This window comes from Physella acuta, unplaced genomic scaffold, assembly GCF_028476545.2.
Source record: "Physella acuta isolate Inbredline_101_S28 unplaced genomic scaffold, ASM2847654v3 ptg001171l, whole genome shotgun sequence".
Classification (NCBI taxonomy): Eukaryota; Metazoa; Mollusca; class Gastropoda; family Physidae; genus Physella; species Physella acuta.
Window position 1 is genome coordinate 95,610 of NW_026732688.1, and position 72,089 is coordinate 167,698.

At 36.4% G+C, this 72,089-nt stretch overlaps 4 protein-coding genes and 1 long non-coding RNA gene across 5 annotated transcripts in view; 1 reads left to right on the plus strand and 4 right to left on the minus strand.

The window, feature by feature from the left end:
* The window catches only part of LOC131956715 (uncharacterized), an 11,632-nt gene extending 9,417 nt beyond the window's left edge, over positions 1-2,215 (plus strand). The window contains exons 13-16 of the mRNA XM_059321276.1: positions 370-501; positions 634-742; positions 951-1,093; positions 1,925-2,215. Coding sequence (XP_059177259.1) covers positions 370-501; positions 634-742; positions 951-1,093; positions 1,925-2,167 — 627 coding nt within the window. The 3' untranslated portion in view covers positions 2,168-2,215. The remainder of the gene's footprint in view (positions 1-369; positions 502-633; positions 743-950; positions 1,094-1,924) is intronic.
* An 11,870-nt stretch (positions 2,216-14,085) lies between these two features.
* LOC131956714 (uncharacterized) lies at positions 14,086-30,972 on the minus strand. The gene is made up of 3 exons (XR_009388986.1): positions 30,701-30,972; positions 28,812-29,168; positions 14,086-14,426 (listed from the first exon to the last, which is right to left on the minus strand). It is a non-coding gene; the product is annotated as an uncharacterized LOC131956714 (long non-coding RNA).
* Positions 30,973-35,449: 4,477 nt separating this feature from the next.
* Positions 35,450-35,958, minus strand: LOC131956703 (fibrinogen-like protein A). Its single transcript, XM_059321260.1, has 2 exons — positions 35,905-35,958; positions 35,450-35,818 (listed from the first exon to the last, which is right to left on the minus strand). The coding sequence occupies exons 1-2, from the start codon at positions 35,956-35,958 to the stop codon at positions 35,450-35,452; spliced, it is 423 nt and encodes a 140-aa protein (XP_059177243.1).
* Positions 35,521-38,625, minus strand: LOC131956712 (uncharacterized). The gene is made up of 5 exons (XM_059321274.1): positions 38,528-38,625; positions 36,503-37,402; positions 36,141-36,254; positions 35,905-36,024; positions 35,521-35,818 (listed from the first exon to the last, which is right to left on the minus strand). Exons 1-3 carry the CDS (start codon positions 38,580-38,582, stop codon positions 36,250-36,252), a joined length of 960 nt encoding a protein of 319 aa, XP_059177257.1. The 5' UTR covers positions 38,583-38,625; the 3' UTR covers positions 35,521-35,818; positions 35,905-36,024; positions 36,141-36,249.
* Positions 38,626-47,021: 8,396 nt separating this feature from the next.
* On the minus strand, positions 47,022-50,348 carry LOC131956698 (angiopoietin-related protein 7). The gene is made up of 5 exons (XM_059321255.1): positions 50,239-50,348; positions 48,298-49,070; positions 48,051-48,164; positions 47,819-47,938; positions 47,022-47,744 (listed from the first exon to the last, which is right to left on the minus strand). The coding sequence occupies exons 1-5, from the start codon at positions 50,291-50,293 to the stop codon at positions 47,373-47,375; spliced, it is 1,434 nt and encodes a 477-aa protein (XP_059177238.1). The 5' UTR covers positions 50,294-50,348; the 3' UTR covers positions 47,022-47,372.
* Between the last annotated feature and the right edge of the window lie 21,741 nt (positions 50,349-72,089).

Genomic DNA, 72,089 nt, shown 5'->3' on the forward strand with positions numbered 1-72,089 from the left:
AGATGATAAACCGGACAATGGGTTGTACTAAAAATAGGGGTGATAGGATGTTTTAATTTAATTTTAATTTCAGGTTAATTCATATGGCCAAAAGTTAGTGTTACGGTTATGGTCAAAGTTGGATTCGAGTTTAGGTTAGGGTTAGGTTAACCTTGGTATTAGCAAATTCTACCATAATTTGATACAGCTAAGCCAGCACCGATTATTATGAGATTCCGTGGCACGGTCATACTCTTTCATCAGACATACATCTGAGAGATCATTTTCTCACCTGATGATGTGCCTAGTTTAATTTTAAAGTTTTCTTTGAATTTGAAAAGTTTGCGTTTATTTAAAAAAAGATGACCATTTTCTTTGTTTTTCTTCAAGAGTAACAAAATCGTTTATGCCAACGGACGGTCCGGCAGCACGACCAACACAACGAGAGCCTACAACGGGACGTCACCCAACAGTTTCTATTACCTCACTCCACAAGCGTTCTACTCCAGCTCTACAGGGGAGGTAAGCTAAATGACACTTTCCTTCTGTAGATTCTTTTTTTTTTGTTGACGGTGAATACTTTTTAATTTGCGGAATTTCCAAAATTGTTATTTGTACTTATTAATCTGCGAATTGTCCACATTTTATCCACAGAGTGACCCAGCCGACACTGCCGGGGGTGGGGTTGGTGTCCTGGACAAACAGGGCACCATCAGAAACGTCTCAGCTTCCGGCATCCCCATCCTCTCTCTTCCAATCAGAGGTAGCCATCTTTAGCCATCCTAACTCTAGATTTTATTTTTAAAGTCAGCTTGTGAAAAAAAAATATAACTAATTAATTACCATAACTTTTGGATTATTTACGTGATGCATATATTTATATTCGATTGAACTCCTCAAATCTTTAAACGTGTGAACTTACCAGACATTATTTATTTTGATTTAACTCGTCAAATCTTTAAACTTGCCAGGCATTGGGAGCATCCGTTTCCGGTACCCGATTCCGCCAGTTCATGCCGAGGGCAGCGTTGCTTGGAAAGAAATAGAAGTCATCAAAAACAGGATGGCGCAGATGAAAACAACGACTGGGGGTAGCTCGGCGTACCAGATGGAGGTAAGATTTGTCTAAAGGTAAGACATGTCTCGAGGTAAGACTTCTCGTTGTAAGACTTGTCTCAAGGTAAGACTTGTCTCTAAGACTTGTCTCGATGTAAGACTTGTCTCGAGGTAAGACATGTCTCGAGGTAAGACTTGTCTCGATGTAAGACCTGTCTCGAGGTAGGACTTGTCTAGATGCTTGTGGATGACAGAGGTAGTGCCCAGATTCTTTCAGGCATTTCAGCCCCATAAGGAAAAAAATGTCTAAAAGAAACACTGCTTGCTGGATATTGTACTAATATTAAGTACTTAGAGCTGCAAACAAATATAATTTCTGCTTTTTAGTGCCTCGGGTAATCCAACTTTTCCGATTCATTATCTCATATATTGCTCCCGCTTTAAAAAAAAACACCAAAAGGCAAATTCTTTTTTCTGGGTAACTTCTGGCCGTTATGCCTTGGTCTGAAACTGATACTGGTTAAATCTACTTTACCTACCCAGTCTACAGATTGATTTGAGTAGGAACAAAACTTTTAACAATCTGTTTTAGCTCAAAAAATGACGTCTATTGCTTTTTTATTAAGTCCCAAATTACTGCTTAACTTAATTCTCTATTCGCATGAATAAACCGTTCAAACTGCATGCAAGATATAGCGGCATCTCAGTATAACAAGTGTGATGTGAGAGTATTACAGTAATTAGGACACAAACACAATCTTAGCTTGATTTTATCAGTTGGATTTACCAATGTCACATTGTAATGCTAAATGTAGCATTATGTTGTTGAAAAAAATTTTTAACCCACTCTAACAACCCCCTTCCCCCCCCCCCCCCCCCCAAACCCCAGCTGTACCCGACCCTAGTGAGCGGCAACCACTACCACGAGTTCACCCTCCTCAAGTCAGACTACGACGCCATGGTCAGCGGCAATGTCGTCTCGGCCACCACCTCCCAGGCCAACGGTCACGTGCACAACCTTGACCTCTGGTTGAACCCGGCCACCAAGGTCGTGGAGTACAAGGCCTGCGACTACCAGGACGTCTGCTGGGACCAGCACCCCAAGAACATCAAGATCGTCTCCGGCCCTTAGAGACGTCAACAACAATCTGTATCCGGCGGAAACAACGACCACTTGTGTAGTCTATAAATAACCTGCTTCTAAAAATAACCTGCTTCTAAAAATAAACTACAAATAAAAAAAAAATATTTTATTCTTTTGCAATTTAGAATGTATAGACTGTTGTATGATATTGTATGATAGCCAATTGTGTAATTAGACAAAGTGCCGAGTACCTACATTAAAGAAATTAATCTGTCCCTGCATTGGATTTGTTCTGACGATAACAATTGTGTAGCAGCAGTAATCAAACAGCATCTTCATGGGTAGCTTCCCTTGCATAATTTTATTTTATCCGAGTTTAAAAATTAACTTCGATTTAACTCAGCGATCAATGATAATACACTAGTATTTTTCCTACTTCATCTACCAGTTCTTGCGTTTTATCTGTCAGACTTTTTTTTATCTACCAGACTTTTTATTTTATCTGACAGACTTTTTATTTTATCTGACAGACTTTTGGTTTTATCTACCAGACTTTTTATTTTATCTGACAGACTTTTTATTTTATCTGACAGACTTTTGGTTTTATCTACCAGACTTTTTTTTTATCTACCAGACTTTTTATTTTATCTGACAGACTTTTTATTTTATCTGACAGACTTTTGGTTTTATCTACCAGACTTTTTATTTTATCTGACAGACTTTTTATTTTATCTGACAGACTTTTGGTTTTATCTACCAGACTTTTTTTTTTATCTACCAGACTTTTTATTTTATCTGACAGACTTTTTATTTTATCTGACAGACTTTTGGTTTTATCTACCAGACTTTTTATTTTATCTGACAGACTTTTTATTTTATCTGACAGACTTTTGGTTTTATCTACCAGACTTTTTTTTTTTATCTACCAGACTTTTTATTTTATCTGACAGACTTTTTATTTTATCTGACAGACTTTTGGTTTTATCTACCAGACTTTTTATTTTATCTGACAGACTTTTTATTTTATCTTCAGCTTGTTGCCTGGTCTGCTAGTTTTTTTTTTTTTTTTTTTTGGTTTTTTTCTGATTTAGCTTATCTGATTATAAACCCTTAAAAGTTGCATACACTGTATAGACGATGCCAAATAAAACTTAGATAAATAATAACTTTGGCGACCAGTCGAAAGTTTGTCTATCCAGAGACGAAGATAAAAAAATGTTCAGCAGATAACAGGGGACACGCATGTATGGACAAGAAAGATCACGTGGTCAGAGCAGACATGACCTCGTCAGCCAAACTACACCTTCAGGTGGTAATCAAAAACGAGCATCCGGTCACACAGCCAGTGACCACAAGTGAACGAGTGACCACCAAGAATTTCGCGGTGCCAGACAGCCCAGCTGCCAGAACCAGACGATCGGATATTTATCAACATACTCGTCTGACCAGAAGATGGGATCACAACATAGCGGGCAACCCAAACACTCCAAGTATAAATGTCACGTCAGCAAGCCAGAATCTCCAGCAAGATCCTGTCAGTCCCTCGACTTTTCATGAACCAACATACATCGCTATAATCTTTAAAGTTGTTAAGTTTTATGTTTTAATGGAGCATGCATCGCTGAAGTAAATTTAACAGCCACATAACCCATTATTAAGTAAATTATTGCATTGCATTTTGAATATCGAAGTTTCTCTTGTGTAGACAAAACCTTGGTGACAATTTATATTTAAGGTGGCTATTCATTCGCTAAAGCATTCGAGTTTTCAGTGATGTATCAGCTGTTTAATTCGGCTTCTCTGTTATTGAAGTCTCATTCAGTTTAGAATTTATTTCAGTCCATAATGTTTATTTTATTGTAATTTTTACTTGTTAGTTTGTTATTGTAATGTGTTACTAAAAGTATATCAAAATATTTAACACAATGTTTTTCTAAGTGGTAGGCATTCTTGGTGAACTCAGTACGTCCACAAAAACGTTATTAATCAATACAATTATGTAACTGTGGCTTTAACCTTCCCTTTTCGGACGTACTGTTTTTCCTTATAATTTGTATCAATCTATCCATGCTTATTTCCTGTTTAGAAACTATACTTGTGGATACTGTACATCAGGGGTCTCCAAACTTTTCAGTCCGAGGGGTGCATTAACTATTAAATTTCAGTTCGGGGGCCAGTTTCTTCTTTGATTTTTCTGGGCAAAGTTCCTCAGCCATCACCAACAAACGTTTTTTTCCATGGACAAAACGATCTCCGCGGGCCGGAAGAGAGGACCTCGCGGGCCACATCCGGCCCGCGGGCCGTATTTTGGAGACCCCTGCTGTACATGTATGTATAAACGTTTTAAGTATACGTAATATACGTCCAAGACGTCCGCCTCCAAGGAAGGGTCGCAGGAAGGCAGCTGGAAACACGTCAAGACCAGAAAAAATTCTCAAAAAGGTTTTTTTTTTTTTTTTTGTTCTTCTAAATATCATTAAATATCATATAGTGAGATATTTGACGTGGGTTGTGAGATATATGACGTGGGCTGTGAGATATATGACGTGGGCTGTGAGGTATAAGACGTGGGCTGTGAGATACATGACGTGGGTTGTGAGATATATGACGTGGGTTGTGAGATATATGACGTGGGCTGTGAGATATATGACGTGGGCTGTGAGGTATATGACGTGGGCTGTGAGATATATGACGCGGGCTGTGGGATATATGACGTGGATTGTGAGATATATATAAGGGCTGTGGGATATATGACGTGGGTTGTGAGATATATGACGTGGGCTGTGAGGTATATGACGTGGGCTGTGAGATATATGACGTGGGCTGTGAGATATATGACGTGAGCTTTGAGATATATGACGTGGGCTGTGAGATATATGACGTGGGTTGTGAGATGTGTGACGGGGGGTTTATGTCGCGGGGGGGGGGGTTTGTCCAGGGGGTTTATGTCGGGGGGGGGTTATGTCCAGGGGGTTTTTGTCCAGGGGTTTTTTGACCGGACACCGACGTGGGCTGTGAGATATATGACGTGAGCTGTGAGATATATGACGTGGGTTATGAGATATATGACGTGGGTTATGAGATATATGACGTGGGTTGTGAGATATATGACGTGGGCTGTGAGATATATGACTTGGGCTGTGAGATAGTTGACGTGGGCTGTGAGATATATGACGTGAGCTTTGAGATATATGACGTGGGTTGTGAGATATATGACGTGGGTTGTAAGATATATGACGTGGGTTGTGAGATACATGACGTGGGTTGTGAGATATAAGACGTGGGTTGTGAGATGTGTGACGGGGGGTTTATGTCGCGGGGGGTTTTTGTCCAGGGGGTTTATGTCGGGGGGTTTATGTCCAGGGGGTTTTTGTCCAGGGGTTTTTTGACCGGACACCGACGTGGGCTGTGAGATATATGACGTGGGTTGTGAGATAAATGACGTGGGTTGTGAGATGTGTGACGTGACGATTGTGAAGTGTTTTATGAAAAATTGATTTCATTCAAACTTGCGTTTACTTCAATCTTTAAATTGTAGTCTAAAAATAGCAACAACTGCAAGAAAAGACGGCGACACAAGAAAGCATTTAAAACTGATGCAGGAAATGACGTCATTCACTCAAACACAACCGAAAGTACGAAACTTGATTCAGAATCCGAAGCAGGAGACTTCGATTCGGCAATTGGGGACAGGACAAAACGTAGTTCGGCACCAAGCGACGGGAACACGTCAACGCTGAGATCTTCAGGAAACTCGACAAGTTCTGGAAGGTCTTATCACTTTACAACTAGTGGGGACGAGGCAGGTAATGGACCTGTGTTGATTGCCATCTCTGGTAGACGTATATACGTTTCTCTAATAATTTTAACCCACCTGTAAACTAGTCATCCACAATACCCACCCACCCGTAAACTACAGTCATCCACAATATCCACCCAGCTGTAAACTTCAGTCACCCATGATATTCACTTATCCGTAAACTGCAGTCATCTACAATACCCACCCACCCGTAAACTGCAGTCACCCACAATACCCACCCACCTGTAAACTAGTCACCCACAATACCCACCCACCCGTAAACTGCAGTCACCCACAATACCCACCCACCTGTAAACTAGTCACCCACAATACCCACCCACCTGTAAACTAGTCACCCACAATACCCACCCACCTGTAAACTAGTCACCCACAATACCCACCCACCTGTAAACTAGTCACCCACAATACCCACCCACCTGTAAACTAGTCACCCACAATACCCACCCACCTGTAAACTAGTCACCCACAATACCCACCTACCTGTAAACTAGTCACTCACAATACCCACCCACCTGTAAACTAGTCACCCACAATACCCACCCACCTGTAAACTAGTCACTCACAATACCCACCCACCTGTAAACTAGTCACCCACAATACCCACCCACCCGTAAACTAGTCACCCACAATACCCACCCACCTGTAAACTAGTCACCCACAATACCCACCCACCTGTAAACTAGTCACCCACAATACCCACCCACCTGTAAACTAGTCACTCACAATACCCACCCACCTGTAAACTAGTCACCCACAATACCCACCCACCTGTAAACTAGTCACTCACAATACCCACCCACCTGTAAACTAGTCACCCACAATACCCACCCACCCGTAAACTAGTCACCCACAATACCCACCCACCTGTAAACTAGTCACTCACAATACCCACCCACCTGTAAACTAGTCACTCACAATACCCACCCACCTGTAAACTAGTCACCCACAATACCCACCCACCTGTAAACTAGTCACTCACAATACCCACCCACCTGTAAACTAGTCACTCACAATACCCACCCACCTGTAAACTAGTCACTCACAATACCCACCCACCTGTAAACTAGTCACCCACAATACCCACCCACCCGTAAACTAGTCATCCACAATACCCACCCACCCGTAAACTGCAGTCATCCACAATACCCACCCACCTGTAAACTAGTCACCCACAATACCCACCCACCCGTAAACTTCAGTCACCCATGATATTCACTTATCCGTAAACTGCAGTCATCCACGATATTACCCACCTGTAAACCCAAGTCCCCCTTTACACCCAGCACGTATCCCTATTTCCAGAAATCAATATTGACTTGGAGTCTTTGTTCCCACCCCTGCCCAGCCTACATCTTGATACCCCACAAGGCAGAAAACAGCGGGTAAGAAATGCTCTGATGTTGGGCGCTGACTTCACCAAGAAGAGAACTCGCCCAAAGATTGTAAGTCGTGTTTATCTCCCCTCCCCTTGTCTTCAGAGTTGTCCCACCATTTAGGTCACGTGACTGGCCTGGTTGACACAAACTTAATGTTGAAAATTTTCATCACATGACCTTCTTGTGGTGTTGGTGAGAATTTTCATCACTAGACCTTCTTGTGGTGTTAGTGATAATTCACATCACAAGCCCTTCTTGTGGTGTTGGTTTTAAAAAATAGTATTTTAATTTTGAAATATAAAGCCAACGTGTTTAAAACTAACAGCATTAAAATATATTGTATGAATTTCAATTTATGAAGGTTTTTTATAGTCTTATACAGAGTTTCTTCCAGGCATCTTTTCGGGGGGGGGGGCGAAGCCCCCCCCCCCCCCCGAAATTTTTTTACCGCCCCCCCCCCCCCCGGAACGAAATGAAATTTATATAATTTATATAGAAAATATATACTTTTAACAGTGTCCGCTCCCCCGAAGAAAGTCTACTCCCCCCCCCCCCGAAAATTTCAAGTGCCCCCCCCCCCCGGAGAAAAAGTCTGGAAGAAACACTGGTCTTATACTGATTACTGGCGAAGAGTTCAACTGTAAAAAACAAAAACTAAATGCGCGTCTTATCTTTTCCCAAGACCTCTATGAAGATGTGAATAAAGTCTTTCATCTCTAATATTACCACTTCTGTCACAAATGTGGAAAAATACTGTCTCATTACCAAGATTTTTTTACATGACCAGCAATATGGAGATTTGAAAAAAAAAACATCTCTGACATAATTATCTCTTTGAATATGAAATAAATCTTATCACTCAAATTGTCATAGGTGTAAAGTTTAAAAACAAACATTCATTGACATTGTCATATTTGTCTAGACCACAAATACACCATCTTTCACATTATCTCCTCTGCGAAGAAAACACTCTCTCACATCGTTATCTCAGTGAAGATGTGAAATCAAAACACCTCACCTCTCGCCCCCCCCCCCCCACCCCACTGTGTCAGATTGACCCAGAATACCTACAGGAACAGGAGCGTCTCCGTCTGGCCGAGCAGCGGCAGAGAAAACAGCGCATCATGTTCAACAAGCAGAAGTCAAAGTTTGTTCTAAGTCAGTTCGTCGTCAACTTGAACCCTGACCAAAGCGATTTCTCTGATACAGGTACATTTGTTTTTAATTTTACAAAACAATATTAAAATAATTTTTATTATGAAATTTGAATTCAAAATTTTATATCACATTTTATAGCCATGTTTTTAATTATTCAAACAACTGCACAAAATTGTAACTCATTAGATTATTTACTATCTCATAATTATAATCGATATTCAAAGAAAAAAATTAAATTTCTCATTATTGTATGAGAAAATAAATTAAATAATTAAAGTTTTAAATTATTTGTATCACTTTGTAAAAAGACTAATTATTCTTCGTTAAAATCCTAAAACAACTAATGTATATATTTGATTGAAGTTTACTTTTTTGGTATCAATAGAGTACTGTAATGCTCTAAGATGAAGTGTTAACATTGTAAATGTGGAATTTTCTTTTGTTGTAATTGTGACGCTGTGTGTGATTTTAGACGATTTTCTAGACAAGTACTGAATCTTCCAGAACGATAGTCGAGAGATGTATAGGCATGTCTTTGATACGGTATGTGGAGTTGGTAGTATGAGGGAGTTGGTAGTGTGGGGAGTTGGTAGTAGGGGGGAGTTGGTAGTAGGGGGGAGTTGGTAGTGTGGGGAGTTGGTAGTATGAGGGAGTTGGTAGTGTGGGGAGTTGGTAGTAGGGGGGAGTTGGTAGTATGAGGGAGTTGTAGTGTGGGGAGTTGGTAGTAGGGGCGGGGGAGCTGGTAGTGTGGGGAGTAGTATGGGAAATTTGCTGATGTGAGGAGTTGAAAGTGTGTGGATTTGGTAGTTTAAGGGAGTTGGTAGTGTTAGGGGTTGGTATTGTGTGGACTCCGTAGTGTGGGGGAGTTGGTAGTGTGGATAATTGGTTGTTTGGGATTGTTGGTAATGTGATGTAGTGTGGTGAGTCAGTAGTCTGAGGGCTATGTTGGAATGTCACAAGTGTCTGTATACTGAGCGTCAAGCCCTACCCGTAGTTCTACCTGCTTGTTTCAACTTCACAGCTGGACCAGGGACGGTGGGGCTGGCTGTCCCGGGGGGAGGCAGCTACAGCCCTCAGGATCATCAACACAAAGCTCAACTCCAAGGAGGAAGAGTTTCTTTACAGGGTACGGTCTGTTGTGTTTCCTGGATGGGGGGGGGGAGTCATCATTTAGGGAAGATAAGATCAGATGTGTGAAGGAATGTGATAAAATATATTTTGAACTTAAGCTGAGTGTAGTATTAAAAGATGTTATGTAGTTGTGAAAATTGTTCAGATACGATGTCAATTTTATTACTGCACCATGAACTTCGGACAAAAATCAAACCAGGCTAAGATATCTGTGTAAGGAACTGGGAAACAGTTATCGTGTTGCTGTCACACCCCACTGGTTTCAGGTCCTGGAGCTGACAGGGTACAACACCTGTGACGGTGTCGACTTCAAGGTCTTCTCCGTGCTGGCCACCCTGTCTCAGCGGATCACATCGCTAGAGTGAGTACACATTCACACGAGTGTTTGGCCCAGCGTGTTAGACCTTACCCAATTATAGGCACTAATGTAAAAATATCTAACATTATGAAGAAAAATTGACGACCTCAGGCAAGATCTCAAGCAAGATATATATATATATATATATATATATATATATATATATATATATATATATATATATATATATATATATATATATGTAATACTTCCCTCCCCGTTTTACTTGAAAAACGACAATAAAAGTTCGACTTTGTTGTCTTACAGTTCATGGATGAAGCTGATGATCCAAGAGTTAGACTTCAAACACTTAGAGATAAAGACATTTCTCTGTACGGTGAGAATCTCATTAAAATGAATACAATAATGTCGCGGGGCTGTTGTTGTTTTGTTAACCTTGGTTTTATAATACTCTAAAGCCCTAATCTTCATTGCAGAAACTGTGGGAGATTTGCGTTGACCCCACGACCAAAACAATCCCGCTGGAGCAGCTGATTGTGGAGCTGCGGTCAGGCGGGGTCAGCGAGACCCACGAGGCGAGTGTGAAAGAGAGGCTGGGTCACCTGCCGGCCCTGGACCTGCTCGACTTCCTGACCTACTCGCCACTGTTCATCATGATACACCAGGCCATCGTTGACAACCCGCTATCCGTTGCCAGGGATACGTAGACTATATAGAACCATTATGCCCACCTCAGTGGTTCTAAAAAGTTTGGACTGTGCCCAAATGATCACCTTAAAGATGAAAAGAAAATTATGATTTCTGTAGAGTAAAAAAAATACAATTGCTGAAAAATGCGTATTGTGTACAGGAGATATGATGGCTGGACCCCTGAACTAAATTAATAAACTCTTCTTTCCTTCTCCTCCCTGTATAAAACACCTAAATTAATGAACAGTATTTATGTGTCCTATAGAACACTGTGTGTTAAATTCTTCCATACGTCGTCACAAAAATGCAGACCCCCCCCCCCTAAAATGACGTCACACCTCAGCCTACACCCCCCCCCCCCCTCAAAATTGCAGTTGAATTTTTTTTAAACATATTTTTCTAAAATGGTGTCTGAACTCTGTCAAAATAGAGTATTTTAATCAATTCCTATTACAATTTATTAAAAAAGTTTTCTAAAACTCGAAAATAACGTCTAAAATTCGTTTTCTAACATTGCTTTTTTATAATGCAAAATTGTGGCGTCGCAATCTGAACCCCCCCCCCCTCCCCCTCATCACACACCGTCACAAAATTACGGACACCCCTCCCCCCTACGAGTGTGACGTCATTTATGGACGACCCCTAAGGTGAGTATAATAATATAAGCCCAATTCATTATGATTAGTTTTTCAAAATACCATTTTATTGACTATGACGTTATTAGGTTGTTACAATTATACAATAGGATGAGTTACTGCTAATATTAGTCATTCTAGTTATGTATAAATGTATATTATTAACTTTTTAAAATTAAATAATGTTCTTTTATTTTACAGTCCAACAATTCCTACAGTGAATGCTGAAAAAGCTGGTTGTGTGTGAACCAAAATCAGTTATTGAGCTCACCCTTTTCAAGCAGAATTGTGAATGTGAATGTCGTCATAAGCTAAAGTTGAATATGAATATTATTAGTACATTATTTGTCAAATGTGTATTAAACTATAGTTCAAATATGCTAAATAGTACTATATCAAGCTTGTGTTAGTCTGGGAAAAAGACAATAGCAACTACACATGTCAATAGTTGATCAGAAAGTTTTAACTTTTAGTACAAGTAAACTGCGGAATTGTGCACACTATAAAATTATGAGTGGTAAAACTTCAGAAGAATGTGCAAACTGTAGTTGGCAATGGTTACTTTTTCAACTGCTTATGTTGTAATTTTGATACTAAAAGTTTCTTCTTGATACGGCTGATAGATTTTTTTAAATGGAACTTTCAATGTTTAAAAGTTAATTTTCTCAAAACATGTTTTTTTTCAAGATTTTTGCTTATTGTAACTCTAATGTTTTAGGTGTTTCCAGAGATAATATCTTGAAACTTGGTGTACATTTTCATTATTCATGTTATGGTGTAACTATCTATGTGAGAATGATGTGCATTGTGTATATTTTTATTTTTAAGAAATTTCACAACTAGTATGCCTTGTTTTGTATGATACATTTTTTATAAAAATTTTAGAAAATGTTTCTTTTACATTTTAATGAAAACAAAACTTCCTTAGTACACTCTACAATGATTCTAGTTAAATAAACAGAAATAATACCATCATTATTTGTTCACATTATAGATTTGTAAAAAAAAGGTGTGTTTTTCCAAGATGGCCGCCGTTGCCATGGCAACCATGCATAATTAGGTCCTGAGAATGTGGAATTTTTATTTACAGTTGCAAACTATTAATAATAGTATATTTGTACTTGCTTATCTCTACTGTAGGCTAGTTTGTTTTACAGAGTGTAGTGGCCCCTTAGACTATTCAAATGTTTTTTTTTCCTTTAACAAATCAAGATGTAATGTTTTATGTTCTATAAATGGATGAACGAACACATCAACTCAACTCTGCTAGAAACCAGCATTTAAAAACTTCACATGCCAACACAGACAAAAAGTGAAACGTTTGTTTCATTCTGAAAAAAACAAGAACAAACACAATCTAGGTCAACAACAGTTTATCACACCAAACAAAATATACACACAACACAACCAAAAACAAACGCAACACACTCTGTTTTCTAAATATTGCAAAAATAAAAAACAAAAAAAAAACAATTTGACATAATGACATTTTATTTAGTCAAGCGAACGTCAATAGGGGAAATAATCACTCTTAATTATAGACATGGATTGGTCAACATATTTAACTAGGCATACTGCCCTGCTTCGCTTAGGCTTTTCGAAAACATTGAGAATTTGAGTGCTTAATTAATTCGCACGTGGGTCGGTCTACGACCTCAGGAGTTACGAAGAGGTTCCTACGTGGACATTTTTGTACGATTTATAGCTCATATAAGTCGCCGGTCAGTCGAGGTCAGTTTTGACCCCCTCATCGTAGACTTTTCGGCCAACCGGCCCCCGTGTTCTGTCGCCCCAAGGCAAGATCCTGCCAAATTTGAAGCGCCTGCGGCGCCGGGAAGTGCCCTACCGGGCTTCCGACAACTTTGCTTTATATATTATAGAGATTAGCAAATTGCATAGATAAACAAAGATTTCAATAAAGTAATTGAGGCCTGAAATACTTTAGTATAGAAATATATTATTTGAATAGATTCTAGATCTAGGTAGGGTCTACATCTGTGTAAGTCTAGTTTTTCCGTAGATCTAGATCATCTAGATCTAGAAATTTTTCTACCGCGTGTTTAACTAAATACGTAACAAAAGTTGAGATTGCTGTGTAAATTATCTTAGAGTATTTTTACTTACAATTGTTATAAACCATAAGGCTTTTAACATCTATAAATAATATATGCTATAAAAAAATACAACCCACAACAATAAACATACAAAATTTTACTATTCTAAACAAATAATTCAAAATATTTCTAAAAAGATTTTTGTGACTTTTTTTCTGTGACTATTTCTGTTACTTTTTTTCCGATAAAATTTTTCCATTTTGAATTTTTTTCTGTGACTTTTTTCCTAGCAAAAACTGTGACTTTTTTTCTGTGGTTTTTTTTTCCTGTGCTTTTTTCCGTTCACCGTGCGATGTTTTGGTTTAGGATGTCGGGTGGCGTTCGAAAGTGTGTTGACGTGTGGGTCGGGGTTGTGTGAAGGTTTGCTTAGGTATTCAGTTCATGGTGTCGTACTGTGTGAGGTGGTGTGGGTTTTGGTATGGGTGTGGTTTGGTGTATGGTAAATCGTGTGTCTGGTGTGAGATAAGTGACTGGGTGTAGATCGTGGGGTTAAATTTGGTTATGGTAATGAAGCTTATTTAAAAATACTACTAAAATTGGAAAGGGCAAATAACCATTAAAGTATTAGCGATCTCTCTATCTGCTAGCCGAGGGCGGCGACTTTGGGATAACGGCTGACTGGTTTTAAATCTAATAGCTGACCTGAGAGTAAGAAGGGGGAAAATATTGTCTATGATGAGTTGAAAGATTTTGCAACCATGTGCTACAGACTTCTTTAAAAAAAAACTGTAAGGTTTATTAAATTGTGTAAATAGCAAGGTTGTTTATGTATAATTATTCTTATTCTCATTGCGCTTAAAAGATTATGATTATACAGTAGTTTTATTTTTATTTCAAACAAAAATCTTGTGAAGCAAGTCAAAAAAAAATACGATACGTTTAATCAGTGCCTTCCTAGTGACCAAAGGTTCTCAAACTGATTTTAAAAAAATGATGTTTGCATCAATGACATGGGTCAACATAGAAACAGCTGCTTTTTTTGTAATGGTCGAGTAGGGAGGTAGAAACATTTGCTTTCTTGTACTGGTCCTGTAGACGCTTTGTCCAAATAAAGGTGGTACAACCTGGGGGTAAAACGAAACAAAATACTTCCAAAATTGGGTCTGTGATAGTGAACAGTCAGTTGTTGGAAGCACTGCGCCAGACTAGACACCCCGTCCACCAGCTGCGTATATCATGTTTCGTGTATCATGTTTCGTATATCATGTTTCGTGTATCATGTTTCGTGTATCATGTTTCGTGTATCATGTTTCGTGTATCATGTTTCGTGTATCATGTTTCGTGTATCATGTTTCGTGTATCATGTTTCGTGTATCATGTTTCGTGTATCATGTTTCGTGTATCATGTTTCGTGTATCATGTTTCGTGTATCATGTTTCGTGTATCATGTTTCGTGTATCATGTTTCGTGTATCATGTTTCGTGTATCATGTTTCGTGTATCATGTTTCGTGTATCATGTTTCGTGTATCATGTTTCGTGTATCATGTTTCGTGTATCATGTTTCGTGTATCATGTTTCGTGTATCATGTTTCGTGTATCATGTTTCGTGTATCATGTTTCGTGTATCATGTTTCGTGTATCATGTTTCGTGTATCATGTTTCGTGTATCATGTTTCGTGTATCATGTTTCGTGTATCATGTTTCGTGTATCATGTTTCGTGTATCATGTTTCGTGTATCATGTTTCGTGTATCATGTTTCGTGTATCATGTTTCGTGTATCATGTTTCGTGTATCATGTTTCGTGTATCATGTTTCGTGTATCATGTTTCGTGTATCATGTTTCGTGTATCATGTTTCGTGTATCATGTTTCGTGTATCATGTTTCGTGTATCATGTTTCGTGTATCATGTTTCGTGTATCATGTTTCGTGTATCATGTTTCGTGTATCATGTTTCGTGTATCATGTTTCGTGTATCATGTTTCGTGTATCATGTTTCGTGTATCATGTTTCGTGTATCATGTTTCGTGTATCATGTTTCGTGTATCATGTTTCGTGTATCATGTTTCGTGTATCATGTTTCGTGTATCATGTTTCGTGTATCATGTTTCGTGTATCATGTTTCGTGTATCATGTTTCGTGTATCATGTTTCGTGTATCATGTTTCGTGTATCATGTTTCGTGTATCATGTTTCGTGTATCATGTTTCGTGTATCATGTTTCGTGTATCATGTTTCGTGTATCATGTTTCGTGTATCATGTTTCGTGTATCATGTTTCGTGTATCATGTTTCGTGTATCATGTTTCGTGTATCATGTTTCGTGTATCATGTTTCGTGTATCATGTTTCGTGTATCATGTTTCGTGTATCATGTTTCGTGTATCATGTTTCGTGTATCATGTTTCGTGTATCATGTTTCGTGTATCATGTTTCGTGTATCATGTTTCGTGTATCATGTTTCGTGTATCATGTTTCGTGTATCATGTTTCGTGTATCATGTTTCGTGTATCATGTTTCGTGTATCATGTTTCGTGTATCATGTTTCGTGTATCATGTTTCGTGTATCATGTTTCGTGTATCATGTTTCGTGTATCATGTTTCGTGTATCATGTTTCGTGTATCATGTTTCGTGTATCATGTTTCGTGTATCATGTTTCGTGTATCATGTTTCGTGTATCATGTTTCGTGTATCATGTTTCGTGTATCATGTTTCGTGTATCATGTTTCGTGTATCATGTTTCGTGTATCATGTTTCGTGTATCATGTTTCGTGTATCATGTTTCGTGTATCATGTTTCGTGTATCATGTTTCGTGTATCATGTTTCGTGTATCATGTTTCGTGTATCATGTTTCGTGTATCATGTTTCGTGTATCATGTTTCGTGTATCATGTTTCGTGTATCATGTTTCGTGTATCATGTTTCGTGTATCATGTTTCGTGTATCATGTTTCGTGTATCATGTTTCGTGTATCATGTTTCGTGTATCATGTTTCGTGTATCATGTTTCGTGTATCATGTTTCGTGTATCATGTTTCGTGTATCATGTTTCGTGTATCATGTTTCGTGTATCATGTTTCGTGTATCATGTTTCGTGTATCATGTTTCGTGTATCATGTTTCGTGTATCATGTTTCGTGTATCATGTTTCGTGTATCATGTTTCGTGTATCATGTTTCGTGTATCATGTTTCGTGTATCATGTTTCGTGTATCATGTTTCGTGTATCATGTTTCGTGTATCATGTTTCGTGTATCATGTTTCGTGTATCATGTTTCGTGTATCATGTTTCGTGTATCATGTTTCGTGTATCATGTTTCGTGTATCATGTTTCGTGTATCATGTTTCGTGTATCATGTTTCGTGTATCATGTTTCGTGTATCATGTTTCGTGTATCATGTTTCGTGTATCATGTTTCGTGTATCATGTTTCGTGTATCATGTTTCGTGTATCATGTTTCGTGTATCATGTTTCGTGTATCATGTTTCGTGTATCATGTTTCGTGTATCATGTTTCGTGTATCATGTTTCGTGTATCATGTTTCGTGTATCATGTTTCGTGTATCATGTTTCGTGTATCATGTTTCGTGTATCATGTTTCGTGTATCATGTTTCGTGTATCATGTTTCGTGTATCATGTTTCGTGTATCATGTTTCGTGTATCATGTTTCGTGTATCATGTTTCGTGTATCATGTTTCGTGTATCATGTTTCGTGTATCATGTTTCGTGTATCATGTTTCGTGTATCATGTTTCGTGTATCATGTTTCGTGTATCATGTTTCGTGTATCATGTTTCGTGTATCATGTTTCGTGTATCATGTTTCGTGTATCATGTTTCGTGTATCATGTTTCGTGTATCATGTTTCGTGTATCATGTTTCGTGTATCATGTTTCGTGTATCATGTTTCGTGTATCATGTTTCGTGTATCATGTTTCGTGTATCATGTTTCGTGTATCATGTTTCGTGTATCATGTTTCGTGTATCATGTTTCGTGTATCATGTTTCGTGTATCATGTTTCGTGTATCATGTTTCGTGTATCATGTTTCGTGTATCATGTTTCGTGTATCATGTTTCGTGTATCATGTTTCGTGTATCATGTTTCGTGTATCATGTTTCGTGTATCATGTTTCGTGTATCATGTTTCGTGTATCATGTTTCGTGTATCATGTTTCGTGTATCATGTTTCGTGTATCATGTTTCGTGTATCATGTTTCGTGTATCATGTTTCGTGTATCATGTTTCGTGTATCATGTTTCGTGTATCATGTTTCGTGTATCATGTTTCGTGTATCATGTTTCGTGTATCATGTTTCGTGTATCATGTTTCGTGTATCATGTTTCGTGTATCATGTTTCGTGTATCATGTTTCGTGTATCATGTTTCGTGTATCATGTTTCGTGTATCATGTTTCGTGTATCATGTTTCGTGTATCATGTTTCGTGTATCATGTTTCGTGTATCATGTTTCGTGTATCATGTTTCGTGTATCATGTTTCGTGTATCATGTTTCGTGTATCATGTTTCGTGTATCATGTTTCGTGTATCATGTTTCGTGTATCATGTTTCGTGTATCATGTTTCGTGTATCATGTTTCGTGTATCATGTTTCGTGTATCATGTTTCGTGTATCATGTTTCGTGTATCATGTTTCGTGTATCATGTTTCGTGTATCATGTTTCGTGTATCATGTTTCGTGTATCATGTTTCGTGTATCATGTTTCGTGTATCATGTTTCGTGTATCATGTTTCGTGTATCATGTTTCGTGTATCATGTTTCGTGTATCATGTTTCGTGTATCATGTTTCGTGTATCATGTTTCGTGTATCATGTTTCGTGTATCATGTTTCGTGTATCATGTTTCGTGTATCATGTTTCGTGTATCATGTTTCGTGTATCATGTTTCGTGTATCATGTTTCGTGTATCATGTTTCGTGTATCATGTTTCGTGTATCATGTTTCGTGTATCATGTTTCGTGTATCATGTTTCGTGTATCATGTTTCGTGTATCATGTTTCGTGTATCATGTTTCGTGTATCATGTTTCGTGTATCATGTTTCGTGTATCATGTTTCGTGTATCATGTTTCGTGTATCATGTTTCGTGTATCATGTTTCGTGTATCATGTTTCGTGTATCATGTTTCGTGTATCATGTTTCGTGTATCATGTTTCGTGTATCATGTTTCGTGTATCATGTTTCGTGTATCATGTTTCGTGTATCATGTTTCGTGTATCATGTTTCGTGTATCATGTTTCGTGTATCATGTTTCGTGTATCATGTTTCGTGTATCATGTTTCGTGTATCATGTTTCGTGTATCATGTTTCGTGTATCATGTTTCGTGTATCATGTTTCGTGTATCATGTTTCGTGTATCATGTTTCGTGTATCATGTTTCGTGTATCATGTTTCGTGTATCATGTTTCGTGTATCATGTTTCGTGTATCATGTTTCGTGTATCATGTTTCGTGTATCATGTTTCGTGTATCATGTTTCGTGTATCATGTTTCGTGTATCATGTTTCGTGTATCATGTTTCGTGTATCATGTTTCGTGTATCATGTTTCGTGTATCATGTTTCGTGTATCATGTTTCGTGTATCATGTTTCGTGTATCATGTTTCGTGTATCATGTTTCGTGTATCATGTTTCGTGTATCATGTTTCGTGTATCATGTTTCGTGTATCATGTTTCGTGTATCATGTTTCGTGTATCATGTTTCGTGTATCATGTTTCGTGTATCATGTTTCGTGTATCATGTTTCGTGTATCATGTTTCGTGTATCATGTTTCGTGTATCATGTTTCGTGTATCATGTTTCGTGTATCATGTTTCGTGTATCATGTTTCGTGTATCATGTTTCGTGTATCATGTTTCGTGTATCATGTTTCGTGTATCATGTTTCGTGTATCATGTTTCGTGTATCATGTTTCGTGTATCATGTTTCGTGTATCATGTTTCGTGTATCATGTTTCGTGTATCATGTTTCGTGTATCATGTTTCGTGTATCATGTTTCGTGTATCATGTTTCGTGTATCATGTTTCGTGTATCATGTTTCGTGTATCATGTTTCGTGTATCATGTTTCGTGTATCATGTTTCGTGTATCATGTTTCGTGTATCATGTTTCGTGTATCATGTTTCGTGTATCATGTTTCGTGTATCATGTTTCGTGTATCATGTTTCGTGTATCATGTTTCGTGTATCATGTTTCGTGTATCATGTTTCGTGTATCATGTTTCGTGTATCATGTTTCGTGTATCATGTTTCGTGTATCATGTTTCGTGTATCATGTTTCGTGTATCATGTTTCGTGTATCATGTTTCGTGTATCATGTTTCGTGTATCATGTTTCGTGTATCATGTTTCGTGTATCATGTTTCGTGTATCATGTTTCGTGTATCATGTTTCGTGTATCATGTTTCGTGTATCATGTTTCGTGTATCATGTTTCGTGTATCATGTTTCGTGTATCATGTTTCGTGTATCATGTTTCGTGTATCATGTTTCGTGTATCATGTTTCGTGTATCATGTTTCGTGTATCATGTTTCGTGTATCATGTTTCGTGTATCATGTTTCGTGTATCATGTTTCGTGTATCATGTTTCGTGTATCATGTTTCGTGTATCATGTTTCGTGTATCATGTTTCGTGTATCATGTTTCGTGTATCATGTTTCGTGTATCATGTTTCGTGTATCATGTTTCGTGTATCATGTTTCGTGTATCATGTTTCGTGTATCATGTTTCGTGTATCATGTTTCGTGTATCATGTTTCGTGTATCATGTTTCGTGTATCATGTTTCGTGTATCATGTTTCGTGTATCATGTTTCGTGTATCATGTTTCGTGTATCATGTTTCGTGTATCATGTTTCGTGTATCATGTTTCGTGTATCATGTTTCGTGTATCATGTTTCGTGTATCATGTTTCGTGTATCATGTTTCGTGTATCATGTTTCGTGTATCATGTTTCGTGTATCATGTTTCGTGTATCATGTTTCGTGTATCATGTTTCGTGTATCATGTTTCGTGTATCATGTTTCGTGTATCATGTTTCGTGTATCATGTTTCGTGTATCATGTTTCGTGTATCATGTTTCGTGTATCATGTTTCGTGTATCATGTTTCGTGTATCATGTTTCGTGTATCATGTTTCGTGTATCATGTTTCGTGTATCATGTTTCGTGTATCATGTTTCGTGTATCATGTTTCGTGTATCATGTTTCGTGTATCATGTTTCGTGTATCATGTTTCGTGTATCATGTTTCGTGTATCATGTTTCGTGTATCATGTTTCGTGTATCATGTTTCGTGTATCATGTTTCGTGTATCATGTTTCGTGTATCATGTTTCGTGTATCATGTTTCGTGTATCATGTTTCGTGTATCATGTTTCGTGTATCATGTTTCGTGTATCATGTTTCGTGTATCATGTTTCGTGTATCATGTTTCGTGTATCATGTTTCGTGTATCATGTTTCGTGTATCATGTTTCGTGTATCATGTTTCGTGTATCATGTTTCGTGTATCATGTTTCGTGTATCATGTTTCGTGTATCATGTTTCGTGTATCATGTTTCGTGTATCATGTTTCGTGTATCATGTTTCGTGTATCATGTTTCGTGTATCATGTTTCGTGTATCATGTTTCGTGTATCATGTTTCGTGTATCATGTTTCGTGTATCATGTTTCGTGTATCATGTTTCGTGTATCATGTTTCGTGTATCATGTTTCGTGTATCATGTTTCGTGTATCATGTTTCGTGTATCATGTTTCGTGTATCATGTTTCGTGTATCATGTTTCGTGTATCATGTTTCGTGTATCATGTTTCGTGTATCATGTTTCGTGTATCATGTTTCGTGTATCATGTTTCGTGTATCATGTTTCGTGTATCATGTTTCGTGTATCATGTTTCGTGTATCATGTTTCGTGTATCATGTTTCGTGTATCATGTTTCGTGTATCATGTTTCGTGTATCATGTTTCGTGTATCATGTTTCGTGTATCATGTTTCGTGTATCATGTTTCGTGTATCATGTTTCGTGTATCATGTTTCGTGTATCATGTTTCGTGTATCATGTTTCGTGTATCATGTTTCGTGTATCATGTTTCGTGTATCATGTTTCGTGTATCATGTTTCGTGTATCATGTTTCGTGTATCATGTTTCGTGTATCATGTTTCGTGTATCATGTTTCGTGTATCATGTTTCGTGTATCATGTTTCGTGTATCATGTTTCGTGTATCATGTTTCGTGTATCATGTTTCGTGTATCATGTTTCGTGTATCATGTTTCGTGTATCATGTTTCGTGTATCATGTTTCGTGTATCATGTTTCGTGTATCATGTTTCGTGTATCATGTTTCGTGTATCATGTTTCGTGTATCATGTTTCGTGTATCATGTTTCGTGTATCATGTTTCGTGTATCATGTTTCGTGTATCATGTTTCGTGTATCATGTTTCGTGTATCATGTTTCGTGTATCATGTTTCGTGTATCATGTTTCGTGTATCATGTTTCGTGTATCATGTTTCGTGTATCATGTTTCGTGTATCATGTTTCGTGTATCATGTTTCGTGTATCATGTTTCGTGTATCATGTTTCGTGTATCATGTTTCGTGTATCATGTTTCGTGTATCATGTTTCGTGTATCATGTTTCGTGTATCATGTTTCGTGTATCATGTTTCGTGTATCATGTTTCGTGTATCATGTTTCGTGTATCATGTTTCGTGTATCATGTTTCGTGTATCATGTTTCGTGTATCATGTTTCGTGTATCATGTTTCGTGTATCATGTTTCGTGTATCATGTTTCGTGTATCATGTTTCGTGTATCATGTTTCGTGTATCATGTTTCGTGTATCATGTTTCGTGTATCATGTTTCGTGTATCATGTTTCGTGTATCATGTTTCGTGTATCATGTTTCGTGTATCATGTTTCGTGTATCATGTTTCGTGTATCATGTTTCGTGTATCATGTTTCGTGTATCATGTTTCGTGTATCATGTTTCGTGTATCATGTTTCGTGTATCATGTTTCGTGTATCATGTTTCGTGTATCATGTTTCGTGTATCATGTTTCGTGTATCATGTTTCGTGTATCATGTTTCGTGTATCATGTTTCGTGTATCATGTTTCGTGTATCATGTTTCGTGTATCATGTTTCGTGTATCATGTTTCGTGTATCATGTTTCGTGTATCATGTTTCGTGTATCATGTTTCGTGTATCATGTTTCGTGTATCATGTTTCGTGTATCATGTTTCGTGTATCATGTTTCGTGTATCATGTTTCGTGTATCATGTTTCGTGTATCATGTTTCGTGTATCATGTTTCGTGTATCATGTTTCGTGTATCATGTTTCGTGTATCATGTTTCGTGTATCATGTTTCGTGTATCATGTTTCGTGTATCATGTTTCGTGTATCATGTTTCGTGTATCATGTTTCGTGTATCATGTTTCGTGTATCATGTTTCGTGTATCATGTTTCGTGTATCATGTTTCGTGTATCATGTTTCGTATCATGTTTCGTGTATCATGTTTCGTGTATCATGTTTCGTGTATCATGTTTCGTGTATCATGTTTCGTGTATCATGTTTCGTGTATCATGTTTCGTGTATCATGTTTCGTGTATCATGTTTCGTGTATCATGTTTCGTGTATCATGTTTCGTGTATCATGTTTCGTGTATCATGTTTCGTGTATCATGTTTCGTGTATCATGTTTCGTGTATCATGTTTCGTGTATCATGTTTCGTGTATCATGTTTCGTGTATCATGTTTCGTGTATCATGTTTCGTGTATCATGTTTCGTGTATCATGTTTCGTGTATCATGTTTCGTGTATCATGTTTCGTGTATCATGTTTCGTGTATCATGTTTCGTGTATCATGTTTCGTGTATCATGTTTCGTGTATCATGTTTCGTGTATCATGTTTCGTGTATCATGTTTCGTGTATCATGTTTCGTGTATCATGTTTCGTGTATCATGTTTCGTGTATCATGTTTCGTGTATCATGTTTCGTGTATCATGTTTCGTGTATCATGTTTCGTGTATCATGTTTCGTGTATCATGTCTCGTGTATCATGTCTCGTGTATCATGTTTCGTGTATCATGTCTCGTGTATCATGTCTCGTGTATCATGTCTCGTGTATCATGTCTCGTGTATCATGTCTCGTGTATCATGTCTCGTGTATCATGTCTCGTGTATCATGTCTCGTGTATCATGTCTCGTGTATCATGTCTCGTGTATCATGTCTCGTGTATCATGTCTCGTGTATCATGTCTCGTGTATCATGTCTCGTGTATCATGTCTCGTGTATCATGTCTCGTGTATCATGTCTCGTGTATCATGTCTCGTGTATCATGTCTCGTGTATCATGTCTCGTGTATCATGTCTCGTGTATCATGTCTCGTGTATCATGTCTCGTGTATCATGTCTCGTGTATCATGTCTCGTGTATCATGTCTCGTGTATCATGTCTCGTGTATCATGTCTCGTGTATCATGTCTCGTGTATCATGTCTCGTGTATCATGTCTCGTGTATCATGTCTCGTGTATCATGTCTCGTGTATCATGTCTCGTGTATCATGTCTCGTGTATCATGTCTCGTGTATCATGTCTCGTGTATCATGTCTCGTGTATCATGTCTCGTGTATCATGTCTCGTGTATCATGTCTCGTGTATCATGTCTCGTGTATCATGTCTCGTGTATCATGTCTCGTGTATCATGTCTCTCGTATCATGTCTCGTGATCATGTCTCGGTATCATGTCTCACGTATCATGTCTCACGTATCATGTCTCACGTATCATGTCTCACGTATCATGTCTCACGTATCATGTCTCACGTATCATGTCTCACGTATCATGTCTCACGTATCATGTCTCACGTATCATGTCTCACGTATCATGTCTCACGTATCATGTCTCACGTATCATGTCTCACGTATCATGTCTCACGTATCATGTCTCACGTATCATGTCTCACGTATCATGTCTCACGTATCATGTCTCACGTATCATGTCTCACGTATCATGTCTCACGTATCATGTCTCACGTATCATGTCTCACGTATCATGTCTCACGTATCATGTCTCACGTATCATGTCTCACGTATCATGTCTCACGTATCATGTCTCACGTATCATGTCTCACGTATCATGTCTCACGTATCATGTCTCACGTATCATGTCTCACGTATCATGTCTCACGTATCATGTCTCACGTATCATGTCTCACGTATCATGTCTCACGTATCATGTCTCACGTATCATGTCTCACGTATCATGTCTCACGTATCATGTCTCACGTATCATGTCTCACGTATCATGTCTCACGTATCATGTCTCACGTATCATGTCTCACGTATCATGTCTCACGTATCATGTCTCACGTATCATGTCTCACGTATCATGTCTCACGTATCATGTCTCACGTATCATGTCTCACGTATCATGTCTCACGTATCATGTCTCACGTATCATGTCCTCACGTATCATGCCTCACGTATCATGCCTCACGTATCATGCCTCACGTATCATGCCTCACGTATCATGCCTCACGTATCATGCCTCACGTATCATGCCTCACGTATCATGCCTCACGTATCATGCCTCACGTATCATGCCTCACGTATCATGCCTCACGTATCATGCCTCACGTATCATGCCTCACGTATCATGCCTCACGTATCATGCCTCACGTATCATGTCTCACGTATCATGCCTCACGTATCATGTCCTCACGTATCATGTCTCACGTATCATGTCTCACGTATCATGTCTCACGTATCATGTCTCACGTATCATGTCTCACGTATCATGTCTCACGTATCATGTCTCACGTATCATGTCTCACGTATCATGTCTCACGTATCATGTCTCACGTATCATGTCTCACGTATCATGTCTCACGTATCATGTCTCACGTATCATGTCTCACGTATCATGTCTCACGTATCATGTCTCACGTATCATGTCTCACGTATCATGTCTCACGTATCATGTCTCACGTATCATGTCTCACGTATCATGTCTCACGTATCATGTCTCACGTATCATGTCTCACGTATCATGTCTCACGTATCATGTCTCACGTATCATGTCTCACGTATCATGTCTCACGTATCATGTCTCACGTATCATGTCTCACGTATCATGTCTCACGTATCATGTCTCACGTATCATGTCTCACGTATCATGTCTCACGTATCATGTCTCACGTATCATGTCTCACGTATCATGTCTCACGTATCATGTCTCACGTATCATGTCTCACGTATCATGTCTCACGTATCATGTCTCTCATGTCTCACGTATCATGTCTCACGTATCATGTCTCACGTATCATGTCTCACGTATCATGTCTCACGTATCATGTCTCACGTATCATGTCTCACGTATCATGTCTCACGTATCATGTCTCACGTATCATGTCTCACGTATCATGTCTCACGTATCATGTCTCACGTATCATGTCTCACGTATCATGTCTCACGTATCATGTCTCACGTATCATGTCTCACGTATCATGTCTCACGTATCATGTCTCACGTATCATGTCTCACGTATCATGTCTCACGTATCATGTCTCACGTATCATGTCTCACGTATCATGTCTCACGTATCATGTCTCACGTATCATGTCTCACGTATCATGTCTCACGTATCATGTCTCACGTATCATGTCTCACGTATCATGTCTCACGTATCATGTCTCACGTATCATGTCTCACGTATCATGTCTCACGTATCATGTCTCACGTATCATGTCTCACGTATCATGTCTCACGTATCATGTCTCACGTATCATGTCTCACGTATCATGTCTCACGTATCATGTCTCACGTATCATGTCTCACGTATCATGTCTCACGTATCATGTCTCACGTATCATGTCTCACGTATCATGTCTCACGTATCATGTCTCACGTATCATGTCTCACGTATCATGTCTCACGTATCATGTCTCACGTATCATGTCTCATGTCTCACGTATCATGTCTCACGTATCATGTCTCACGTATCATGTCTCACGTATCATGTCTCACGTATCATGTCTCACGTATCATGTCTCACGTATCATGTCTCACGTATCATGTCTCACGTATCATGTCTCACGTATCATGTCTCACGTATCATGTCTCACGTATCATGTCTCACGTATCATGTCTCACGTATCATGTCTCACGTATCATGTCTCACGTATCATGTCTCACGTATCATGTCTCACGTATCATGTCTCACGTATCATGTCTCACGTATCATGTCTCACGTATCATGTCTCACGTATCATGTCTCACGTATCATGTCTCACGTATCATGTCTCACGTATCATGTCTCACGTATCATGTCTCACGTATCATGTCTCACGTATCATGTCTCACGTATCATGTCTCACGTATCATGTCTCACGTATCATGTCTCACGTATCATGTCTCACGTATCATGTCTCACGTATCATGTCTCACGTATCATGTCTCACGTATCATGTCTCACGTATCATGTCTCACGTATCATGTCTCACGTATCATGTCTCACGTATCATGTCTCACGTATCATGTCTCACGTATCATGTCTCACGTATCATGTCTCACGTATCATGTCTCACGTATCATGTCTCACGTATCATGTCTCACGTATCATGTCTCACGTATCATGTCTCACGTATCATGTCTCACGTATCATGTCTCACGTATCATGTCTCACGTATCATGTCTCACGTATCATGTCTCACGTATCATGTCTCACGTATCATGTCTCACGTATCATGTCTCACGTATCATGTCTCACGTATCATGTCTCACGTATCATGTCTCACGTATCATGTCTCACGTATCATGTCTCACGTATCATGTCTCACGTATCATGTCTCACGTATCATGTCTCACGTATCATGTCTCACGTATCATGTCTCACGTATCATGTCTCACGTATCATGTCTCACGTATCATGTCTCACGTATCATGTCTCACGTATCATGTCTCACGTATCATGTCTCACGTATCATGTCTCACGTATCATGTCTCACGTATCATGTCTCACGTATCATGTCTCACGTATCATGTCTCACGTATCATGTCTCACGTATCATGTCTCACGTATCATGTCTCACGTATCATGTCTCACGTATCATGTCTCACGTATCATGTCTCACGTATCATGTCTCACGTATCATGTCTCACGTATCATGTCTCACGTATCATGTCTCACGTATCATGTCTCACGTATCATGTCTCACGTATCATGTCTCACGTATCATGTCTCACGTATCATGTCTCACGTATCATGTCTCACGTATCATGTCTCACGTATCATGTCTCACGTATCATGTCTCACGTATCATGTCTCACGTATCATGTCTCACGTATCATGTCTCACGTATCATGTCTCACGTATCATGTCTCACGTATCATGTCTCACGTATCATGTCTCACGTATCATGTCTCACGTATCATGTCTCACGTATCATGTCTCACGTATCATGTCTCACGTATCATGTCTCACGTATCATGTCTCACGTATCATGTCTCACGTATCATGTCTCACGTATCATGTCTCACGTATCATGTCTCACGTATCATGTCTCACGTATCATGTCTCACGTATCATGTCTCACGTATCATGTCTCACGTATCATGTCTCACGTATCATGTCTCACGTATCATGTCTCACGTATCATGTCTCACGTATCATGTCTCACGTATCATGTCTCACGTATCATGTCTCACGTATCATGTCTCACGTATCATGTCTCACGTATCATGTCTCACGTATCATGTCTCACGTATCATGTCTCACGTATCATGTCTCACGTATCATGTCTCACGTATCATGTCTCACGTATCATGTCTCACGTATCATGTCTCACGTATCATGTCTCACGTATCATGTCTCACGTATCATGTCTCACGTATCATGTCTCACGTATCATGTCTCACGTATCATGTCTCACGTATCATGTCTCACGTATCATGTCTCACGTATCATGTCTCACGTATCATGTCTCACGTATCATGTCTCACGTATCATGTCTCACGTATCATGTCTCACGTATCATGTCTCACGTATCATGTCTCACGTATCATGTCTCACGTATCATGTCTCACGTATCATGTCTCACGTATCATGTCTCACGTATCATGTCTCACGAATCATGTCTCACGTATCATGTCTCACGTATCATGTCTCACGTATCATGTCTCACGTATCATGTCTCACGTATCATGTCTCACGTATCATGTCTCACGTATCATGTCTCACGTATCATGTCTCACGTATCATGTCTCACGTATCATGTCTCACGTATCATGTCTCACGTATCATGTCTCACGTATCATGTCTCACGTATCATGTCTCACGTATCATGTCTCACGTATCATGTCTCACGTATCATGTCTCACGTATCATGTCTCACGTATCATGTCTCACGTATCATGTCTCACGTATCATGTCTCACGTATCATGTCTCACGTATCATGTCTCACGTATCATGAGTCACGTCCTAAACGCACAACCAGACGAACACACATCAAACAGACCTTAAAGTCCTTAAGCCGAGTTCTCTTGCAGGAGATCTGCCCATGATGGGTCCACTCGATGGGTCCACTCGATGATGGGTCCACTTGATGATGGGTCCACTTGCTGGGTCCACTCGATGATGGGTCCACTTGATGATGGGTAGACTATATGAAGGGTCCACTTGATGATGGGCCGGCTCGCGAATCGGTCGACTTGATGAGGGGTCCACTTGCTGGGTCCACTCGATGATGGGTCCACTCGATTATGGGTGGACTTGATGATGGGTCCACTCGATGATGGCGTGTAAAGTAGCTGTCGACAGCATCACATAAATGTTCTCCCCAACTTCCGGTAAAAGTTCCGGTATCCAAATCACCCTGTGATGAAATAAGTAATAACATAATGAAGAATTTTGTAATGTTTGTCATATTATTAACGATTTAATAAACTTGCTGTTTTGTTATACGGTAATTTATTTTTATCTTACAGTTTATTACTTTATTTCATCATTCAGAACAAAGAGGAGAATACTTTGTATTGACTTCAGTGTTTTATTATTTACAGCAGACAACTCTGACTATACGTTAACAGACTGAACATTCAAGGGAAGTAACTATGATATGTATAATACAAGGGACGTAACAATAACTAACAAGATATAATTTAAATCTTACTAAAATAATTTTATATTCTATATATATTGTATTATGTCTTTTGTGTCTATGTTCGAATCGTTTAGGAAATGGTCCTGTATAACATAATTTTGAAAAAAAAAGTTTTTCTTTAAAAAGAGGGGGTGGGCGGGGGAAGAGACAACTTTCCTGACGAAAAGTATTAAATCCCATAATATAACTAAATTATCCTAATAATATGAAAGCCAGTGTGCACACCTCTCTCTCTCTCTGTCTCTCTCTCTCTCTTTCTCTGTCCGCAAAATATTTTCCGAGGCAATGAGATCAGTATCTTCAGCGATATATGGATGTATGGAGACCTTAATGAAACGGACTTTTGTTGCAAACTATATGTTGGATTATTAAATGTATAACCTAAATTGTATTTAAAGAAGGAAGATGAAAAAGGAATTATCGAATGTAGAAACTTTTTAAATCATGCAACTGGAAAAGTGTTTATGGTTGTGACAAGAACTCTTTAGAGAACATACAAATTTAAAAACAATGGCGTCATCGCTTTCAGGATAAAAATAGAATGTCGAAAATGATACACAATACTAATGAAGTCATCTTCAATAATATTTGCTTTCCACATTTTCCAATTATAGAATATGAAGAAAGGAACTATTTCGCTCAAATTAGATTTAAATCTATAGATTCTAGATCGGCTTATCAAGACTTATGCTATAAATGTAGACCTTTATAATATTTCTCGGGCAAAAAAATACTTTAAAAGACAACACGAATAACAGCCGGGCTTTTAACGGAATCATTTTTTAAGTCTGTTAATCAGTTTGTGCATTTAATATGGTTTTGCATTGACTAATAATGTATATAATTTGTTTTTTCTAATAGGTATTGGTAGCCTATGTTATTTTAAAGGTGTAGGATTTTTAGCTATTTAGTTATTTCTTTAATTTATCGCTAATATCGTTCAACGTGTAGTAAAGCACATTGCGTTTTGACCAATAACTATTTTATAAATTATTTTTCTCCAACAAGAATAACAAAAATATATAGGCATAGGGCTATAATTCGCGTCGGGTACCGATGGCTAGTAGTTTACCATAGGTATTCGAGGATATGTAAAATAAATATCTCATGATACTAAATACTCTATATACTTAGTATATTTCGTATACACTACTATAGACCTATTTGAGAAAGTAAAAATAAAAATAAAAGTTAGCCCTTATAAATTTTAAATATTCTGTACATTGATAGTATACAAAACTTACATCAACCCTCGTCGTCAATATGATGCTGTTGTTTAGGTCGACGTTGTTTAGTGGCAATTAGAAAGATAAGTTATCCAAACACATGAACGATGAGCACCATTTTATTAGCAACATCCTCGTCAATATGATGCTGTTGTTTAGGTTGACGTTGTTTAGTGGCAATTAGAAAGATAAGTTATCCAAACACATGAAATATTTTATTGAAATCCCTAAATTCAAGATGGAGGTCTAAGTCCAAAGGATACGCGCCTGTTCCCAAAGACACATGACTCGATTATGCACTAACTTTTGGCCTCCACTGCGCATGACATCTCACAATATTGTGTCACACAATGAACTATTTCTACCCCAGGCACTTGTCAAAACAAACACAGGTACTGGTTGACATTCTACTTGGCACTGTGCTAAACCCATCAAACACACACGTCACACAATCTCACTACACATTCTTTACAGTGAGCGTTTTCGCATAAACTTCACACAAACCACGTCACCAGACACCCCAGTTTCTATTGTCACCACCCTCCACTGGAATCTATATTTAGGGGGGGGGGGGTCACAATTTATGACGTCAGCATAGGAGGGGGGTGGGAAAAATAGAAGTGTGGGGGGGGTGGTAGGATCTTTTTGTACGTCCACATGATGGATTTAACATTTAAATTAAAAAAAAAAAAATTCTCATATTGTAAATAAGACAAATATACTAGTAGTTTTTAGTAATTCATAATTGATAGGTTCGACACTAGCAATGCTGCGACTGGACATCTCTATACATAATATCTAACCCTCCTCCCGCCCCCTCCCACGCTTTCCAGTCTGGTGAGTTGTGATTCACGCCGAAAGTTTAAACGATTTGAAACTAAGGGGAGGTAGCCAAGGACCGTAGTCCATACATATTGTACTGTCTAGCGGCCGTTCATAAATGACTTCGCGTTAATTAGCCGAATTTTTCACCCAACCCAAATCGTGTGCACACACCAGATAGCCACTGACGACATTAAAAATGTTTTGTTCTGCAGCCCACTCACCCCCTCTTCAGTAAAAAATTTTTTTTTAAATTATTTGCATGTCTGACTGCAATAACATGCAATATCTGACTAGCTTTAAGAAAAATTGTTGGTAAAATGGAGACGTACGCGGTGTCCATATGCGATCTATCTTTGAATTAACAAAAAGTTAAATAGTCTTAGCACATTCACACCGCCACAGTGTGTTTATAGATCAAATGTACTTCCATTGAATTATTTATGGTATCCAGGAAGATAAAATTGTAATCAACTTTCATAAACAGAAAGTTAGCCGAGGAAAGAAAAATGTGTTGATGTTTTGTGATCCGTCACACAAAAGATTCTTCAGGGCATGGCCACGTGATGTAAACATGTTTATTAACTTGATTCAGTTTCTAATCTTTGTCAACAATCAATAGAGTTACGTTTCCGGCACTAAATGATTGTTTCGGTCGATTTTAAACACTATTGGAGTATTACAGTATCGTATACAAAAATTTGTAATATATTGATACCTTGATTAATTGCTGAACTGATATTTGAGTTAGTTGTAACTCGCATGACGAAGATTGTCTAAGTACTGTTTTAACATTCTTTGGGTTGCTTGAAGGGTTTTAAAAACGATACTTTCGGATGCATAGCGACGTATTCCTGCGCCCGGGAGGTGCTATCAGTTTAGCTATAACGCTAATAATAAATAGGCCGAGCTATTGTAAATGAACACACACTATAGAAATAACACGGTGAAAATGTACGACAATCCCACGTATAAAATGCTCACACAGAAAAACAACAACTCTGGCGTAATTCCCACACAGGATCTAAATTATTAAAAAAATGTAACAAAACAACTGAAGCCGTCTTGTTTATCTGACCTATGACCCCCAATACACTTTGCTGTGTTTTACCGTCATGGTTAGTTTATATTTTGTTATTGTAGGTTATGTGAAAAACATGGTGTGGTGACTTAGTTTAGATAGAACATGGTGTGGTGACTTAGTCTAGATAGAACATGGTGTGGTGACTTAGTCTAGATAGAACATGGTGTGGTGACTTAGTCTAGATAGAACATGGTGTGGTGACTTAGTCTAGATAGAACATGGTGTGGTGACTTAGTCTAGATAGAACATGGTGTGGTTAAGTGTTCTATCTAGAACATGGTGTGGTGACTTAGTTTAGATAGAACATGGTGTGGTGACTTAGTCTAGATAGAACATGGTGTGATGACTTAGTCTAGATAGAACATGGTGTTGTGACTTAGTCTAGATAGAACATGGTGTGATGACTTTGTTCTATATAGAACATTCTATGTTGGCTTGCTCTGCTTATAACATTGCGTGATGACTTGCTCTATCTAGATTCTAGAACACTTATATTGACATTTTACACACACAGTCTACCACTTTTATATAATGGACACTGCACATATATAACTATATAATATTTACTAGCACCTGCTGTCAGTATATAAATATTCGCTCTTTAAAAAATAAGCCGAAAATAGCTGTTGTTTTAAAATTATTTTTTTTACGGAGTTATTCTATAACAAGGTCCATTCGAACAGTGGCGTAGCGAGGTCGGGTGTCACCCGGTGCGGCACTTAATGGTGTCACCCCCCCCCCCCCCCCCAGAGGCGCAGCGACCTTTCCCGGCGTCCGGGGACAAACTTTAAATTTTCGATTTGCACCCCCCTCAAACTTTCAATTTGCACCCCTCCTCAAACTTAAACTTTCGATTTGCATCCCCCCCCCCTCTCCACCCTTGTCGGGATTGGTCAAATTTGCTCTTAAAAGACTATTTAACACTCGAATTAATCACTTAATTAAGTGGAATTATCATTTTTCTCTATATATTTTGCTATTTTTTGCCTTGGTGTCACCCCCCTAAAGGGTGTCACCCGATGCGGTCCGCACCCCCGCCCCCCCCCCCTCGCTACGCCACTGCATTCGAAATTTGAACCTCACACCATGGTTGTTGATTGGGGTTGGAGAAGGGGCTGGGCTATATCTCCTGTTTCTACCTCACAATTAGAACAACGTTACGCTTGGTTTCTGTGGCGCGTCTGTAACAAACAAGGTCAATGTCATTCTAAGGAGGTAAATACTAGTCAAGGCGCATAACTCATACTAGTTCTTTGATTTATTCTCTTCATTCAGTAAGGTAAATGTGTTTTTCTGTTAATTGACAGTTTTGAATCTCTATCCTTCTATCTAAATATTATATATATATATATATATATATATATATATATATATATATAAACACATATATAATCGGTATTCGTATTAATTTTTACTTCAAGCAATACAGATAGTCTAGCGTGCTGCTATTACGTATAACTCCATGTAACTCTGAAATCTATAAACTATTCTTGGTTACAGTACTAGTACGGAAACGACCTGTCCAGTCAATCTCAGTGATTTAAAATAAAGCAATGTCGAGCAGCGTAAAGAATCCACTACAAGACAAACTGGAAGAGACCATCCGTCACACTCTGGTGGGCTTGGCTCTGTCCATGTCCTACGAGCTGGGGATCTTGGAGGCTCTGGTCATGTCAGATACGCCCATGACGTCACTGGAGATAGCAGACGCCAAGCAACTGAAAGAGAGGTGAGTAACATAGGGTTCGATAATGCTGCATGTTTTATCTTTCAACTGTTGAAGTTTAGAAGACTCCCAAATATGAGAGTTAGGGTCTTTAAATCAACCTTTGAAAATGAACTTAAATCTGCCGCAAATACTTTGATTAAATAAATGGCTACACTATGGGGTCAGCCATGTGTGTGTGGCGGTTCATTTCACCTGGGACCAGCTAAGGGTTGTTGTGAAGGGGGGTGGGGGGGGGGGGTGGTCCGAACCCGCAGCTTACGGGATGGATGACAAAATCTTTCCAAGGCCTCGACGCCACATACCATGGGACTGTGTGGCCTAGCGGTAGAGCGCAAGACTGATAACTCGAACGTTTCGAGTTCGAATCCCTGTTTAAGTCGGAAGGTCCATGAGTCCACTCAGCTCTGATGGGTACCTAACTCACTTTAGCATAATGCTGACCACATTCTTCTTTCATTTGCCGAGGTCAAGAAACGTATGGACTCTAATTCTTCTGCCAAACGGATCACAAGGTCTAAAAAAAGAAGCGTAAGCGTCACATGACAATGTGTCAAAAAGTAATATTTTGTATTACCAGAGACTGCCCAAGTCTCCACAAACATTTACAATTTAGAGCTCTTTAAATATTCCTTGAATGTGACACACCAAACCCATCCATACAAAAGTGTTACGTTTATGGATAACCCCTTAAAATCAAACTTTTAATAAAGCAATTGGGTAATATAGATTTAAAAAAACGTGAAGCAATACTATATGCAAAAAAAGGTTTTTTATTGTGGAAATAATAGACAAAAGACTATTTGACTGTACTAGTGTATATTTTCTCAACTGTAACCGTCAGTAATCCAGATGCTGTTTTGTGTAGTTATAAACTCCATACTTAAAACAATTAGTTTAAAAATATTTTTGCATGGTAAAGTAATGCATTATGAAACAAATGCAACCAGTCGATTGATAATGAGTGTGTGTAAAAATACAAGTAAGATGACGTGATAATTAGGTTACATCAGAACATATAGAACCTTCACACTTTAAGAAGAACAGTGGAGTGAACAGATTTTTCTAATAAAAATAGTTCTGCTACATCAACATAAAGCTATAGCTTTATTGAAAACATCTTCAGATAGTTTGTTTACACTTGACGTACTTTCATCTCAACAGAGTCTGCAATATGTCCATCACTTGATAGCTCGAGCCAGTATATTTCTGTATCTGTGTCTGTTGTACCCCAGACACCATTTAAAGCTACCAGTCTACAGTTGTAATACCACCAACCACCTTTACAAAGTCCAGCACAATCTGTGCTGGTTATATCATTGTCCCTGTCGATGGTAGAAAACTTCATACCATGATGATATTTTAGATAGTCTTTGACATTTCCACTGAATGACGACATGTATATTTTATACGACGCTGCTTCGTTGTCTACCTTGAAATAATCGTAATGGGTGTAGTACTTTTTACCTTTTCGAATCATGTCGATTCTCAGTTCATTGTACCCCTGTAATGTAGAACACATGTGACATAGTTATAACTTATGAATATTGCTTTAGCCAGTATATAAAGATTATATTTTTCTAAACTCACCATCAAAGTCAGGTTATATATCAAGTCATTCCCAAGCCAGAAATCTCCAATCATTGAACCAAATCCATGTTTATAGGCGTTCCAATCTCTCGTAAAATTCACGTCACCCAAAACACGTCTCTGAAATAGGATATTTTGCAAGATATTGATAAACTATTTTAACCCAAAAAGGATAGATGTAATCTATAAAAAATAAAAAAAATTCAAAAATATTTTAACGTATTAAATTTATCCACCTGAAAAATGATCCAACCTCCACCGTCAGTTTTTGTGTCGCACAAAGCCAATTTATCTAGACCTAGTCTGACGGTCGTTCGTTCTGGTACATCAGTTTTGTGGTTCTTTTTACACTGTTTATAAATAGAAAGATGCTTGTTTTAACACATGACTAGAAATGGATGAGCTTATATACAAAGTGTGCCTTATAATGTGTGTTAGTTTTGAAGAAGCACACATAAATATATTTTCTAAGTCTTTATACAAGCACATATAGTCGTATTTAATGATTCTAAACAGTTTGTTAAATGTATATTGGTTGATTTAATTCAAATTAACAGTGCTAGTTCACTTAATATTTTTGGTGAAATAAAACAAAAACCTGAAGTCTCATCCGTGACAACACAGGATTGACGTTGTAGTCGTTTTTCATCTTGTATAGTTGTGTTTAAAGCTTCTATCATTCGGTTTGTTTGGTTGTTCAATGTGATTGTCTCGCTAAGTTTTACGTCTATAGCTCTAAGTCTGCCATTCACTGTTTGCATGTGATCTGTGATGTTATTTATCTTAGCACCAAGCACGTCGATTTCTCTAAGTCTGTCATTCACTGTTTGCATTTGTAGCGTGATGTTATTTATCTTTGCATCAAGCACATCTACAGCATTAGTAGAGCTGATGTGTTTGTTACTGTTGTTTAACTCTGTAGATGATGGAATCTGTGCCGTGTCGTCACTGTACCCATCTCTACCAGAATGTGACATCTGTAAGGACATTGACATGTCTGCGCCTTTTAGTTTTTCTGGATCTTCAAACGATTTCAGAAAGTCAGCCATTGTGTCCACAGTTTTCACGTAGTTCAAAGTTTGAGCTATCAAATTCATCAGCAAAACAGACTTCTTGATTTTCTCTCTTTCATAAGACGTTGTTTTCTTCTCTAGCATTCCCGTGTCTCCTGTCGTATTGGTAAAATATACTTGACATTTATACTGGTGTAAATTACAGGCTGAAGTATTGGAGAAAGATAAGACCAGTTCTCCGTGATGTTTGGATAATTTGCCCTCAGATAATATCCCAGATATTTTATAATCGCGAACCTTTGAATCAGATCCTGAAATAGACTCCAACAAAATCTTCCCTTCAGGTTCACTGATCCTATAGACTGACATGTTGACAAGAGCTGACATCTGAGTGTCTTCTGTTATGTTTTCTGTACACTGGAGTTGTGCACAAAATAAACTTTTCCCATGGTAAAAGTGTTCTCTGGTCATATCCACTTTAAGGCCTAGAAAACGGTAGACAAAATTAAATTGGTAATATCTAATGCGTTCAATTAATTAAATATTGTGTACACATCAGAGAGATTATGTGATGTGTACAATTAATTAAATATTTTGTACACATCAGAGAGATTATGTGATGTCTTAAAATCTCCAGTCCGGAAACCGTCCTCGCCACTTTCCTGTTAGCAGTCGAGCTTGCCACCACCCAATTACGAAGTTCCTTCATTATTCAAACACAATAAAAACATTTCAAATATTGTTGAAAATCATTGTACTTAAGTTTTATTGTTTTAAAATAAAAAATTACAATCTGTGGGTTTTAGGGTCATCCATAAAGAACGTCACGTTTATATGTCCACCGAAGATTTCGGAAGTGATGCTTAGTGAAATAAAACTAAACGAACTCTCCTTTCATAAGCGGAAGTCACAGTTATGTCGCTTTGTGATTTTAATTTTTTTTTCTTTTATAAATACTATTGTATTGCATAAGATCTGAAATCTTTTAACCTTTGAGTTTATCTTTATAAAAACATCAGTTTGCAAAAAACAATTACCTTTGATTAAAATAAAATTCTGATATATGTTTTTTTACAATAACAGATAATTGTGAAGCTTAATTAATAAAGATCAATGAACTAGATACATGCGCGTTTCTGATATGCTATTTTTTTTATAAGAAGACAATATAATCAGCGGAATAGCCGTATTGTTTTGCTATCACCATTTAAAGGGCAACAACCAAGTTAATATTTTCTGGATAATCAACCACACCGATTTGTATCCCTTTACGTACACTTTCTATCTACTGATGATGCGTGGTACATGGAGCTGAATTGTCCAATCATTTCAAAATAATGTATTTATGGGCGAGTCATAATAAATTTATTATGTTAATATTTTTATTTTAATGTTAAAATTTAAACCAAGTTCTTACGTAAATTAATTTCTGTTTTATAATTTTAACATGCGACAAATGCACTATGTCTTACAAAAATTCATAAAAGTAATTAATTAATTTTAAGGCTAATTAAGTAATGTTTTTATCGGCTAACATTCGACTGTTCCGTTTTAAATGATAATATTTTCAACTTGTCATATAAGGCCTAATATAATTAAATTTAGCTTACCAAACGACAGAAATAAGTTGACGGCTAACACAGCAATAAAATACAAAGCAGACATTTTAATCTATTGCAATAAAATCAACTCAGCTGAGTACGTTCTCATAGCTGGTTTGTTTGTCAAATAGTCTCGTACTTATATACCGACCAGTTAAAAACATACATAAGTTGACAGGAGGTTGAAGGTCAACATGCACATGTAAACAGATATCACGTAATGAGTTTGCCACTTGAGTTGACTAGAAATAAATGTCTGAAGTTGAAACATGATATCAGATAATATCACATAGATTTCTCGTGTAATCGTCTCCTTACATACATACTTGAATAAGAAAGTAGTCGCATCAAGAACCGACATGTAGTTACTAGCACGATACCGATTACTCTTTCATCGATACCAACATACTTATCAAAGTAACTAGAAACGGAAAGAGCAATTTGCCCCACTTAAGAAAACTCGAGTTCCCATTACGTATGACGTTTCCTAATTAATAATAATTAATTAACTACTGACATGTAATAGTCAGACATTTATTTTTAACCTTTAACATGTAATGTGGCAAAATACCGTAAGACCTCATATTGTTGTCTTCATTTTACAACATTGTTAAATACATTTTTAAATAACATGTTCTAGTTACTGTAACAATCGATATGTATTAATTTATATATATATATATATATATATATATATATATATATATATATATATATATATATATATATATTTATTTATTTATTTTTATATATATATATATATATATATATATATATATATATATATATATATATATATATATATAGTTAGATAGATAGATAGAGAGATAGACAGAGAGAGAAAGAGAAAAAGAGAGAGAGAGAGAGAGAGAGAGAGAAGGGGTGAAAAGTCACACATTTCACTTTTTAGGATCTAGAGACAAGAAATGTAAACATTTTACAGTGTCAATGCACCAGATAGTAGTTCCACACTTCGGAATAAATGGTCACGACATACTCATGACAGACTTGCAAAATGGTGAATTAGCAATGTGTTATTTTAACCCAGTGCAGGGTCAAAAGTCAAATGCTTGGGGTGAAAAGATCTATTTGATCCCAAAAACATTTGTTTCAATTTAAAAAAAATTTCCCTTAACAATCATGAATATTAATGAATGTTAAGATTATATATATATATATATATATATATATATATATATATATATATATATATATATATATATATATATATATATATATATATATATAAGGTCCAGATTTGTAATTATTACAAAGTTTACATAAAACAGTAAAAGATTAATTTTAAACACATTTTACACTGGACACGGGTAGAGCCGCAAACATAACACAGAGTCAGGGGCCAAAGATATTAATACACGACTGTACTAAAATTGAAAAAAAAAAATGTAAAGCTGTCTTTTAGTTAACAGTTAAAGAATATTTAGGCTTTATATTTTACGATGTCTTCAATTAATGAATTTCCACTCTTGGCGCGTTTTGTCCCAGAAATGTCAGGCTTAGTTAGCAAAGTAATGATGTCTTTTTTATTCACAGACCATACTTCATTAGTTTTGAAGTTTACGAATTCGTTTTTCACCTTTTAACTTCTTTTAGGGTATTCAACCTCAGTGTCGCTTCTTCGTTCATCTGTTTCTTTACTATTCCAGTATAGAGGGTAGTGAACTTTTTGCCCTTGCACCTAAAGAAAAGAAAATCACCAACACAGATAGTCCCGACATCTGCCTCGCTCAAACTAGACTGGAGAGGACCAAGTAATAGTCGATTTCATCTTCAATGATCTCTGTAAATTCATCTTCATTTATTTGTTCAGACATTTTTTTTTTCCAGAGCAGTGTTTGCATCATCGTCATCATCTGGCTCACAACATAACTTCTTTGATTTGCAAGAACCACATCCGCTGATGGTGAAATTTTGTGAAGAATGTTTCTCTGGAGTTTTAGTCAAGATGTCTGACATTGCTGCTTTTCTTTACTTTTGGCCTTCCTTACGGGCTGGGGTTTGCGAAATGGGCGAATTTCTTTTGGGGGAGTAAAGGCGCCGGATACCGATGGCATTAGTGAGGTGTTCTTTGTCTGCTGATACTTTGAGTGTGCGGGAGATCTCTCACTAAATGGATAGGTTCAGGTCAGTCTGTCGGATAAGTTGGCATGATTTTGTGATCTGGAATATATGTCAACTTCTGAAACGGAACTGAGTTCAGAACCACCTGTACTTGTTTTCATTGACAAAGCAAAGCGGGACATGTTTTCAAAGGATTCCTGTAAGTATGGTTGCATCTTAAATTATTTTTGTGTTTTCGTGCTTTTTTTTCTCATTGAGATGGCAGCTGCAGCCATTTTTGAGGAAAGTCGCTCTGTAAAACTGCATCTGACTGTGGGGCTAATTATAATACCCTTCAACGCTAAGTAAAGTTAGACAAAACAGACGGCAACATTGAGAAGGCAAATTTTGGCTACAGTAAGCAGAAGAAGCGCATCTTCTCAGATGAGCAAGAACAAGTTTTGCTGGACTACATCCTTGAAGTCTCTTCAATCTGCTATGGCCTAACTCTGAGAGAATTACGCAAACTAGCTGTCGCCATCAAGAATCCTGGTCCTCTGTGAAAACTGCAGAAAAGGATTGGCTGAAGGCATTCAGGCAACGTCACTAGGACAAGCTATCTCTGCGAAGGCCGGAGGCAACATCACTCAAACGCGTACAGGTATTCAACAAAACAAACGTCAACTTGTTCTTCAATAATCTGGAGAAAGTGATGGAGAAACATAAGTTTCGGCCAGAATATATTTGGAACATTGACGAAACTGGGTGTTCCATTGTACAAACGCCTCAGCGACAACTAGCAAAGAAGGGCGAAAAACGTGTGGGCTCTATTGTGTCACATGAGAAAGGGAACACCGTCACGTTATGTGGAGCGGTAAATGCCATCGGAAATAGCATGCCACCATTCCTGATCTTCCCCAGAGTCAATGTTCAAGATCACCGGAATCTAGGTGCCCAACCAGGAACACAATGCGATTCTCACCCAAAGGCATCCGGGATGGTTGACGTTTGAGAACTTTATTAAATTTCTTCAGCATTTTGCCGAACACGCGAAGCCATCAAAAGACAATCCAGTGTTGATGATTTTGGACAATCATGTGTCCCACTTTAGAGAAACCGGAAATAGCTTTTGAAGAGAAACCACATCACTCTCTTGTCACCCCCCTCCCCCATTGCTCGCATGAAATACAACCACTGGATAAATCAGTTTATGGACCATTTCAGCATTCCAGTTGTATTATGACCGTGTTGTAGCGATATGGTGCAAAGATCATGCTAATGGTAACAGGCAGATGTCCATTCACTCTGTCCCAAATGTTTTTATACGCTTTTCCCAAAGCATTCACGCAAGCAAACATCGTACCTGGATTTATTCAGGCATTTTATCGCATTCGGGCAAGTTTCTATTCAGGCATTTTGTCGAATTTGGGCAAGTGTCCATTTCGGCATTTGTCGCGTTCGGGCAAGTGTCCATTCGGGCATTTGATACATTCGGGATATTGTCCATTCGGGAGACCGGTTTTCGGGCAAACGGCATTCAGCAAGTGACTTTTGGGATCTTGACGTAGACCCAATTTAAATGCATAATAGCATTTGGATTAAAATTAAAAAAAAAAGCAACTTAAATCTATCTTTTAAAATAGTTCTAACAAAGCCACATTATAATATGAACATCTTTTATAACTTCTCATAGAAACATTTTACCAAGGCTAAATTAATGCTAAATGATATTGATTGAAGAATATCTCGCTAAATGAACACCAATTAGATTTACGTGTATCCTTCATAGCCGATACAGTTAAACTTATTTGCAATAAGTAATCTATATATATGTGTATATTTAAATTAGTTGACTTGTAATTAATAAACAGGAAAAATCTTTATTGTTCAAACATTCTTAACTGCTATCTAAATGTTGTCTTTTTGAAAAATAAACGAAATGCAGGAGAAAGACTACCTACAGATTAATATTCGAACATCACATTATTACCATTGATTCTAGTGAGGTCACTTGATTTATTTACTTATTTTATTAAAAACCATGGCGGCTTCCATGAAAGACCATGTTGCCCGTTGAAAAATTTAAGGCATTTTAAAGCTAAATACACAGTGTGAAATCACAACACACGTGATTATGTTCTAATTCATTAATATTAGTTTGATGTTAGCTTTAATAATTTATTCAATAATTATTTAAATGAGGTTCGAGCTCAGAAAATATCATGGAAATAAATCAATTGAAAAAAAGCAAAAACATGTAAGGTTATGTGTGACTTCTGTTTAGATGTGAATGATAAAGTTGCCTATCCAGACTTGGTGTGTCACGGGGCACGTGAAGTAGAGTTCGGCAGGTGAAGAAGAGTTCACTTATGACCTCAGCATATGAAGGGATAGTGTGGTCAAGCCCATGCTCAGCCGAAATCGGTGTTTTAAAAGACAAACAATGTTGTTTGTGACGATGTGTGACAGTAAGAAACGGAGGGGAAATATAAAGATCGTCAAACAAACGAGATCTCCTTTATGGATGACCCCAGAAACCCAAGAGTCATCCAAGAAAAACTGGTAGTCTAGTCAATGTCAAAATTAAGAATTAAGTACTGCTAACTCTAAGTTAAAATTAAAATAAGTTTTGTTTTACGAATAATGTAATGTATCTTAATGTCACGTTCTTTTAAGATCTTTTAACTTTGTAATATGATATAATATATTTTCTATATTATATCGCCTTGGGTGTTTTTATATGTAATATTACATGAATTAGATATCTTAAACTTTTAACGTTTAAAGTTTTATGTTCCTTAAATTTGTTTTCTTTTTAAACTTAATAAATTTAAATCGTCATTAATTCTATGGGCGGTGTGTAAATTGACATAATTTGTATTTGTGTTCATCAATAATTAATAAATAATTAATTTTTAAAATACAAATAATTATTTTTATTTATTATTAACATTACCCATCGGATTTCTAAAATCAACAGCTTGGAAAAAATGCTGTATAGCTTATTTCATGGTTAGACTGGCTGTATCACAGAGGCCGGCAAAATTAAAAAAAACGTCTCAAACTCCAGAGAGAAAATTTTCATTGAGCATTTTCTCCAAAAAAAGCTAATAGTGTTTTTAAATTATACTGTAGATCTAGAATAATTAGAAAAAGGATGAATCGAAAGTATTACTTACTTTTAAATGGACATCAATGCATGCATTACAAACCAAATTATCAAGACGTTTTGTAATAGTACGTATAGGTATAATGGTTTTCATTATGCTGTGCATCATTTGGCTACATCGTGTATAATTGTGCCATTATTCAGTTTACTCAAAACAATGGTTTCTATTGATATAAGCATGAAAGCTTAAATTAGTATTTAAGACAATCAGCTTCGTAAATGCATCCTAAAGTATTTCATTTTAGAGAATGATATCTCACAAGCTACCAGTGTTTCTTCCAGTCATTTCTTTGATGCAGCCCCCCCCCCCCCAAAGAAAGGCTACCGCGCCACCACCTCCCCGAACCAAATTGAATTTTTTGAGGAAACAAAATTTTACCAATGTCCGCTCCCCCTCCCCCGGGAATTTTAGACCGCCACCTTCACCAAAAATATCAAGTACCCCCCCCCCCCCCCGGAGAAAAATAGCCTAGAAGAAACACTTCAAGCTACAACCGAAGGCTATATAATCAGTAAATATGTATGTGCACTAAACATATATTTGTATTTTTTACCAAAGATATTGTCTTTACGTAATACAGGAAGATATGTATTTTGTAAGTTAATCAAACTTATTTACAAATTGGTCTTCCATAGATCATGTGGTGAATCTTCATTAAAGTATATTCCAACAACACCGTATATTTATTTGTGCTTTTGTTTCCCCACGCTCGACAATCTTTCGTCATGTGTATTACATTTTTTGATGTTGGTCATATAAGTTTTAATTAGAACAATTAATTATAAAACACATATATATTTAATATGGAGATCGATGTAAAAAGTGTTTTCACTAGATGTTAACTATAAAATATTGTGTACAGTAGGCGTCTGTAATGTAATTTCGGCGTTAGACTTAAATGTAATGTGTATTTACTTCTACTATATCAGTGGTTCCCAACCTTTTTCGAGTGGCGACCCCCTTTTATAAAAAGTAAGTGACCCGCGACCCCCATAGAATTAAAAAGCCGAAATTAGTATGGAAATTAATAAGCACTAAAATAAGATTGTCTAGTAGTATGAACTACTCTTGATAACTATGTGAATAGCATGAGTAAAATTGCATACTATTCACTAAGCCTTTGTGGTTAAGTTTTTAATTTTTTTAAAAATTTGTTAACGCCAACCTATGTCATAATAATTATCTTAATTTTATTTTTAATCGAAGAATAGTGTTGAAAATATATTCTCGAATAGTCAATCAATTTTACGTTTGGGTATGAATGGTGAATACTACACCAAAATTGTGTCTGCAGTTTTTCATCTTACTCGGAATCATTCTGCAAATCAAAGAATTCATCTTGTAATTCATCGGGAATGCTGGCAACCTCAAGGGAAGAAGAGAATGGGTAATGCGTAAATGCAGATTCTTCTTTTTTCAGCTCAGAGAAATAGCGATGCAGTTCGTTTTCAAGAGATTCAAGATGCCCAGAAATCGCTTCTTTCAAAATTTTAATTATCTCACAGATTCATCTACCACACCGCAGAGTTTCTCAAATTTACAATATTTCCAAGATTTATTTTCTTTACCGATTTTGCAGCTGATAAAAATGCCCCGAGATTATCATGAAAGTTATAATATTCGTTCATTTTCCCTGAAGCTTCAGGTTAAACTTATCTTGATGTTCGAACACATCTGCTAGGTTTGATACTCTCTCCAACCACTCTATGTCGTTTTAAGTATACCAAAAAGTCTTGTTTCCTTTGTACTCCCAAGAACAATTTGATTTCAGATTTCAATTAAAAAACACAATTTACCACATTTCATTTTACAGCCAGCGTACTATATTGTAGAAGAGCAGAACCTCGTGATCTATATAAATGTTTTTGCTCAGTTCTTTGAAGACTCCAGATTTTATATAATTTACGACTTATATTAGCAATGCACTCTTGATGTCGATTGGTTATGGCAGTGGTTAGAAAGCTAAATCTTTTCTGTTTTCTGAAAGCCCGATTTTGAGCTAAACATAGATGACACACTATCCGTACAAACCCCCACAGCCGTTCTAACCCATTTTAATCATCCAGTTTCAAAAAAGGTATTTATTTTCTCCATGCTATCTTCACAAAAGAGCAACTCTTCTTTGCTATCATCCGCATGAATATAGACACAGACCAGCAACTGCGAACACGAACTCACGTCTGTTGATTTATCAACTTGAAAAGCAAACAATGGTGAAAGCTTAATTTCGATAACAATGTGTTATTTAACATTTACGTACATGCAGCGTTTGATGAGATTTTCTCCTATTGTTTTTTTTTTCTTGGCATTTTCTATCGCGACTTCATTTGATGGTTGCACTAATGCTGGTGAAAACTTCCTGTTCGATCAAGTCTCTGGCGTTTGCAACTAGCTTCTTACCGACGAAAGAACTCCATATATTTTTTGGTGTGTTCCGAACGACTCGTCTCAAACGGCGTTTTAGTTTTGAAGATTTCATAGATTCGTGACTGAGAACAACATTGTACAGTGCGCTTTGTTTCTTCTCTATTACATTTCCAGTGATGTTAATGAAGCCGAATTTCAAAAATTCTTTTAATAGTTATGTTTTGTTTCAAATTACTAAGGTTTAGTATACCAGTTGGCGACCCCCCAGAAAGACCTTCGCGACCCCCAGGTTGGGAACCCGTGTACTATATATTATTAACATATAGAATTGAGACAAGTCTCTTCAGTTTCTTAATGTCCGACTCTTCTATATTTCTAATATTTCTAAATCAAGTTAAACTATTTTAAAACTGTCAAGTAAAGATTTGCATTTTTTATGCAAAAATTGTTCTTAATGCCAGTTTATTCCTGTTTTCTAATTTTTTTATATTTTTTTATCATACCGTCGGTGTAAACAGGTAGGGTCTTTCCGTGGTTGTGTTTAAATGTCGAGTTTTACTCATTTAAACCTGTTCTCTTCTTTCTGTATTTTGTTACTCTGCCTGGATGTGCTGTAGTGTGTTCAATGGCTTGTATATACCTGTGTTTGGGAAATCTTGCATGTGTGTCTTCAAACCTTCTCAACCCCTTCCCGTCGTCTAGTCTAACGCTTGTTGCCTCGCCAACCTCTCCATACAAAAGTGTTACGTTTTTGGATGACCTCTTAAAATCAAACTTCTAACAAAGCAATTTGATAATATTGATTTTTAAAAAGGTGAAGCAATACTTCATGCAACGAAAATGCACCCATTAAGGCACAGCTGCAAAACGTTTTTTTATTGTGAAAATAATAGACAAAAAGACTATTTAAATGTAATCATGTGTATTTTCTCAGATTTAGATGATTTTTTCTTAGTTATAAAAATAAACACAAAAACTCTATACTTAAAAACAATTTAAAAAATTAGAAATATTTTTATATGGTAAAATAATGCATTTTGAAACAAATGCAACCAGTCAAATGATAATGAGTGTGTATAAAAACACAATTACGTTGACGTGATAATTAGGTTACTTTGAAATCTTCAGTTACAGAATATAGAGAACCTTCACACTTTAAGAAGAACAGTGGAGTGAATAGATTTGTCTAATAAAAATATGTCTGCTACACTATCTTAAAGCTATAGCTTTATTTAAAACATCTTCAGATACTTTGTTTACACTTGACGTACTTTCATCTCAACTGAGTCTGCAATATGTCCATCGCTTGATAGCCCATACCAGTATATTCCTGTAGTACGGCCTGTTGCACCCCAGACACCATTTAAAGCTACATATCCACAGTTGTTATACCACCAGCCACTTTCATAAGTTTCAGCACAATCTGCTTGGCTGACTAAATCATTGTCCCTTTCGAAGGTAGAAAACTCCATACCATGTTGATATTGTAGCATGTCATTAACGTTTCCACTGAATGACGACATGTATACTTTATACGACGCTGCTTCGTTTTCTACCTTGAAATAATCGTAATGGGCGTAGTACTTTATACTTTTTCGAGTCATGTCGATTCTCAGTTCATTGTATCCCTGTAATGTATAACACGTGTAACATTAAATTTGGCTTTAGCCTCTATGTACAGATTATATTTTTCTAAACTCACCATCATGGTCAGGTTAGAGATCCAGTCATTCCCAAGCCAGAAATCTCCAATCATTGAACCAAATCCATGTTTATAGGCGTCCCAATCTCTCGTAAAATTCACGTCACCCAAAACACGTCTCTGAAATACGATATTTTACAAGATATTGATAAACTATTTCAACAGACAGATCTAATCTATACAAGATCAAATTTTTTCAAAAAGTTTTTAACGTATAAGGTCTTTTCAAAACCTGAATAATGATCCAACCTCCACCGTCAGTTTTTGTGTCGCACAAAGCCAATTTATCTTGACCAAGTCTGACGGTCGTTCGTTCTGGTACATCAGTTTTGTCGTTCTTTTTGCACTATTATAAATATATAATATTTATATTAATAATTCTTAACAATTTGTAAAGTGTATAATTGTTGATATAATTCTGCATTAAACACTTAACCGTGCTAATTCATTTAATATTTATGTCGTATTAAAACAATTACCTGATGTGTCATCCGTGACAACACAGGAATGACGTTGTAGTCGTTTTTCATCTCTTCTACAGTGGTGTTTAAAGCTTCTAGCATGCGGTTTGTTTGGTTGTTTCTTGTGTCTATTGCTCTAAGTTTGTCATCCACTGTTTGCATTTGTTCTGTGATGTTATTTATCTTAGCATCAAGCACGTTGTTTAACTCTAAAGATGATATAATCTGAGCCGTGTCGTCACTGTACCCATCTCTTCCAGAATGTGACATCTGTAAGGACATTGACATGTCTGCACCTTTTAGTTTTTCTGGATCTTCAAACGATTTCAGAAAGTCGGCCATTGTGTCCACAGTTTTCACGTAGTTCAAAGTTTCAGCTTTTAAATTCATCAACAAAACAGATTTCTTGATTTTCTCGCTTTTAAAAGACGTAGTTCTGTTGTCTAGCATTCCAGTGTCTCCTGTCTTATTTGTAAAATACACTTGACATTTATACTGGTGTAAATTACAGGCTGAAATATTGGAGAAAGATATGACCAGTTCTCCGTGAAGTTTGGATAATTTGCCCTTAGATAATATCCCAGATATTTTATAACCGCGAACCTTTGAATCAGATCCTGAAATAGACGCCAACAAAATCTTCCCTTCTGGTTCACTGATCCTATAGACTGACATGTTGACAAGAGCTGACATTTGAGTGTCTTCTGTTATGTTTTCTGTACACTTGAGTTGTGCACAAAATAAACTTTTCCCACGGTAAAAGTGTTCTCTGGTCATGTCAACTTTAAGGCCTAGGAAACAGTTGACAAAATAAATACGTAATATCTAATGCGTTCAATTAATTAAATATTTTGTACACATCAGAGAAATTATGTGATGTGTACAATTAATTAAATATTTTGTACACATCAGAGAAATTATGTGATGTGTACAATTAATTAAATATTGTGTACACATCATAGAGATTATGTGATGTCTTAAAATCTCCAGTCCGGGAACCGACCTCGCCACTTTCATGTTAGCAGTCGAGCTAGCGACCACCCAATTTCAAAGTTCCTTCATTATTCAAACACAATAAAAACATTTCTTACTAAATATTGTTTAAAATCACTGTACTTTAGTTTAATTATTTTAAACTAAAAAATTACAATATGTGGGTTTCGAGGGTCATCCATAAAGGACGTCACGTGTATATGTACATCACTCAAGATATCGGATGTGAAGCTTAGTGAAATAAAACTAACGCACTAAACTTTCATAAGTCAAAGTCACAGTCATGTTGCTTTGTGTTTTTCAAATTTTATACATTTGTTTAATATTGTATTGTGTTGTATCTGAAATCCTATTACCTTTGAGTTTATCTTTTTTAAACCATTAGTTTGCATATAACAATAACCTTTAATTAAAATAAAATTCTGAAATGTTTTTTTCACACGGATGATTGTTACGCTTAATTAATAAAGATCATTGAACTAGATCCATACGCGTTTCGGATACACTAGATTTTTAAGAAGACAATAAAATCAGCGGAATGGCCGTATTGTTTTGTTATCACCATTTAAAGGGCTACAACCAAGTTAATATTTTCTGGATAATCAACAACATCGATTTGTATTCCATTACGTACTTTCTATCTATTGTAATGATTATAGGGGGCATATGGTGCTAAATTGTCACATCATTTCAAAATAACGTATTTATGGGCGAGTCATATTAAATGTATTATGTTTATATTGTTATGATAATTTTAAACTTCACAATAAGTTCTTAAGCATGTATGTTTCATAATATTGATATGCGACAAATGCACTATGTCTTACAAAAATGCCTTAAAGCAATTAATTAAGAAGAAGGCTAATTAAGTAATGTTTTGATCGACTAACATCCTACTGTTCCGTTTTTAAATAATAATATTTTCGACTATTCATAAAAGGCCTAATATAATTAAAGTGAACTTACCAAACGACAGAAATAAGTTGACGGCTAACACAGCAATAAAATACAAAGCAGACATTTTAAACTATTGCAATAACATCAACTCAGCGGAATACGTTCTCGTAGCTGGTTTGTTTGTCAAATAGTCTCGTACTTATATACCGACCAGTTAAAAACACACATAAGTTGACAGGAGGTTGAAGGTCAACATGCACTTGTAAACACTTATGCCGTATTGAGTTTGCCGCTTGAGTTGGTCACAAATAAATTTCTGAAGTTGAAACTTGATGTCAGATAATATCACATAGATTTCTCGTGTAATCGTCTCCTTACATACATACTTGAATAAGAAAGTAGTCGCATCAAGAGCCGACATGTAGTTACTAGCACGATACCGATTACTGTCTCATCGATACCAACATACTTATCAAAGTAACTAGAAACGGAAAGAGCAATTTGCCCTACTTAAGAAAACTCGAGTTCCCATCACTAGTGACGTTTCCTAATTAATAGAAAGGCATTTATTTTTAACCTTTAACATGAGGTGTGGCAAAATACCGTAAGACTTCATATGATTGTCTTCATTTTAAAACATTGTTACATTTGATTAATAACATGTATTTCTTATTGTAACATTTAACATATATATTTATGAATATATTTAAACATTAAAAATATAATATAAATGTATAAACCATATTTTCACTAAAATATCTATGTAAGATATACTAACATTCGTATAATTTAGTGCATACTTTTAAGTTTACGCAGAGCCGGCGTTTGGGGGTGGCGAACCGGGCGGACGCCCCAGGCCCCGCACCTGAAGGGGCCCCGCGCTTCAGCACTGTTATTGTTATCTGAATTAGTTTGTAAACTGATATAATTTTTGCTGAATTCACTTGGAAAAAACGAAATGGTCGAATGCCGACGTTGTTGATTGTTATAACTGAGGCTCCGGTTGATGCTAGTGAGTTATCACCCACCTAAACTGGGGCAGGTCGTAAATTATAGTGTCACACCTCCCTGTGTGAAAGGGTAAGGTCGCCTCGTATTTGACCTGGGGTGACTGGAGATGGGTGGACTCGAATTAGCGCCCGACCAGAGCAGGAAGGAACATTTGGAAAACACGTAATCTGATACCCTATTGTATGCGGCCTGATGAAGACGTTTTGTAGTGAACAGACGGGATGCTTGTAGTAGACAGTTAGTCAACGCTAGTCCTGACTTTCTTGTTGTAGTTGCCATATATGTAGGCCTACTTGTCTTGGTATAACAAAATTAAAATTCAGTGGCTGGCATAGGGGATGGCAGGAGGGCATAGGGGCGGGGTGGGGGATCCAGATCAGGGGAGGGGGACATCCAACAGAGTGATTTTTTTTGGAAGAAAGTAAAAATGTTGTTATGTTGTGTCATCTTAAAGATTCATCCGATCCCAAACAGAATTATTAATTTACCGAATTCGTTCAAATTGTTTTATACAATCGTTTCCAATGGTGCTGACATAATATAGTCATCAAATTGTCTGCGCTGCACGTTTTTGGAGGAATGGGCATCGTTGAGGGGATGTGATATGGTTGTCATTAATAAACGCACATTTTTTAACTGCAGGATATCCTTTACAATAGTTAAGACAATAATGATTTTGGTTTTAAAACATTGTATGGATTCCAATCAAATTTTGAAGTTTATACTGTTTTAATACCTCGGTCCGAGTTCACTTTATTGTAAAGTTGTCCTGATTTCTCACACGTCTAAAGTACCGGCATTCACGGCAGCCCGAACATGCCGTCGGGAAACTCATAAATAAGGTGTAGCTGGCTGTCACGTCGTTTTCTCCCTAATTTTATCAAAATTGTTGATCCTGATCAACGTTTGATCGATTTCCGATAACCGTAAGTGGTACTTTTTCTACTTTGAATTTTTCAAAAGCCTATAACTTGAGTACTCTTTCAGATAGATACATGAAATTTCACTTGTAAGTAAAAGATCTAATTCTCTACCTTCTGTCAAATTTTGAGTAACTTCCATTGACCGGAAGAACTAATTTACGCTATTTACGATTTCTCAAAAATCGCATGTAAATTTATAAAGTACTAATAATATTGCGCACTATTATGGACATTTTGTTTTGGCGTTTGCTTGGTGCGCAATTCTTTTTTCTATGAGATTCTATTCTATTTTTAAAAGTTTAAGTAATTAAAAATGATGTCTATATTCCAAGTTATATAAGAACTAGCCATCGGTACCCGTTTCACGTGAATTATAGGTCTATATATTTCATGAACATGTTTCAGAAAAACAATTTATAAAATCTAAAATCCAAAAAAATCAAGTACATTTTATAAGTTTAGGCCGAGAAAATCGTATTGTATAAATTTCATAGCGTACCTTGCTCTAAATCATATTTGAATGAAATAGTTCATTTCTTTATTTTATTCTAAACTCGGAAGCTGACGTCATTAGTTTCGTGTTCTTTTTTTATTGAAAACATTAAGTGACGTCATGGTTAAATGCGCTCTTGTCCCAAATATAAACACTTTTCCGGTTGCATAATTAAAACTGTTTTTCTAAATTCAAATACGCCTTTAATTTTATTTTTCTTCTTTAAATACAATTGTTGTTATACATTTAAAACATCGGTGCGCGGACCTTTGACCACAGGTGCTTTGACCATAGGGGGTTTGACCATAGGGGGTTTGACCACCTGTGATCAAAGACCTTCTGCTGAGAAAACACCTGTGGTCAAACCCCCTATGATCAAACCCCCTATGGTAAAAAACCGCTATGGTCAAAGCACCGCTATGGTCAAACCCCCTATGGTCAAAGCCCCTATGGTCAAAGCTCCGCTGTGGTCAAACCCCCTATGGTCAAACCCCCTATGGTCAAAGCACCTGTGATCAAAGGTCCTAGGACCAAAACATCTAACATATTATTTTCAACAAAAGTCCGTATTAAGTTCTCCATATATCGCTGAAGATTCTAATGTGATGTCCTGCAAAAATATTTGGCGGACAGAGAGATAGAAGTGCGCACATGGGCTTTTATATATTAGGATATTCCAAAAAGTTTAGGGGAGATTACTCCCGGTTTTTCTATATAAGAATATTCGAAAAAGTTTAGGTGAGATCACTCGCGGTTTAATAACTTGTTAAATAGGGGTGCTCATAAGCTCCTTTTAATATATTTGTACTAAACAAATTAAAAAGCAATTACTTCTCTTAATTATTATTTTTAAAAAATACATACTAAAGATTGGCATAGCATAAAAAGGAAATATATTTAAAACAAATAATACAAATACAAAAAAAAACATAAAAATAAACATAACACGAGAAATCATTACACTTTATAAACTTTTGACCGGCTAAAGACTAGAGCGTAGGCAGTATTACAGCAAACATATTGAATAAACTAGTTCTAAACCTAAATAAAAATTCAGACTAATGCAAGCACACACATCACATGTTGTGATTTAATTAAATTTTTAAAAAAACTTTTTGTTTTCAAATCCCGATCAGGCCAGAAATGAATATCCAATGTTTGTATTCTGTGTTTGTATATATATATATATATATATATATATATATATATATATATATATATATATATATATATATATATATATATATATATATATATATATATATATATATATATATATATATATATATATACATATATATATGGGGGGCCCAGAATTTTTATTTGCGGGGTAGCCCTTTTTTTCTAGTTCCGCCACTGTTAGTTTAATTCCTTTTTATTCTAGACCAGACAAACTCTACTTCATCTGCTCTATAGATCTTCTTTTTACTCAGTTTATTTGATGTAACATATAAATAAATTAATAACAGAAATTAAATGTCTTTGTATCGTTTGTTTTCCTTATTATTAAAAGTGCGAAACAATTTTTTAATGCATAGACTGACTTCAATGGCAACTAAGGCCTGCCGCTCTCATCTCAGTCAAGATTTTGTTTTATTGAGAACAAATACACTACACGCATCTCAGTAGACGATGAGTGGATTTTGGAAACGAAAGTGCTTTAAGAGCAGGATAGATAGCCGAAGTGCGTCCATAACTACGTCGTGACGTCTTATTTCAGCCCGACTTGGCACGGAAATAAACAATCAGACCTCTCCTCGGTGGAGTCGAGTTTTGTGTTTAAACTGAAAACGTTGCTGATAATAGAATGGCTGTATCCGAAAAGAATTGAAATTGAGGGCTTTCTATGTTTTAGTGGTCGTCTGTTAAAAGACTTAAAGCTTTGTAGAAAATTACCCCCCCCCCCTCGAGGTCAAAATAAAATAAAGTAACACTCCAGCCCGCTCCCCCCTTAATTTCAGTTTTTGATATTTTTTTTGTTTGTTTGTTGAAGAAGCGGTTTCTAAAATATTATTAATATTAACTAACCAGGTTCACCAGTATGTTCATAGAAATTTTTAATTAAAAAAAATATTTTCAAAGATGAATTCTTAAAAATGCAAAACTGCAGCTTCACGCTTTTTGTCTCGTATCATGTACGGCTTTGTGGTTCTGCTGGCAGATGATCGTTAACCACCTGTCTGGCTTTACTTATGATGACATAACCATCTAACCCCCCCCCCCGAACTAAATGAAATTTATTTATACAGAAAACATACTTTCACCGAAAATATTAAGAGCCCCCCCCCCCCCACGGAGAAAAAAGTCTATAAGAAATACTTAACAGGACGGATTAACGAGGATTAATTACAACGAGCCGACCCGCGGTGTATCATACGCCGCTATTTAGTTGTTGTTTTTTTCTACTTTTCAGTAATTTATAATTTGTGAATTCGACAGTACCAATGCTGCCACTGAAAATATTTGCTCTAAAACACTAACTAACACTCTAGGTTTAGCGCGTCGAATAAATATTATACAGGCTAAAAATTGCAACCACCCCCGCCTATTTTACCGGATGCAGAAAGTATTTACATTTTAAGCAAGCCACATCGTTTTACACGCGTAAGATACGGTTCAGTAATAATAAAAAATTGTGAAATAAAATTATGTGCATTCTTGGTAATAGCGCTGTGGGTTTTCCTTACAGGTGATGTGGTAAAATCAGAACGTTTAACCTAATGTAGACATATGATACGGTACAACCAGAACATTTAACCTAATGTAGACATATGGTACGGTACAATCAGAACATTTAACCTAATGCAGACATATGGTACGGTACAATCAAAACTTTTAACCTAATGTAGACATGTGGTACGGTACAATCAGAACATTTAACCTCATGTAGACATATGGTACGGTACAATCAGAACATTTAACTTATTGTAGACATATGGTACGGTACAATCAGAACATTTAACCTAATGTAGACATATGGTACGGTACAATCAGAACATTTAACCTAATAAAGACATATGGTACGGTACAATCAGAACATTTATCCTAATTAATACATCTGGTACAATCAGGACATTTAACCTAATGTAGACATATGTAACGGTACAATCAGAACATTTAACCTAATGTAGACATATGGTACGGTACTATCAGAACATTTAACCTAATGTAGACATATGGTACAATCAGAACATTTAACCTAATGTAGACATATGGTACGGTACAATCAGAACATTTAACCTAATGTAGACATACGGTACAATCAGAACATTTAACCTAATGTAGACATATGGTAAGGTACAATCAGAACATTTAACCTAATGTAGACACATGGTACGGTACAATCAGAACATTTAACCTAATGTAGACATATAGTACAATCAGAACATTTAACCTAATGTAGACATATGATACGGTACAATCAGAACATTTAACCTAATGTAGACGTATGGTACGGTACAATCAGAACATTTAACCTAATGTAGACATATGGTACGGTACAATCAGAACATTTAACCTAATGTAGACATATGATACGGTACAATCAGGACATTTTACCTAATGTAGACATATGGTACAATCAGAGCATTTAACCTAATGTAGACATATGGTACGGTACAATCAGAACATTTAACCTAATGTAGACATATAATACAATCAGAAAATTTAACCTAATGTAGACATATGGTACGGTACAATCAGAACATTTAACCTAATCTAGACATATGATACGGTACAATCAGGACATTTTACCTCATGTAGACATATGGTACAATCAGAGCATTTAAACTAATGTAGACATATATTACGGTACAATCAGAACATTTAACGTAATGTAGACATATGGTACGGTACAATCAGAACATTTAACCTAATGTAGACATATGGTATGGTACAATCAGAACATTTAACCTAATGTAGACATATGGTACAGTACAATCAGAACATTTAACGTAATGTAGACATATGGTACGGTACAATCAGAACATTTAACCTAATGTAGACATACGGTACAATCAGAACATTTAACCTAATGTAGACACATGGTAAGGTACAATCAGAACATTTAACCTAATGTAGACATATGATACGGTACAATCAGGACATTTTACCTAATGTAGACATATGGTACAATCAGAGCATTTAACCTAATGTAGACATATGGTACGGTACAATCAGAGCATTTAACCTAATGTAGACATATGGTACAATCAGAGCATTTAACCTAATGTAGACATATATTTCGGTACAATCAGAACATTTAACGTAATGTAGACATATGGTACGGTACAATCAGAACATTTAACCTAATGTAGACATATGGTACGGTACAATCATAACATTTAACCTAATGTAGACATATGGTACGGTACAATCAGAACATTTAACCTAATGTAGACATATGGTATGGTACAATCAGAACAGTTAACCAAATGTAGACATATGGTACGGTACAATCAGAACATTTAACCTAATGTAGACATATGGTACGGTACAATCAGAACATTTAACCTAATGTAGACATATGGTACGGTACAATCAGAACATTTAACCTAATGTAGACATATGGTACGGTACAATCAGAACATTTAACCTAATGTAGACATATGGTACGGTACAATCAGAACATTTAACCTAATGTAGACATATGGTACGGTACAATCAGAACATTTAACCTAATGTAGACATATGGTACGGTACAATCAGAACATTTAACCTAATGTAGACATATGGTACGGTACAATCAGAACATTTAACCTAATGTAGACATGTGGTACAATCAGAACATTTAATCTAATGTAGACATATGATACGGTACAACCAGAACATTTAACCTAATGTAGACATATGGTACGGTACAATCAGAACATTTAACCTAATGTAGACATATGATACGGTACAATCAGGACATTTTACCTAATGTAGACATATGGTACAATCAGAGCATTTAACCGAATGTAGACATATGGTACGGTACAATCAGTGCATTTAACCTAATGTAGACATATGGTACAATCAGAACATTTAACCTAATGTAGACATATGGTACGGTACAATCAGAACATTTAACCTAATGTAGACCTATGGTTCGGTACAATCAGAACATTTAACCTAATGTAGACATATGGTACGGTACACTCAGAACATTTAACCTATTGTAGACATATGGTACGGTACAATCAGAATATTTAACCTAATGTAGACATATGGTACGGTACAATCAGAACATTTAACCTAATGTAGACATACGGTACAATCAGAACATTTAACCTAATGTAGACATATGGTACGTTACATTCAGAACATTTAACCTAATGTAGACATGTGGTACGGTACAATCAGAGCATTTAACCTAATATAGACATACGGTACAATCAGAACATTTAACCTAATGTAGACATATGATACGGTAAATCAGAACATTTAACCTAATGTAGACATATGGTACGGTACAATCAGAACATTTAACCTAATGTAGACATATGGTACGGTACAATCAGAACATTTAACCTAATGTAGACATGTCGTACAATCAGAACATTTAACCTAATGTAGACATATGATACGGTACAACCAGAACATTTAACCTAATGTAGACATATGGTACGGTACAATCAGAACATTTAACCTAATGTAGACATATGATACGGTACAATCAGGACATTTTACCTAATGTAGACATATGGTACAATCAGAGCATTTAACCGAATTTAGACATATGGTACGGTACAATCAGTGCATTTAACCTAATGTAGACATATGGTACAATCAGAACATTTAACCTAATGTAGACAAATGGTACGGTACAATCAGAACATTTAACCTAATGTAGACCTATGGTACGGTACAATCAGAACATTTAACCTAATGTAGACATATGGTACGGTACAATCAGAACATTTAACCTATTGTAGACATATGGTACGGTACAATCAGAATATTTAACCTAATGTAGACATATGGTACGGTACAATCAGAACATTTAACCTAATGTAGACATACGGTACAATCAGAACATTTAACCTAATGTAGACATATGGTACGTTACATTCAGAACATTTAACCTAATGTAGACATATGGTACGGTACAATCAGAACATTTAACCTAATGTAGACATACGGTACAATCAGAACATTTAACCTAATATAGACATATGGTAAGGTACAATCAGAACATTTAACCTAATGTAGACACATGGTACGGTACAATCAGAACATTTAACCTAATGTAGACATATAGTACAATCAGAACATTTAACCTAATGTAGACATATGATACGGTACAATCAGAACATTTAACCTAATGTAGACGTATGGTACGGTACAATCAGAACATTTAACCTAATGTAGACATATGGTACGGTACAATCAGAACATTTAACCTAATGTAGACATATGATACGGTACAATCAGGACATTTTACCTAATGTAGACATATGGTACAATCAGAGCATTTAACCTAATGTAGACATATGGTACGGTACAATCAGAACATTTAACCTAATGTAGACATATAATACAATCAGAAAATTTAACCTAATGTAGACATATGGTACGGTACAATCAGAACATTTAACCTAATCTAGACATATGATACGGTACAATCAGGACATTTTACCTCATGTAGACATATGGTACAATCAGAGCATTTAACCTAATGTAGACATATATTACGGTACAATCAGAACATTTAACGTAATGTAGACATATGGTACGGTACAATCAGAACATTTAACCTAATGTAGACATATGGTATGGTACAATCAGAACATTTAACCTAATGTAGACATATGGTACAGTACAATCAGAACATTTAACGTAATGTAGACATATGGTATGGTACAATCAGAACATTTAACCTAATGTAGACATACGGTACAATCAGAACATTTAACCTAATGTAGACACATGGTAAGGTACAATCAGAACATTTAACCTAATGTAGACATATGATACGGTACAATCAGGACATTTTACCTAATGTAGACATATGGTACAATCAGAGCATTTAACCTAATGTAGACATATGGTACGGTACAATCAGAGCATTTAACCTAATGTAGACATATGGTACAATCAGAACATTTAACCTAATGTAGACATATGGTACGGTACAATCAGAACATTTAACCTAATGTAGACATATGATACGGTACAATCAGGACATTTTACCTAATGTAGACATATGGTACAATCAGAGCATTTAACCTAATGTAGACATATATTTCGGTACAATCAGAACATTTAACGTAATGTAGACATATGGTACGGTACAATCAGAACATTTAACCTAATGTAGACATATGGTACGGTACAATCATAACATTTAACCTAATGTAGACATATGGTACGGTACAATCAGAACATTTAACCTAATGTAGACATATGGTATGGTACAATCAGAACAGTTAACCAAATGTAGACATATGGTACGGTACAATCAGAACATTTAACCTAATGTAGACATATGGTACGGTACAATCAGAACATTTAACCTAATGTAGACATATGGTACGGTACAATCAGAACATTTAACCTAATGTAGACATATGGTACGGTACAATCAGAACATTTAACCTAATGTAGACATATGGTACGGTACAATCAGAACATTTAACCTAATGTAGACATATGGTACGGTACAATCAGAACATTTAACCTAATGTAGACATATGGTACGGTACAATCAGAACATTTAACCTAATGTAGACATGTGGTACAATCAGAACATTTAACCTAATGTAGACATATGATACGGTACAACCAGAACATTTAACCTAATGTAGACATATGGTACGGTGCAATCAGAACATTTAACCTAATGTAGACATATGATACGGTACAATCAGGACATTTTACCTAATGTAGACATATGGTACAATCAGAGCATTTAACCGAATGTAGACATATGGTACGGTACAATCAGTGCATTTAACCTAATGTAGACATATGGTACAATCAGAACATTTAACCTAATGTAGACATATGGTACGGTACAATCAGAACATTTAACCTAATGTAGACATATGGTACGGTACAATCAGAACATTTAACCTAATGTAGACATATGGTACGGTACAATCAGAACATTTAACCTAATGTAGACATATGGTACGGTACAATCAGAACATTTAACCTAATGTAGACATATGGTACGGTACAATCAGAACATTTAACCTAATGTAGACATATGGTACGGTACAATCAGAACATTTAACCTAATGTAGACATATGGTACGGTACAATCAGAACATTTAACCTAAAGTAGACGTATGGTACGGTACAATCAGAACATTTAACCTAATGTAGACATATGGTACGGTACAATCAGAACATTTAACCTAATGTAGACATGTGGTACAATCAGAACATTTAACCTAATGTAGACATATGATACGGTACAACCAGAACATTTAACCTAATGTAGACATATGGTACGGTACAATCAGAACATTTAATCTAATGTAGACATATGATACGGTACAATCAGGACATTTTACCTAATGTAGACATATGGTACAATCAGAGCATTTAACCGAATGTAGACATATGGTACGGTACAATCAGTGCATTTTACCTAATGTAGACATATGGTACAATCAGAACATTTAACCTAATGTAGACATATGGTACGGTACAATCAGAACATTTAACCTAATGTAGACCTATGGTACGGTACAATCAGAACATTTAACCTAATGTAGACATATGGTACGGTACAATCAGAACATTTAACCTAATGTAGACATATAATACAATCAGAAAATTTAACCTAATGTAGACATATGGTACGGTACAATCAGAACATTTAACCTAATCTAGACATATGATACGGTACAATCAGGACATTTTACCTCATGTAGACATATGGTACAATCAGAGCATTTAACCTAATGTAGACATATATTACGGTACAATCAGAACATTTAACGTAATGTAGACATATGGTACGGTACAATCAGAACATTTAACCTAATGTAGACATATTGTATGGTACAATCAGAACATTTAACCTAATGTAGACATATGGTACAGTACAATCAGAACATTTAACGTAATGTAGACATATGGTACGGTACAATCAGAACATTTAACCTAATGTAGACATACGGTACAATCAGAACATTTAACCTAATGTAGACACATGGTAAGGTACAATCAGAACATTTAACCTAATGTAGACATATGATACGGTACAATCAGGACATTTTACCTAATGTAGACATATGGTACAATCAGAGCATTTAACCTAATGTAGACATATGGTACGGTACAATCAGAGCATTTAACCTAATGTAGACATATGGTACAATCAGAGCATTTAACCTAATGTAGACATATATTTCGGTACAATCAGAACATTTAACGTAATGTAGACATATGGTACGGTACAATCAGAACATTTAACCTAATGTAGACATATGGTACGGTACAATCATAACATTTAACCTAATGTAGACATATGGTACGGTACAATCAGAACATTTAACCTAATGTAGACATATGGTATGGTACAATCAGAACAGTTAACCAAATGTAGACATATGGTACGGTACAATCAGAACATTTAACCTAATGTAGACATATGGTACGGTACAATAAGAACATTTAACCTAATGTAGACATATGGTACGGTACAATCAGAACATTTAACCTAATGTAGACATATGGTACGGTACAATCAGAACATTTAACCTAATGTAGACATATGGTACGGTACAATCAGAACATTTAACCTAATGTAGACATATGGTACGGTACAATCAGAACATTTAACCTAATGTAGACATATGGTACGGTACAATCAGAACATTTAACCTAATGTAGACATGTGGTACAATCAGAACATTTAACCTAATGTAGACATATGATACGGTACAACCAGAACATTTAACCTAATGTAGACATATGGTACGGTACAATCAGAACATTTAACCTAATGTAGACATATGATACGGTACAATCAGGACATTTTACCTAATGTAGACATATGGTACAATCAGAGCATTTAACCGAATGTAGACATATGGTACGGTACAATCAGTGCATTTAACCTAATGTAGACATATGGTACAATCAGAACATTTAACCTAATGTAGACATATGGTACGGTACAATCAGAACATTTAACCTAATGTAGACCTATGGTACGGTACAATCAGAACATTTAACCTAATGTAGACATATGGTACGGTACAATCAGAACATTTAACCTATTGTAGACATATGGTACGGTACAATCAGAATATTTAACCTAATGTAGACATATGGTACGGTACAATCAGAACATTTAACCTAATGTAGACATACGGTACAATCAGAACATTTAACCTAATGTAGACATATGGTACGTTACATTCAGAACATTTAACCTAATGTAGACATGTGGTACGGTACAATCAGAGCATTTAACCTAATATAGACATACGGTACAATCAGAACATTTAACCTAATGTAGACATATGATACGGTAAATCAGAACATTTAACCTAATGTAGACATATGGTACGGTACAATCAGAACATTTAACCTAATGTAGACATATGGTACGGTACAATCAGAACATTTAACCTAATGTAGACATGTGGTACAATCAGAACATTTAACCTAATGTAGACATATGATACGGTACAACCAGAACATTTAACCTAATGTAGACATATGGTACGGTACAATCAGAACATTTAACCTAATGTAGACATATGATACGGTACAATCAGGACATTTTACCTAATGTAGACATATGGTACAATCAGAGCATTTAACCGAATTTAGACATATGGTACGGTACAATCAGTGCATTTAACCTAATGTAGACATATGGTACAATCAGAACATTTAACCTAATGTAGACATATGGTACGGTACAATCAGAACATTTAACCTAATGTAGACCTATGGTACGGTACAATCAGAACATTTAACCTAATGTAGACATATGGTACGGTACAATCAGAACATTTAACCTATTGTAGACATATGGTACGGTACAATCAGAATATTTAACCTAATGTAGACATATGGTACGGTACAATCAGAACATTTAACCTAATGTAGACATACGGTACAATCAGAACATTTAACCTAATGTAGACATATGGTACGTTACATTCAGAACATTTAACCTAATGTAGACATATGGTACGGTACAATCAGAACATTTAACCTAATGTAGACATACGGTACAATCAGAACATTTAACCTAATGTAGACATATGGTAAGGTACAATCAGAACATTTAACCTAATGTAGACATATAGTACAATCAGAACATTTAACCTAATGTAGACATATGATACGGTACAATCAGAACATTTAACCTAATGTAGACGTATGGTACGGTACAATCAGAACATTTAACCTAATGTAGACATATGGTACGGTACAATCAGAACATTTAACCTAATGTAGACATATAGTACAATCAGAACATTTAACCTAATGTAGACATATGATACGGTACAATCAGAACATTTAACCTAATGTAGACGTATGGTACGGTACAATCAGAACATTTAACCTAATGTAGACATATAGTACAATCAGAACATTTAACCTAATGTAGACATATGATACGGTACAATCAGAACATTTAACCTAATGTAGACATGTGGTACAATCAGAACATTTAACCTAATGTAGACATATGATACGGTACAACCAGAACATTTAACCTAATGTAGACATATGGTACGGTACAATCAGAACATTTAACCTAATGTAGACATATGATACGGTACAATCAGGACATTTTACCTAATGTAGACATATGGTACAATCAGAGCATTTAACCGAATGTAGACATATGGTACGGTACAATCAGTGCATTTAACCTAATGTAGACATATGGTACAATCAGAACATTTAACCTAATGTAGACATATGGTACGGTACAATCAGAACATTTAACCTAATGTAGACCTATGGTACGGTACAATCAGAACATTTAACCTAATGTAGACATATGGTACGGTACAATCAGAACATTTAACCTATTGTAGACATATGGTACGGTACAATCAGAATATTTAACCTAATGTAGACATATGGTACGGTACAATCAGAACATTTAACCTAATGTAGACATACGGTACAATCAGAACATTTAACCTAATGTAGACATATGGTACGTTACATTCAGAACATTTAACCTAATGTAGACATGTGGTACGGTACAATCAGAGCATTTAACCTAATATAGACATACGGTACAATCAGAACATTTAACCTAATGTAGACATATGATACGGTAAATCAGAACATTTAACCTAATGTAGACATATGGTACGGTACAATCAGAACATTTAACCTAATGTAGACATATGGTACGGTACAATCAGAACATTTAACCTAATGTAGACATGTGGTACAATCAGAACATTTAACCTAATGTAGACATATGATACGGTACAACCAGAACATTTAACCTAATGTAGACATATGGTACGGTACAATCAGAACATTTAACCTAATGTAGACATATGATACGGTACAATCAGGACATTTTACCTAATGTAGACATATGGTACAATCAGAGCATTTAACCGAATTTAGACATATGGTACGGTACAATCAGTGCATTTAACCTAATGTAGACATATGGTACAATCAGAACATTTAACCTAATGTAGACATATGGTACGGTACAATCAGAACATTTAACCTAATGTAGACCTATGGTACGGTACAATCAGAACATTTAACCTAATGTAGACATATGGTACGGTACAATCAGAACATTTAACCTATTGTAGACATATGGTACGGTACAATCAGAATATTTAACCTAATGTATACATATGGTACGGTACAATCAGAACATTTAACCTAATGTAGACATACGGTACAATCAGAACATTTAACCTAATGTAGACATATGGTACGTTACATTCAGAACATTTAACCTAATGTAGACATATGGTACGGTACAATCAGAACATTTAACCTAATGTAGACATACGGTACAATCAGAACATTTAACCTAATGTAGACATATGGTAAGGTACAATCAGAACATTTAACCTAATGTAGACATATAGTACAATCAGAACATTTAACCTAATGTAGACATATGATACGGTACAATCAGAACATTTAACCTAATGTAGACGTATGGTACGGTACAATCAGAACATTTAACCTAATGTAGACATATGGTACGGTACAATCAGAACATTTAACCTAATGTAGACATATAGTACAATCAGAACATTTAACCTAATGTAGACATATGATACGGTACAATCAGAACATTTAACCTAATGTAGACGTATGGTACGGTACAATCAGAACATTTAACCTAATGTAGACATATAGTACAATCAGAACATTTAACCTAATGTAGACATATGATACGGTACAATCAGAACATTTAACCTAATGTAGACGTATGGTACGGTACAATCAGAACATTTAACCTAATGTAGACATATGGTACGGTACAATCAGAACATTTAACCTAATGTAGACATATGATACGGTACAATCAGGACATTTTACCTAATGTAGACATATGGTACAATCAGAGCATTTAACCTAATGTAGACATATGGTACGGTACAATCAGAACATTTAACCTAATGTAGACATATAATACAATCAGAAAATTTAACCTAATGTAGACATATGGTACGGTACAATCAGAACATTTAACCTAATCTAGACATATGATACGGTACAATCAGGACATTTTACCTCATGTAGACATATGGTACAATCAGAGCATTTAACCTAATGTAGACATATATTACGGTACAATCAGAACATTTAACGTAATGTAGACATATGGTACGGTACAATCAGAACATTTAACCTAATGTAGACATATGGTATGGTACAATCAGAACATTTAACCTAATGTAGACATATGGTACAGTACAATCAGAACATTTAACGTAATGTAGACATATGGTAAGGTACAATCAGAACATTTAACCTAATGTAGACATACGGTACAATCAGAACATTTAACCTAATGTAGACACATGGTAAGGTACAATCAGAACATTTAACCTAATGTAGACATATGATACGGTACAATCAGGACATTTTACCTAATGTAGACATATGGTACAATCAGAGCATTTAACCTAATGTAGACATATGGTACGGTACAATCAGAGCATTTAACCTAATGTAGACATATGGTACAATCAGAACATTTAACCTAATGTAGACATATGGTACGGTACAATCAGAACATTTAACCTAATCTAGACATATGATACGGTACAATCAGGACATTTTACCTAATGTAGACATATGGTACAATCAGAGCATTTAACCTAATGTAGACATATATTTCGGTACAATCAGAACATTTAACGTAATGTAGAAATATGGTACGGTACAATCAGAACATTTAACCTAATGTAGACATATGGTACGGTACAATCATAACATTTAACCTAATGTAGACATATGGTACGGTACAATCAGAACATTTAACCTAATGTAGACATATGGTATGGTACAATCAGAACAGTTAACCAAATGTAGACATATGGTACGGTACAATCAGAACATTTAACCTAATGTAGACATATGGTACGGTACAATCAGAACATTTAACCTAATGTAGACATATGGTACGGTACAATCAGAACATTTAACCTAATGTAGACATATGGTACGGTACAATCAGAACATTTAACCTAATGTAGACATATGGTACGGTACAATCAGAACATTTAACCTAATGTAGACATATGGTACGGTACAATCAGAACATTTAACCTAATGTAGACATATGGTACGGTACAATCAGAACATTTAACCTAATGTAGACATGTGGTACAATCAGAACATTTAACCTAATGTAGACATATGATACGGTACAACCAGAACATTTAACCTAATGTAGACATATGGTACGGTACAATCAGAACATTTAACCTAATGTAGACATATGATACGGTACAATCAGGACATTTTACCTAATGTAGACATATGGTACAATCAGAGCATTTAACCGAATGTAGACATATGGTACGGTACAATCAGTGCATTTAACCTAATGTAGACATATGGTACAATCAGAACATTTAACCTAATGTAGACATATGGTACGGTACAATCAGAACATTTAACCTAATGTAGACCTATGGTACGGTACAATCAGAACATTTAACCTAATGTAGACATATGGTACGGTACAATCAGAACATTTAACCTATTGTAGACATATGGTACGGTACAATCAGAATATTTAACCTAATGTAGACAAATGGTACGGTACAATCAGAACATTTAACCTAATGTAGACATACGGTACAATCAGAACATTTAACCTAATGTAGACATATGGTACGTTACATTCAGAACATTTAACCTAATGTAGACATGTGGTACGGTACAATCAGAACATTTAACCTAATATAGACATACGGTACAATCAGAACATTTAACCTAATGTAGACATATGATACGGTAAATCAGAACATTTAACCTAATGTAGACATATGGTACGGTACAATCAGAACATTTAACCTAATGTAGACATATGGTACGGTACAATCAGAACATTTAACCTAATGTAGACATGTGGTACAATCAGAACATTTAACCTAATGTAGACATATGATACGGTACAACCAGAACATTTAACCTAATGTAGACATATGGTACGGTACAATCAGAACATTTAACCTAATGTAGACATATGATACGGTACAATCAGGACATTTTACCTAATGTAGACATATGATACGGTACAATCAGGACATTTTACCTAATGTAGACATATGGTACAATCAGAGCATTTAACCGAATTTAGACATATGGTACGGTACAATCAGTGCATTTAACCTAATGTAGACATATGGTACAATCAGAACATTTAACCTAATGTAGACATATGGTACGGTACAATCAGAACATTTAACCTAATGTAGACCTATGGTACGGTACAATCAGAACATTTAACCTAATGTAGACATATGGTACGGTACAATCAGAACATTTAACCTAATGTAGACATATGGTACGGTACAATCAGAATATTTAACCTAATGTAGACATATGGTACGGTACAATCAGAACATTTAACCTAATGTAGACATACGGTACAATCAGAACATTTAACCTAATGTAGACATATGGTACGTTACATTCAGAACATTTAACCTAATGTAGACATGTGGTACGGTACAATCAGAGCATTTAACCTAATATAGACATGTGGTACAATCAGAACATTTAACCTAATGTAGACATATGATACGGTAAATCAGAACATTTAACCTAATGTAGACATATGGTACGGTACAATCAGAACATTTAACCTAATGTAGACATATGGTACGGTACAATCAGAACATTTAACCTAATCTAATTTATAAAGCTCAATTCTGTATGTTTCAGAAATGTTTGTAATAAGTTTGTCGTGGATACTTTGATGGATTTAAGTGTTAGATTATAATAGTGCTTATGGTCTAAATTTATGAGTTAAAAAATTAATACTGAAAGTGTTGGGAAATAATTTCCATTTTTGACAAAAAAAATATAAGAATAAAAGTTTATGCCAGTGTTATGTAATGTTGCGATATACAGCACACACCATATTACACAATACAGCAAATGATTACAATCACCCTACACGATACAAAAACTGGCACATACACAGTGTGTGTTATATAATGTAAGTGCTGTGCTGTATGTGTGTGAAACAGTGACACATTTGACGGATGTGTTATTGTATGCTGTGGGTGTGCTATGTGTGTGCAATATGTGTATGTGTACGCTCGTCTGTCTGTGTGCGTGTACGTGGATGCTAAATGACCTTTGAACTTAACTGCACTTGACAACAAAACTGGGTTGTGGGTCAAGTATTTAATATCTCCTGACTTCTTTCCGTTTTTTTTTTTTTTGTCGTTGCTTTACAGGTCAACAGTTCATTGTGATTTTAATCTGGACTTTTTTTATGACTGCTAATGAACGTGTCTTATTATGTAATGGGAAGCTCGACTTATCCTTTTGTGTCCTCTGAGAAGCAAAATGTTGCAGCCACACCTCTCCACCTGACTCGGTTTTGAGCGGCTCTCTTTATTCAGTAATGGGGAGCTTGCAATGAAATTCTGTTTAGGAAATAAATTTTATTTTTTCCTTATTTTAAAATGTTTAACAACTAACTATTTTTTGCGTTATTCAATATTTCAGATAAGCATGCTACCATGCCATTGGTGCAGCCTTCTCAATATAAAGACGGAATAGGAGCTTGTTGGGAGTTGGGGTGGGTAGGGGGAGAAGGGGTAGGGGGGAGACAAGAAGTCAAAGGTTAAATTTTGGGTTAGGCTAAGGTTAACATTCTATTAGTGGTCGGCCATAAATGACATGACTTTATTTTAGCCAATCTCCCCCCCCCCCCCCCCAGCTTCTAACCATTTAAGTACGACCCTTAAATTAAGTGTAGGACGACACGATACACACTCTCATAGACAGGCTCACAAACGACATTTAGACTTTCTGACTCAGCTATTCATATTAGCAGAGGCGTAGCGGGGGGATGGGGGGGGGGGCGGTTGTTTGGACCGCACCGGGTGACACCATTTAGACAAAAAAAATTAAAGTATATAGAGAAAAATGATAATTCCACTTAATTAAGTGATTAATTCGAGTGTTTAATAGTCTTTTTAGAGGTTCAAATCGAAAGTTGGAGGGGAGGGGGTGCAAATCGAAAGTTTGAGGGGGGGGGGGGTGCAAATCGAAAGTTTGAAGGGGGGTGCAAATCAAAAGTTTGAGGGGGGGTGTAAATCGTACATTGAAAGTTTGTCCCCGGAACGGGTCGCTACGCCTCTGGGGATAGAGAACATTAAGTACCGCACCGGGTGACACCCGACCTCACTACGCCACTTCATATTAGGATATCTGTAACTTTTTTTATGAAATACGCCTTGTCATTTATTTTACAATCAAATTAGAAATTAAATTAATACTTGGCAAACCAACGAGATTAATTTCAAATGGACCAAGAATGGTAGGTAAACCATTTGATGTAAGGGAGGTAAGCAGTAACAAATTAAACCGTGTAGTGTCAATACGTGAGTTAACCACCTTGACAAAATGAATTGTATGGACACATTTTGACAAGACAAATAAGTTATTTGTTGTTTTGTGTTGGGGCGGGAATGAGACTTGCTGCATTGTTGGTTCATAATACTTGCGTAACACATTTCATAGGGGTAGCAGGCCGACGAAAAACAATATGGCTTTAAACAGTATTCTTCATTCACTCCCTATGTTTTTAATTGAATATAAACTTTTAAAAGTACGATAGTTATATTCAAACAACGCTAACGTCTCTCATTAAAAAACTGGGTTTATTCCTTTACACACACACACAATATCCATATAAAATCCACATGCATTATATCACTATTGTTTACTATCTAATATTCTACTTATATTAACCTTCACTTGAGATACTCAGACCACTAATTATCTCTCGACTTAACCTCCTCTCTGCAACTATCTCTCGACTCAAGCTCCTCTCTGCCACTATGCACGTTAAGCTCATTTCCCAGCTGACTGCTCATACTAACTAAATAACCAAAGCCACGTGACTCTGATCTTAAGCCTGATTGGTTACCACAGGTATTCTCGCCCCTCGCGGAGTCCAGCTTAACCCCTCGTTTTGTCGCTCTCCAGGTTAGCTATAATCTACGTAAAATTGCGTCACCATACAAAAATGTTTGAAAATATATCCAGATATAATTTAGTTACAATTTCTGGATTTAAAAAAACTATAGGTGTTACGCAAAAAATCTCCCATAAATTTCTGTTTCGCTTAACATTATTCTACTATTCACAAAGTAGGTTCGTCTCTCAATAAAATGGCGATCAAATAAATCAATAATTTAGTCTACAGACATGTGCTTATATTGAATTCCCTGTGTCTATTTATAACGCGCTTTCCTCTGTGACGTCAACATTCCGACAGCCAAGGTGTTGCACTAAGTAAACATTTGTCCTTCTATCGTTTGGTGAATGTGTGTGTGTGTGTGTGTGTGTCAGTGCAAGCCTTATGTGTCTGCTGTGTATGTGTATCTACGTGCGTGTGTGTGTATGTGTATGCATTCATTGAAAGTTGTTCACGACGCCGTGGTATCCTGACAACATAACAACATCGGCCCACCTGTTACGTCACAACCACCTGTTTTTCCCACAGCAGCGGCTCCGCGTCACAGCTCAGTGGCTGACTCCAAATATTCTCATGAGTCACAGATAAGAACTGAGTGACTCCAAATACTCTCACGAGTCACAACTAAGAACTGAGTGACTCCAAATACTCTCATGATTCACAGCTCAGAACTGAGTGACTCCAAACTCTAATGAGTCACAGCACAGTACTGGCTGACTCCGAATACTCCCATGAGTCACTGTTTAGTACTAATAGAAACTTGAAAAATGTGAAACCAGGTTTAGTATCAACTTGTTAAATTAACTCAAACATGGAACTGGGGCTAATGGGAATTTCTAAAATTGACTCATAAATA

Bases quoted from the DNA above. Each gene is read 5' to 3' on its own strand.
- LOC131956698 (XM_059321255.1), bottom strand. From the start codon at position 50,293: ATGTCTGCTTTGTATTTTATTGCTGTGTTAGCCGTCAACTTATTTCTG. The intron at 48,165-48,297 runs GTAATTGTTTTA...TATTTATAATAG, and splicing joins TGTCACGGATGACACATCAG to TGCAAAAAGAACGACAAAAC. The intron at 47,939-48,050 runs GTTTTGAAAAGA...ATCGTATTTCAG, and splicing joins GAGGTTGGATCATTATTCAG to AGACGTGTTTTGGGTGACGT.
- LOC131956712 (XM_059321274.1), bottom strand. From the start codon at position 38,582: ATGTCTGCTTTGTATTTTATTGCTGTGTTAGCCGTCAACTTATTTCTG. The intron at 37,403-38,527 runs GTAAGCTAAATT...ACCGTTTTCTAG, and splicing joins CAACTTATTTCTGTCGTTTG to GCCTTAAAGTGGATATGACC.
- LOC131956703 (XM_059321260.1), bottom strand. From the start codon at position 35,958: ATGATTGGAGATTTCTGGCTTGGGAATGACTTGATATATAACCTGACT. The intron at 35,819-35,904 runs GTGAGTTTAGAA...TCTACATTACAG, and splicing joins TATATAACCTGACTTTGATG to GGGTACAATGAACTGAGAAT.